Raw genomic sequence first — 72,089 nt, 5'->3', positions numbered from 1 at the left:
AATGCCTTAAAGCTGCTGTGACAAGGTGTACAGCAAACAAGCTAAAAAAAAAAAACAGAAATAAGTTTTTATAAGCTACCGAACCGTAAAAGCCAGCCTTTAAGGAGACAAAAGTGGATACGGGCAATAAGACGTGAAGCATCAGCAGGAAGAATGGGTAAATTTTGGGATCCTGACACTCAGTATGCCTCAGTAGGCCTACGCGTGCAGTAAACATTTTGTCACTGTTAAGTCAAATATCCAAATGTCCGTTTTATATATTATATTTCCTGTCACCGATTACGTTCCCCTCCAGTGGGCGTAGTTCTCATAGTAATATGACATGTCGCGCTCTGTCTCAATCGCCTATATATACTTTTTAGTCCTTAAACACTCGTTTTTTGGGTTGACAGCTTATAAAAACTTCTGGGTTTTTGGTTCTGGGTTTTTTTAGCTTGTTTTCTGTACACCTTGTCAGCTTTTAGACATTGTTCTGTTTTTTTGTTATAAGTCAGAAATGAAAAGGAGGCAGCCTCACGCTATACAGAGTCAATGGAGACGGTTGGATTGTTTCCCCCCCGGTGGGCGTTTTTTTTCCCATTATGACGCGTGCCGCATGTCATACTGTGCTGGTTTAGAAAGGTATAAACAGAAAATCACATGTGTTGGACGTGATCCTTATGTTATGAAGAGGAGCGATTTTTCTACTGAATTAAAAGACTTGACTGCCAACGGGGCGTTAGATAGAGAACGAGAAGCTGCCGTTCAATTCTAGTCTGGTTTGTTTTAGAGATCGACCGATATGGGTTTTTCTATAACCGATGCCGATGTTTAGAGGTCAGGGTCAGCCGGTGGCCGATATGTGCTGCCGATTTTTAGGGCCGATATCTTGAAGTTTTCCCCTTCATTTGCATGCTAAAATGTCACACTAATAATAAGTGGATGCACAACATTTCTAAACATAACATCATTTATTGAACACTGACTTGATTTACATAAAAGTTTTAGAGCATTTATCAAGCTGAATTTTTCAAGTTTGTTGGAACATAAATGTAAACTTAAATATACATTTAAATAAAATAAATACAACTTTATAAATAAAAAATCAATTAAAAACTTTGTCATGTTGCACAGCCTTGTATGCAAGGACAGTGCTAAACTCTTAGTGATTTCTGACATTCTTGACGGTTAACGTTAGACAGGTTTAATGAGGGTAATAACTGTGCGACCGCGGGGGTTCAACCAAGAAGGGGAGCCAATGGATATCACACAAGAAGCAACGTGCAAACTTTGCGGAAAAGTTATGCCGGTAAAAGCTTAACCTCGGTCAGTATTCAAAGTGAAAGTAAAAGTGACGGAGCTGCCTGACGCTGCATTAACGGAGCATTTTCTCTCAGAGACGAATTTCAACATAATATGCTGATAACGGTATATAACTGTCTTAATGTATTCCATTATTTCTCTTGTTGCCCGTACATATAGTGAAACAAATGAGAAGAATAGTATTTTGTGTTAAACAGCTTGTTTTTTGTTTTTTTTTAAGTTGGTGCTTGAAGTAGCCTAAAGCTGCTCTTAATTTTCATTTATGACTGCAGTGTTAGGAAATATTATAGACTGTTAATAATTTTAATTATAGGTCTAATTCATTGTATAATAGACCTAAAAAATGTTTAAAACATTTTCAAAGAGGAGCTGATAGCCTAATCTTTTATTATCCTCACACGTCAGTTATGCGGTGATGCGCTGTGAAATTATTGCGAGGCAAATTTATTATAATATTAATTTAATAATAAAAGTAGCTTACCTAATAGTAATAATAATAGAAGAATGTAACAGGCTTACATTAATTGGAAATGCCAAATCCTCTTAATATTGCCAATATTTGTCGGAGTAACGTAGCCCTCAATCACGCTGCAGTGTTTGTGAGAGCTGCCGCCTTCTCCACCACAAGCACAGAGTGAAATTCTCCGACTCCGATACAGGAAAAATAAAACAGAACTTATAACATTGGGGCTAATATGTTAGCAAGCAAGCTGCTGGTAGTGTTGGACTACAGTCCTTAAAGTTAACTACAAGTAAGCGAACCTTCAACCAGCTGTAGCATTATGCCAGTTCCCCACGGTTCTATGCTATCCGTTGTTTCTTTCACTAAGTGAAGCAACACTTCATAGTTTACTAGTAATATATAGTAAATATATGGCCATAGGACTTTGAAATATCAGAATTTAAGCCTTAGGCTACCTTTATCTCCCAGGACTGTTGTTGAATCTTCCAAAAGTTTCAATTCACATGCGGCAGCAGCACATTCCACCACACCAATAACACAGGGCTGCCCGCGGACGTGCCTGGCTTTAAATCGGCGCTACTAAACACGGATATCGGCCGATGCCGATATATTAAAAAAAGACAAATATCGGCCCGATATATCGGGCCGATATTTATTGGTCGACCTCTAGTTTGTTTATATCGCGCTGCGATATAATATCATTGCGCCTGCTGCAGCCATGGTACGACAGCAAATTTCCTTGATTATTACGCCAGAATGAGAGTATAGTTCCTAGCCATATCGGCCTAGAAAATCACAACTTTTCATTTTCCGTCGGTCTTAGTACATGATGTAACTACAGAAGAGTCAAGTTTTAAATAGGAAAAATATTGAAACTCTTTGGTCATTTTTTAACGAGATGCTAACGGTCTAATCAGAGTGTTCCTTTAAATTTCCTAAAAACAATGATATGATGAAGGGGTGGATTAATTTTGTCTCTGCAGTGATCATTTTACACCTCCCGCCTTGGCCTTCATCCTCCCGTCCCACCGACAACCGATGATATGGGGCCGGACAGAGTCTCTCCCGTCCCAGCCTTCATCCTCCCATCTCGCGGCGCAGACATCTGTTGACAACAGTCGGCAGTACGTGCCCACCAATGAGGGTAAGTTGCCTTGTGTGCTTATGTTATAATTAGTAGGTAGTCCACAGTAACACTACTTAATTTTGCAACCCTCTAACATGATTCTTTTGCTTATATGCATCATTAATTGACTCATTAGTTGAGAGACGGCAGCTCTCACGAGTGGGTGTGTTTTCAGCTCAGACAGCGGACACGCCCCCAGCGTTTGAGAGCAGAGAATACTGCTTATTTTTTCACGATTTTGATAACTTATTTATTTGGCTTTTTTTTTTTTTTTTTTTTTTTTTTTAATAATTCAAATTTGGCTGGGTGGTTAATAACACATTTTTCTGTGGTGTGACAAACTCAGAACACATACTTTAATATGACTTTACAGGGACTTTAATTGAGGTTATTTGAAAACCGTGATCTTTTATGATGATACAAACAAATTCTCTTCACTCACCTTCTTGAAGAAACGTGGAATAAAACAACTTTTGCTTATTACAATTGAATTCATAAAAATATATGAGCGCGGAAACTAAAAAAGAAACACACCTGCTCTTTTTCCTCGTGTATGCAGGAAGTTTTTTAGGCCTTTATTTATTCTTCATGAAGATTTTACTGTGCTAAAAGGTGTTTACATTTGTTAGCTCATTCAGGTGTACATATCTGTCTGCTAAATGAACAAATGCAAAATTAATATATGGAAATATTTTTGACTAATTACTTGTAAGTTGTGATTTAATCTAGTTTAATTCAGATATCTGTAGCTAAGAATAAAATGAAGCATTAATTTGATAAATTTCACTACATGAAAGAACGTGAGCAAACTGGAGTACTGGCATTACTACTTTTTCGCACAGTCTTTTTCTTCTGGAAGACTTTTCCGTTCGGTTGTTTCTTCCATGTCAGTGTGACGTCCTGATCGCCCAGCGTCTGCTGTAACTAAACCACAAAAACAGGCTTTGATTAAACAAGTTTATCCTCAAAATGATCTCTTACACTTTATAAATCTTGTGCAGAAAACTGGTGAATCTCAAAACACAAAGCATAACATTTTGTCATTACGTGAAGAATGACTGACCAACTCATTGAACAAATGCTCTAAAATGATTTTCTTAAATCCTATTTCATTCAAACTGCAAGTTAAACCTGATGTTTTCTGCTGTCACATCCACAATGGTTTTCATTACAAACTCCCGTAGGTTCATCATGCATGAGGATTTAGCGATTGTTTCACCATGGATTGTTTTTCATGAGAGCGGTTTCCAAATCTGAACACATTCATCACTAAAAACAAATGTGGCAAAAGGAATCCAGTGTAATGTTTGAATAAAGTCTTGTTGCACATGCGTGATGATCCTCATGAGACTCTCACTACTGTAATACATTCATGAAAATCATACAGCCAGCACAGAATGATCTTGAGTTGGGTGAGAATTGAATTTTAATACATTTCACAATTAATTTTAGTCAGATGAGTATTATAAAATCCACCTTGCGTAAGACGAGTGCACTCAGTGTAGCGTCGTCTGCATTCTCACTGGCTTTCACCTGCACTCGGATCACCTGCTGCTTCCTCTTGACTGCAGGACAAGCACACGTTATATCTTACTTTGCTTTGTTTTACTATCAGGGGTGGCGAATTCCGGTCCTGGAGAGCCTCAGTCCTGCAGATTTTAGCTGCAACCCTGATAAAAGCTCACCTGCCAATAGCTTTCTAGCAGCCCTTCAGGCCTTGATTAGCTTAATCAGATGTGTTTGATTAGGGTTGCAGCTGAACTGTGGCTCTCCAGGACTGACATTAGCCACCCCTGTACTTTATTTTACTTTATGAATATGTAGATCAGGGATTCCCAAACTTCTTGTCAGCTGAACCCATTTGACCAAAAATATTTAGGCTAATTGAAGAGCCCCTGTGAGATTTTAAGTTGGGTGTGTATTAGGGATATTCATTTCGGTTGATTTTCATGACCCTTAACTGACCATTAACTGTTAACTAATAAGATTTGAATGTTAAATTTGTGTCTGTAGTGTCTATCTACTATGTGTATACTCACAATAACAACAAAACGTTGTGCTTTTGTAAAACAAAAGCAATCAGGATGCGCTGTGAACTTGAGCATGTTGTAGGCCTAAATGAACCGAAACTCGGCTTATATTTCTTATTTTTGTGGGGCAAATATATCTATTGGAAGCTCTAAATGTCTAATCTTAAAGAACCAATTCAAATAAAAAACATATATTATGAAGAGTTCAGTAAAATACAGATTAATGCTTAAAGTTACAAAAGTTATTCAGTCAAGAGCAGAGTGTGATTTTTCTCTTTGTCTTTTGCATTTTGATTAACATGACAGACATCAGCAGGTTTATTAGGCTGCTGTCACTTTAAGAGCTTATTCACAGATCCAATATACTGTTACACAACATGTGTTTTCTTTCTCAACTGTTTCCAAAACTGACTGCATTTACCTGAATACTCGCCAAGATGGGCATTTTTTTTTTTACGTACTTTTATGTGTATTTGACAGTTGAAGTGCAGTAAGCCACTAAAAAGAAGTCAATTTGGTAGCTGTGAGCTGTTTGAGAGGCGGCTTTATGAGTGAGAGGAGGCGGGTGTGTGTCAGTTTACTGTCGGAGAGAAGAGAGAGTGAGAACACACAGCTGGAATCTGTGTATCGATACTGCAGGAAATGAGTATTGGAATCTCAGTTTTTGATGCGTATTGCAATATCGATGTTTCTGACAACACTTGTTTTATTTTAAAATGAATATTTTAATTTTACATTTATGATTTAATGAATTATTAGCTTTTCACAGTTCCCTCATGAACCTCCAGTTTGGGAAACCCTTGATTAAATCAAGTCATATTGTCCTATTCAGGTTTTGTCAACAAACAACAAAAGAACAATTGTACAAAACAGTACAGGTCAGACCTACCTGTGCTACAGTAGAAGTATTGAAGTGCAGTGCAATAGCCATCCTCAATAGTACGATAATAATTTGCAGTAGCACAGTCTTTGTTCATCAAGTTAAGTTTCTGAACGGCGAGTTCAGTTGAGGAAGTGAAGCTGGCCTGATCTGACCACTTCCAACTGTCCCTGTACAGTCCGATCCAGGGTTCGCAAATAAAGTTTGTCATGCGAGCTACCTTATTGTTGTCATCTTGACTCCTAATGGTAACCAGGTCTGTGTAATGCTGTCTGCAGTACTTCTGAGCATCAAGCCATGTCTTTTCTGTTTTGATTAAAACCATTTTCTCTGTTGCATTGGCACTTTCTGTGAAAAACAGAGTCAAAACATCAAAGGCATGACATTGTTTCCAGAAATCAATTTTCAAATTATATTTCCATAGTTTACATGGACCAAGCATGGATAAAATCGGAGTTTAAAGGGATAGTTCAAAGTTGTAAATAAGTGTTTTACAAGATTTCTTTGTAATTATTTGTGAAATTTGCTAGCAATTTCAGAGTGAAAATTGTAAATCTTACACAAAATATTTTTTAGTGTACAAGCCTGTATAATTTTTTTGCTTTGTGTATAGCAAAAGAAGTTAACACAGGTTTGAAATGACCTGATGGCCAGTAATTGACAACAATTCTATTTTTGGGTGAACTATCTCTTTAATTTCCCATTTTAAGTTTTATGTGTCTATTTTGAGAATTTTTAAAATATAATTAAATTATTTTTAATTATGACATGGGCTTATATGGTATGTTGAAGCCACTGGAGTTTCAACTAATGTCAGTGTGATTAACTTACGTAAATTTATTGTAATATAAGTAATAAGAGATTATAATTTATACTAGATAAAACAATAAATCGTACAAATTTGTAAAACGGCGACTCTTAATCTCCAGGGCCATTGCATTAAAAATCATATTTACCCGATTTGTGAATGTAATTGCAGTTTAAATATGATTGCACACATCCTTCTAATTAATTGTTGCATACATTTAAAAACAAACACAACTGACGTGTAGTCCGATTCACAGACGAATGACTCCTCCTTTTAATGATTCATTTTCACTCACTTGAGTGGTTTGAATCAGTCTGACGAATCTTTCATTGAATTGCCTTTTGAATCAACATCTTAACTGCAAGTTACGTTTCCTTTCAAAATATATCAGGGCTGTCGTGATTGTTTATTTGTCTCATCATGGTTATATAACCTAATTGCAATTATTTGAGAAAACCGCAATAATTGTACAGTTTAAATTTCAATAACATTTTGCAAAAACATTTGAAATGGTTGGTTTAATCAGACTGCATTATATTATATATTACATTATATTGAATTGTATTGTATTATAATTAATTTTCACAGCATTAAAGTAAATCATATGGGCCTATTTTCTTATTATATTATATATGCTCCCAAGTAAATAATGTATTGGCTTACAAAACCATAGATCTTTATCTACAGATCAAGTATAATAGGAAAATTGAATCATCTTGGAGAGAGTTTCACCGCGTTGACTGTCATAACCGAACGCGACAGTCAGTTTAAATGCTGACTGGAGAATGACTGATAGCCGCGGCGGAGGGAAGCATTTACATGAACTAAACCTCACATTAAACTATGGAATGGCTTCAGAACACTTAGAATATAGTTCATGAGAACTTTATGGCCCTTTATAATGTTTTTGTGCCTTTTGTGGGGCTTAACAATAACACAGAGTAGTATATGCATAATATCGGATTTGGATCAGAGTGTCGGATCGGCCCATCCCTAATTAAAGCATTCATGCATACTATATCCCTCATTTGAAAGTCACTTTGGATAAAAGCATCTGCGAACTAAATAAATGTAAATGCATACACTGAAATAATGAGCATCAATAAAGAGTGTTTCTCACCATCGCTACACACAAAATATCTTGTGTTATCGCACTTGTAATCTCTCCAGTATCCGTCAGAATATATTGCGACACACTCCTGTCCCGTACCATAGTTATCCGGCTGGCCAGGAAACCAGGACTTAAACTCTAGACTCTCATCCTGATAAGACCATCGCCAGCTGTTGATGTCATCGTAGAGTCCAATCCAGGCATATCCATAAATCCCTTCTTCGACTGCAACTTCTCTCAGATTCGTCCAGTCCTCATCGCTTTGAACTGTGGCCAGGTCAATATGGTTTTTCCTGCAGTAATCTTGTGCGTTTTCCCATGACATTGACTCTTGGATCAGAACATACTCATGTGGTTTACACAGAGTTAGTGACAGGAGTCCTGTCGAGAGAATACAGTAGTTTTTAGCTTTTTAGGGGTTCAAGCAATTAGCACTGAAACCCTATTGCATTGTTAGGATTTTCAAAGATCAGCATTCTCTTCTAAAGGTGACCATGCAGTAGGCCTGGGCGATAAATCGATTTTTAACTGTTTTGCATGTTCTAGTATGTTAACCGTGTTGCATTTTCTTTTGAGCTCTTTTGTGTTGTCACAATACAAAAGAGCTCAAAAGAATATCACTGGAATAAAGGTTTATGACTGGGCAAGTGCTTTAGGACCCACGTTAATATTAGAAAAGCTTTCCAGTGCTGGAGAGAGCTAAGCGGGAAGGCCTGAAAACAGACGCAGAGGCTGCTTTGATCCCGCTTCTCATGTGAGTAACACTGGGTTTGATTGTCTGGAGCTGCTGTGCTGTTTGCGACTAACAACGAACACATTGTATTTACTCTTGTGTAATGTACATTCATTTTTTTGTGCTTCCTTGTTGTTCGTTCATCAACTGCGCTTTATTTTTCGTGAAGCATTTTGTGCGTCAGCTGTGATAAACAGACATCCACTCACATTGCGTGTGTAACAGTGAGTTTTGCAGTGAAACTACTGCACACTGACCACTGCTAGAGAATGAGGTGTTTAGCGTCATTGGTAGTGCATTCGCCTCACCTGCCAGCAGCGATGAGGCCGGGGTTTGAGACTAGGGCTGAAACGATTAGTCGACATTATCGACAACGTCGGCAATAAAGAAAATTGTCGACAAATATTTTTGTTGTCGAATAGTCTTTTGATCTCATATGACCTATTTGAAGGGCCTGCAATAACGCGGTTTGACCAGTGGGGCGCTGTAGCGCAGTACTGTAATGCAGCCCTCCCGGATCGAATCCAATAGAAGAAGACACGGTGCTTCGGAGTGCATAGTGCAAACGAAGTGAACCCATAAAATGTGGGAGTTTAACATAGCATAAAACATAACGTTTAGCGTAACTACAAAAAATGCTGTCATGCAGGGCCACCAACTCTCATTAAACTCCCTGTTCGTCCATTTTCTCACGCAGTGAAAGATACATAGCAGAGCATAGAGGACACAGACAGCGCCGACAGAGAAGACACATCAGGTTCCTTTTGATATAAAACAAAGTCTTAACTTTTAAATTCTGTCAATTTTACTACGGGATTCAAACAATACATGTGGTTTTGGCGCTCTTTAATGTGGCGCGACATATCGCTGTAACACCTCAGGTCAAGCGGCACGTGAACCTATTATCTCTTCCTCTTTTCTGCTATTACAGCATGAAATAAACATGAATGAATATTAAAAAGTATGTTAAAAGATACAGAACAATTTACTGAAATGAATCCAGCTCTAATGTACTCACTTAATCAGAGTTTCAACCGCAGAAAGACTGCAATAAAACAGCTTGCAAACAAATATGTCACAAAATGTTACATTTACCTCAGGAAAGCCATTCACTGACCATAAACTCGATAGTAAAAAGAGAAAAAAAAAAAAAGAAGAAATCTAGAGAGGAGCATTTTTCAGAAATTTTTGCACAATATTACATATTCATATTTTTACTCTTATTAAAAAGTTATTACAATTCCCAGACTTAATAAAAACACAATACGTCATTTTAACAGTATTTTTAACAAATTCATTAAAAATACACTTTCAAAAGCTGAAGTGATTTCCTTGTTTTAATTATTAAAGTATAACTAAGTATTTTAACTAATTGCTAGTGGAATAATCGAACAAAGCATACCGATTAACCAGTATAAAAATCGATGATTAGTCGATTAATTGTTCCAATATTCAGTAGATTAATCGATTATCAAAATAATCATTTGTTGCAGCCCTATTTGAGACCGACTTAGGGTGGTTAGGATTGGAGTGTGAGTTTTGGAGGCGGAGCAATGAAGAGAGGGGTGGGTTTGCTTGGGTTGATTGGGTTGACTGTTGATCAACAGACGTCAATGGCTTGTACTTTTAAATCCATAATATTATACATTTAAATAGTTCATTTGCAAAAACAGACAACTCTTTTTATTTATTCTCACAAACCGTTTTTTTTTTAATTTTTTTTATTTTTTTATTGTGCATTCCAAGTAATATCAATCAAACTGCAGTTGGGTTGTTTTGATTTAAGCAATAATAACTCCAAAAAAATACAGGTAACTTACAAAATTAAAGTTCATTGAAAGTATGTGGTTTTTTTTTTTGTTTTTTTTTTTATATATATATATATATATATATATATATATATATATATATATATATATATATATATATATATATATATATATATATATATATATATAAGTTTGTTTCTTAGCAAAAGCAGGTAACTCCACATTTCATTTATACAAAACCAAGTAATTGCTTTGTAATTGCATTTAAAACACACTCAAACACACGTGTGCACACAAACACACACTCGCACACAGATCGGCACATGCACGCACACACAAACGCAAAAGGACAACCAGTGGTTCAGCATGTAAGACGTGTATGGTGTACAAGGTCTTGTAGGAGTCCAAATTATAAATCCTCAATCACTTAGTCCGCTTTGACGAAACTGCCCTCAGCTAGCGCGTTTTTTTGAAGTGACTAGAAGCCTTGTCACCTGACCTGAATACTGCGCGCTGATTTGCTAAAACGGACTTATCGGTTTCTGTACACAAACAACAAGGGCGCTTGCCAGTTTCTGCTGTAAAACGTGAACTCGCGATGCCTTGACAGTGGACAATACCGGCTTTTCTGACAAAACGGATTTATGGTTCAGAACGTGCTATATGTGGAGAATAACGCACTGCAGTCAGTTCATATTTTTTTGGCGGTTTTTGAACTCTTCATTTACAGTTTAATGATGGTCTGTGGTTTTACAATGCTGCAATTTTTAAAGACTTCATATTATTGTAAGGTGAGCTTAAAGGGTGGACTACTATGAAAATCACACAGCTTCAGTGTGACATCAATAAGAAAAATAGTATAATTTCATAGATATTGTCAACAATAGTTGTTCATATTTTAATATGTATAAACTTAATACATGACCTAGATTATTTATTTTGCAAAATCTTGTCCTTTTAAATTTCATGTAATATTTATTAAATAAAATTTTTTGCTGCTCCCTTTAAGCTCATCCACATTAAACGTCTATGTAAATACTTCATAAACAGACTTTAAGTATTAACTAATGGTTGTCACTTTAAGTCAATCTTTATAAAATGATTTATAACTTATTTTCACATCCTTAAAGGGTTAGTTCACCCAAATGATTTATTCACCCTCAAGCCATCCTAGGTGTATATGACTTTCTTCTTTCAGACGAACACAATCTGAGTTCTAATAAATAATGTCCTGGCTCTTCCAAGCTTTATAATGACAGTAAATAGAGGATGAGATTTTGAAGCCCAAAAAAGTACAACCATCCATAATAAAAGATATCCACACGGCTGCAGGGGTTAATAAAGGCCTTCTGAAGTGAAGCGATGCATTTGTGTAAGAAAAATATCTATATTTAAAACTTTAAAAACTAAAATAACTAGCTTCCGACAGACTGCCATACACATCGATTTATGGCGAAAGAGTGAACTCTGACCTGATGCATGACGTAATGACGAACGCGGAAGCACAGAGGATAGAGCAAAACAAAACACCGGTCATTTAGAAGTCTAAAACAAGAAATTTTAAAGAGAAATGTTGGATGATTATGTAAAACAGCAAAATATGCTAATCATTTGGTGTCATTTCTTTGTTTGCATGTTTTTGTAATGTTTTTTATTTTATTTATTTTTAATGTTTTGCATGTTTTACCTGAAAGAGAAAGAAGATGAAGCCACATTTGGTCCATTTTGCCCATAGTTTTGTAACTGAAAAAAATGTAAAAATACACAAATCCAAATTAGTTCACTATAATACATATTTTGCAAATACATAGTTGACAAATTGACTTGATAGTTTTTTTACTTATAATTTGGCAAATTTTTAATAATAATATATAAAAAATAATGCAGTAAAATGAAATGTCTATGTACAACAAGAACAGGTGATGCTCAAAGAGAAATAGTAACCGTAGATTAATAACATCCATAAAATCTGTTGATGGAATGTCATTACAAAGTACAACATTATTAGCCAGTCGAGAAAGTATAAACTTGCATCTGTAAAAGTACAACGTAATTACTTTTTCTCTTTTGAATTACCATTTAAACAGATAAACCGAAGTCTCAGACGGAGGACTGATGAGGTTTTGGCCTACCTGTAGTGATAGCGAGTTATCAGGATGTTCTCAATCTTGTCCTCTTTAAATGGGTTATGTACGTTAAGAAGGTAATCTCACTGTCAGATATGCAAAGTGTGTATTATATTCCTCCTCCTACAGGTGTCTTTTGGTAGACCATGTTAGGAAGACTAATTATCATATGAGTCATGGTTATACTGAAGCAGATGACGCACATTATATTAGTTTAATATACACATAGATGCAAACTCCTCACCTTTCAGTGACAACTCACCTTTTTGAGATCAAAATAGGCCACCTATGGGATTTGTATAAGTGTTTTTAAGGGGGAGGGGGGTTACTTATAGGGGTATGTCTATAAAGGGTTATATTTTATGTATGTGAGGTCTGAGCTGTGGGAATGGTGAAGAGAGAGGGCAAACTGTTTTCATTTCAGCTCAGTATTGCCATCTAATAAGCCAAATATTGTCCTAAGTAGCCTGCGTAGCACTCTTTTATAACATGAGATTTTGACCAAATGTTTTCAATCTTGATTTTGGTAAAATGTTGCAAATATCTTTTTTTTTTTTTTTTTTTATCCATGTGGAGCATGCCCCCGCCCCACACAATGTTCTCACCTTTTTTTTTTCTTTTTTTTCTCCCCTTACCTGTTTGCATCCCTGTATATAAGAATATCAGTCATCATGCAATTATCTGTATATTTATTAGTTAAATGTTCCTTGATTTGGTACCTGCAAAATAACGATCTCAGATTGATCCCAGAGCTTGAGTGAATATGTGCAGATCAGACATAAATCTGCATCAAATCATTGAACAGGTGATAGTAGTCACGATTCTCAACTAGTATAACACAACCAGAGCATGTCTTTCCTATAATTTTGACATAAAGAAATAATGTAAATAGATAAATAGATTTAATTGTTTTGGGTGGCTTTGTGGTGCGTGTAATCTTAATATATCTTAATATATCTTTTATTTTTCAGTTTAAATGTCCTTGTGGAGCATGTAAATGAAGGACAAAGTGATATGCAAAACATACAGTGTCACAGAAAGATAGTACTTCATGTAGAAACATTTACAGAAGTTTCTATTCATGAAATCCATTCTACTTGTAAATTCTACTTCTAAAATTAACTTCTATTTTAAATGTTTTTGTCAAAGCAATGTTGTTTTTGCATTAGTATGACAATTTGTTTGTATATGCAAAGCATTAAAGATTTGCTGCTTGTTATTTTTCAGGTCACCTATATTTGTGTAAATGCATTATGTGTTTGTGATAAACCGAGTAAATTTTCAGATCATGCAAAATTTAACATCTTTTTTTGACTCTCCTGCAGTTATTTACCTATGCAAATACAAGAAGGTCTCTCCTTGAAATTTGTAATAAAAAAACAAAAAAATATATTGTATTATTTATAAAATCTATATTATCAGTGTTATCAATTATCAACAATACAAACTGCCTCAGCTAAGCTGTAATTTAAAGTGGATTTTAATTAATTAAAGAGAAACAATAGTTAATTTGCTAAATCTTCATTGCGAAATATAAAGGAAAGTCCGCCCATGTTGTTTTTGTTAACTTTCTTGGGTTCTTTCAGCACGAAAAGTTGTGTAAAAGTTCATATAAATTTGAAAAACAAAACAAAGATTATGATATAAAGTTAAACTTCAAGATGTCTGTGACTAATCACTTAGATTTCACTGCTTTGAAAAATCAAACTTGAAATGGCCTGAACACATGATGACTGTGGGGGTTTTATTGAGCAATCAGTTTGGTGAAATTAAAGGCACATCTCGTATCTGTGACCAGTGTTTACTGAGCTTGATGACTGATGAAAATGAGTTGACTATTAAAAAGAACAGCTGAACATCAGTTCACAAATAAAATATATTGTTTAAATTATTATTGCCGGCTCATTTCAGAACATCACTGCACATAACTGATATCAATATGTTAAGCTCTATATCATATAGCTATTGATAAACAAAATTTGTGTTGTATTAAACCAGGCAGACATCATTACTACAGATAATGGATTTGATCAGAAATGTTTATCAGTGTGTTTTGGAATGACTGCTTCAGTTTGCTAGGTAACTCATTTCCCTAACTCTCCCGGCTTGGTGCAATTTAGGGATTATTTGCTTGTCTTTTAAATAAAGCGCCCCAGGAGTGTCCTTGTGAAGGTCGAGTCAATGTGGTCAAGCTGGAAATTTTTTGTCTGTACGAATTCACAGCCAATGGGATTGTGGGTTATTTGCTGACTAATGAATGCTGTACAGTACTGAAACACTGTGCAGGAGTAAATGTTTTTAACTTTGATGTGGAAAAAAAGCAGAAGTCATTAACATGGAATTTACTGTATAACAAATTCTGTATGTTACAGAATTTGGCAAATTTTGGATGTATAAATCAAAAGTAGGGCTGTACACACACACACACACACACACACACAGACACAGACACAGACACAGACACACAGACACAGACACAGCCACAGGTTTTCACCGCAACCCGCCAAAATAAAACTTCAGAAAACTATCATCAGATACACACACAAAGCTCTTCACCACAACCTGGCAAATAAAATGTCTGTATCCCTCCCTTAAATTGGTGTTTTTTGGCCTGTCCAACCTCAACTGCATCTAACAATTAAAATCATTGTGACATAATCTGTTGAACCGATAATTGAAAATGTTTTTAATTATTCAGTTTAATTACAAAAAACATTTGTGTGCAATCCACATTTTTAAACTGTATGTCCTAAATGCAGGTTATGAGGTTGCAAACCCCACACAAAATGAAAACAGAAGAGCTCAAATTATATTAGTTTGACATCCTGAGCTTATGATCTGCACATTCTGAAGGTTCAGCACCTTTCACTGATTATATGTTGAAAAAGAAGCATTTTTGTATCCTGAAAGTGCAATATAATGTGTTAAAGTGGCTAGATGTAAAAAAAAAATTGTGTATTAATCAATTTTTTTTTTTTTTTTTTTTTTTTAAATGAAAGCATGTAGACTGATTTTTATGTGAAGGACTCGGGACGTTTTTGCCGGGAAAATCAAAATGATGTGACATCTGTGACCCGAGAGCCTCTCTTCCGTTCAATGACACATAAAATGAATGCTTAAATAATGTTCAGGATAATGCCGAAAGAGCCATTCTGTATGTCAAATGTGTCATGCAAAGAAATATACTTTATAATTAAACTATAATAAGTGTAATTTTCATTACCTCATCTGTCGACATGATGCCAGTGAATCGCAGAGCTGATGCAAACATCCACATCACTATGATCAGATGCTTTCTTAACTGCCGTTTTCTCATTTTTGTTGTTTATTTATACATTGATTTGTTGTCTTTGAGCCTGTAATCGGATATCATGACAAACCAAACGCCATGAAACCTCTTCTGTGAACACGGAGAGTTGAGGTAATGAAATCAGTTTTGGTTTATTCGAAGATTTCTTGGTGAGTTTTTGTCCTTTTTCTTTTCAAAATATGTGATTTTGTGAAATGTCTGTTTGATTTTTAGTGTCACTTGGGAAGGTTTAACCTTTAAAGTTGAGGTATAGTCAAAGCCATTGATTTATATCAAAAATAGGCCTGTTGAATGAGTGAAGTAAAATGATTTACATTGTCCATACTTTGCTCAGCTCTTTGAATATAAAGCTCATCTGACGACATTCAGAGCTTCACAGAGCTTTCTTCTCAAGATCAAGGACATATCAGGAAATATCCTCAATTATGAGGAGAACGCGTGATAGAAAGTTATTATTGTAATGGAAACTGTATGTCTGTAACTTTGTGAGCCTGAAGTCTGTCTTCTGTTGCTCTATTATGTTATGTGGCTTCATAAATGATCGAGTGCTTCCACTGTTGATGTATGGCCTGTTTTACAAATATTTCTGTTGGTCGATATAATTCACCCCAAAAATGAAAATGCTGTCATCAGCACCCTCATGTCATTCCAAACCCATAAGACTTGTTGATCTTGGCACACAAATAAAGATATTCCTAATGTCCCTCCATTAAAAGTCTATTCACCCAAAATTCTGACGCTTTAAAATGCTCATAATGGTAAAATAAATCCACATGAATGGAGTGGTAACAGATTACATAAGAATTCTGACATATAAACTCGCAATTAGAGTTGTCAAAAGATTCAAAACGCTCACGCTTTCAAAACGCTTTCAAATTCAAACGCTTCCGTGTGCTTTCAAACGCTGCTGTACATTGATCATTGTAGCCAATCACAGACATATCCGATGAGCATGTGAACACAATGGCCAATCACAGGTGTTTACAGATCCGCTCAACAGTGCTCAAAGCGTCAAATTTTAAAATTTCAGTACCGACTTGGTACCAAAGTCTACACTATGGTACCTACACTATGTAATTTTAGCATAAAACTACGAGTCACTTGTGGAGGAATATTGTTTTGATCATTTTACATTCCCACGAGAAACTTTGCATCAGCTCGCAATATTTGAGTTCTTTTGCGAGCGAACGCAAAAGCAATGAAATGTATATTTTCCTCTCATTACATAATTTTTTTTTTTTTTTTTTTTCTCCATCACCATGTCCCTTCAGGGGCCCCGTAGTAAACAGACCAGAATAACTACATTAGAGATAAACAAAAACTTTGCTTTAAAAGAAATATAAAATAAAAGCCTAAATCTGTTCATCATATAAAGCAATTGCGTCTCTGAAGTCTTGGATTAAATGGCAATAAATTGCTGGATTTCTTTTACCAGTAAAAGTACTGTTCACACATGCAGTGGCTTTCCATCTTCTATTGCTACCGTTTATCACCAAAGTGTCATTTAAATTTTGTGATTTAATTCTTTTCTCATCTTAGATGATCAGTAAATGAATGAGTATGGAGTAATTGTGGTAACAGTCATTGTGTCAGCTCTGTCAGAACCATCACACCACTTACATTTGTGATTCAACATTGTGGCGTAATAGTTTCATGTTATTGTAAATGTGCATTCACACGTGTGTCTGAATCAGAGTACAAATGCAAACGACTCTGTTTATTAGCGCATACAGATATGAAGTTGCCTTTGTGTGAAGTTCACCAGTGTTTTTGTTTCATGCTGTTGTGAACCTGCGTTTGTGAGAAGATCTGAGGACGTTTTTTTTTTTTTTTTTAGGCCTTTATTCTTCATGAAGATTTTACTGTGCTAAAACGTGTTTACATTTGTTAGCTCATTCAGGTGTACATATCTGTCTGCTAAATAAATGCAAAATGAATATATGGAAATGTATTTTTGACTAATTACTTGTAAGTTGTGATTTAATCTAGTTTAATTCAGATATCTGTAACTGAGAATGAAATGAAGCATTAATTTGAGATAAATTTCACTACATGAAAGAACGTGAGCAAACTGGAGTACTTAGCAAGTTGTACTGGCATTACTACTTTTTCGCACAGTCTTTTTCTTCTGGAAGACTTTTCCGTTCGGTTGTTTCTTCCATGTCAGTGTGACGTCCTGATCGCCCAGCGTCTGCTGTAACTAAACCACAAAAACAGGCTTTGATTAAACAAGTTTATCCCTAGAAAGATCTCTTAGACTTTATAAATCTTGTGCAGAAAACTGGTGAAGCTCAAAAGACAAAGCACATTTTGTCATTATGTGAAGAATGACTGACCAACTCATTGAACAAATGCTCTAAAATGATTTTCTTAAATCCTATTTCATTCAAACTGCAAGTTAAACCTGCGGTCACATCCACAATGGTTTTCATTACAAACTCCCGTAGGTTCATCATGCATGAGGCTTTAGCGATTGTTTCACCATGGATTGTTTTTCATGAGAGCTGTTTCCAAATCTGAACACATTCATCACTAAAAACAAATGTGGCAAAAGGAATCCAGTGTAATGTTTGAATAAAGTCTTGTTGCACATGCGTGATGATCCTCATGAGACTCACTACTGTAATACATTCATGAAAATCATACAGCCAGCTCAGAATGATCTTGAGTTGGGTGAGAATTGAATTTTAATACATTTCACAATTAATTTTAGTCAGATGAGTGAAATTATAAAATCCACCTTGCGTAAGACGAGTGCACTCAGTGTAGCGTCGTCTGCATTCTCACTGGCTTTCACCTGCACTCGGATCACCTGCTGCTTCTTCTTGACTGCAGGACAAGCACACGTTATATCTTACTTTACTTTTTTACTATATTTTACTTTATAAATATGTAGATCAGGGATTACTAAACTTCTTGTCCGCTGAACCCCTTTGACCATAAATATTAACTTGAAGAACCCCGTAAGGCTTTGTTGGGTGTATGATTGAATCCATAAAAATGTAAAATTTAAAACGAATGATTTTAAAATAAAACGGAAAAGATGAAATATTTTCTTTGTTTATCTGCATGTCATGTGACCATTAACCAACATCAGGGAACTGGGAACTTGTGAATGTGTTTTATTATAAATTATATAATATTTAAAAATGGATGCACCAAAGTTTCATGTCCAGAATCTCGCCTGCACATGAGGAACAACTTTTCACTTGACTCTAAACTTGACTCTAAACTTGCTCCACCCGCACGTACAGCGGAGACAATGTCAGAGACAGAGAGGCTGCTATCTCTAATCTCTATCCCCCCCCCCTCGAAAATAAATAAATGAATGAATGAATGAATGAATGAATTAGTTAAGTATTATGGGAATACTTTGGATATTGAAAAAAAAACAAAAAAAACAAACGCGGAGTTGTCCTTGAGGATAGATATCCAATTTGCAAAAAATGTGGACTCGAAGTAGCTGCAAAAGGAGGAAACGCATACTTATATTTAAGAACACCATCCGTGCAGATATGTTCCGTTTATAACTTAAGGCATATGATTTCTGTTATACAGAGGGAATCCTGAAATCCAGTCATGAAAATGGAATTTACAGTACAACGCGGATGTCACGTCAAACGCGCGATTTGATGGATTGACAAATAAAATGAAAGCAGAGCTGTATAATGGATCAAATCATGACGGTCTAGGGTCTGTAAATATTAAAGTGCAAAAGACTGCTGTATAAATATATCTGTTTGTTCTGCTCGTCTCTGTGTGAATGAGTGGCGCCGTTTCGTCTACTACATACTGAAGTATGTGCGACGCTCATTGTTTTCAGTGTTTACTGTTTCACTATCTGTGAAACTCAAAGCTTTTCACTACAACCCGTCAAAATAAGTCTTGAATTTTATATTGCAATTGTACAAATGAATGTACTTCTCAAAATAATAATTATTTAAGGAATACAATTTTTCTTTTTTTGTCCATGTTTTAATTTAGTAAATCTGTTGTGCAGCACTTTGCCAAAACATAATTTAGCAACTTTTCTAAATCGTTTTTTTTTTCGTTTGATTACATTTTAAAACATTAAATTGTTAAAGTTTTATGCATTAATTTCATTACCACAATTTTTGATAGTATATTTAAATCATAAAATCCAGAAAAATTAAGTCAAATTTCAATAAAATTAAGAAATTCTGGTTTGAATAAACAAAACAAATGCTTTCAAGTTTGTTATAATAAAGCATTTGTTCAACTCCCAAAAAACTGTTTTCATTCATTTATTGGTTATTTTAACTGATGATGATGATGATGATGGTGGTGATAATAATAATAATAATAATAATAATAATAATAATGATAATAATAATAGATTCTTTAATACCATATACCATGATACCGTGATATATTCTGAGATGGTTATTATACCTTGAAAATATTATACCATTACAACCCTAATTAAAAATATATACTTATAGAAATAAGTACATTTATAATTAAATAAATAAATAAATAAATAAAAAACATTTGCATGTTATGTTCACAGTTCTCTGATGTTGGTTAATGGTCACATGACATATAGGTGAACACAGTATTTAAATTAGTATTTTAATTTTGTATTTTTATGATTTAATTATTAGCTTTTCACGATTCCCTCCTGAACCTCCAGTTTGGGAAACCCTTATTAAAATCATAAGTCATATTGTATTATTCAATTTGTCAACAAACAACAAAACGAACGTACAAAACAGTCCAGCTCAGACCTACCTGTGCTACAGTAGAAGTAATGAAGGTCAGTGCAGTATCTATCATCAGTATTACGATAATAATCTGTACCAGCACAGTCTTCTTTGGCCCCGATAAGTTTCTGAACGGCGAGTTCAGTTGAGGAAGTAAAGTTGGCCTGATCTGACCACTTCCAACTGTCCCTGTACAGTCCAATCCAGGCATCATACATAAAACTTAGCAAGTTGGATATCTGGTCGTTGTCATCTTGACTCCTAATGGTAACCAGGTCTGTATGATGCTGTCTGCAGTACTTCTGAGCATCAAGCCATGTCTTTTCCGTTTTGATTAAAACCATTTTCTCTGTTGCATTGGCACTTTCTGTGGAAAACAGAGTCAAAACATCAAAAGCATGACAAGCCAAATTAGCATTCTCCGGTTTAACAGGTGTGAGCCTCTTAAACCTGACAATTTTCAAAATTTTAAATATTTCCATACTTTACATGGACCAAGCATGGATAAAATGTGAGTTTAAAGGGATAGTTCACCCCAAAATTAAAACTATCTCATTGTTTACTTACAAACACTGCAAGACTTTTTTTATTACACAGTGGAAAAAAAAAAAAAAAAAAATACATAAATTCATTTCATGTTTAATGCAATATGTTACTTGGCATTTCTTTTGTAACTATTTGTGGAATTTACTAGCAATTTCTGAGTGGAAATTGTAAATGACTTGATGGTCAGTAATTGACCAAAATTGTATTTTTCGGTGAACTGTCCCTCCAATTTCCCATTTTAAGTTTTATGACTATTTTGAGAATCTTTAAACTATAAAATTAAAATATTTTGAAGTGTGACATGGGCTTAAATGGCATGATGTCACGTTGGGGTTCCAGTTAAGGTCATTGTGTAATGAACTGATTATATATATTTACTGTAATTTAAATATAAGACAATGTCATTTAGGGGTGGGTGATGCTGGATAAAACAATAAACCGTACAAATATGTAAAACTGCGTTTCTAAATCCTCGGCTCAATGGCATTAAAAATCACATTTACCCAATTTGCGAATATAATTGCAGAATAAATATGATTGCGCATATAAACTATATAGTCCGATTCAGAAATGACTCCTTTGAGCCGCTTATTTTAATGATTCACTTTAACTCACGTCAGTGATTTGAATCGGTCTGAAGAATCGTTCACTGAATTGGCTTCTGAATCAACATCTGAACTGCAAGTTACATTTCCTTTCAAAATAAAGCAGTTTTTGTTAAACTTTGTCTTGTATTATTATTTGAACAAAAGCTTACGGATATTGTTATTAGGGCTGTCGTGACTGATTAATCATCTGACCATGATTATTCAATCTAATCGCAATTATTTGCGAAAACCACAATAATTGTGCAGTTTAAATTTCAGTAACATTTTGCCAAAGAATTAAAAAAAAAAAAAAAAAAAAAAAAAAAAAAAAGTTATAAAATACACAAAGGTCTTCCTTCATTTGAATTAAAGGTTTGTTGTTTATTCAGACTGCATTATATTATATATTACATTATATTGCATTGCATTCTATTGTATTGCATTATAATTAACTATAAATTATAAATTATTATAAATTGATACGATTCCAAGTAAATAATGTATCAGCTTACACTGTAAGAGACATGAACAAAACTGAATTAAATATTTAATCTCAATTATTTGTGACAATTAATCGTCGGCACAGAATTCATAACCCCGACAGGCCTAATTGTGATATAACTTGTATCGCCCACCGCTAATATCACTATATAAATGTTTTCATGCATACCATGTATTCCTCGTTTGAAAGTCGCTTTGCATAAAAGCGTCTGATTAATAAATAAATGTAATAAATGCATACACTGAAATAATGAGCATCAATAAACAGTGTTTCTCACCATCGCTACACACAAAATATCTTGTGTTATCGCAACCGTAATCATTCCAGGTTCCGTCAAAATATATCGCAACACACTGTGGTCCTGCGCCGTAGTTATCCGGCTGGCCAAAATACCAGAACTCAAACTCTAGACTCTCATCCTGATAAGACCATCGCCAGCTGTTGATGTCATCGTAGAGTCCAATCCAGGCAAATCCATAAAACCCTTCTTCGACTGCGACTTCTCTCAGATTCGTCCAGTCCTCATCGCTTTGAACTGTGGCCAGGTCAATATGGTTTTTCCTGCAGTAATCTTGTGCGTTTTCCCACGTCACTAACTCTTGGATCAGAAAATACTCATGTGGTTTACACAGAGTTAGTGACAGGAGTCCTGTCGAGAGAATACAGTAGTTTTTAGCTTTTTATTTATTTATTATTTTCCCCAGTCTCCTTCCTAGAGGTGCCACTCAATGAATTTGTTTCTATTTGGATGGATTATTTTTTTTATTCTGACACCATTGATCATCGTATTTAATTTTGATGTTCACAAGTTTGATGTTTAAAAAATTAGTCACTGTAGTATTTCTGTTTTAAAGCAGTGGTAAAATATTAGAGATTGATTATTAGGGCATCTTGATTTTAAAGTGCCCCTATTATGCTTTCTCAGATATTATATTTCATGTAGTGTGTAATAGAGCTGTTTGTGAATGTAAAAGGTCTGTTTCAAAGATCAAAATCAAGTTGTTGGTTTTTTTTTTTTTTTTTTTCCTCCCAAAAGAAAGAAGTGATTCTGAACTGCTGAATCGAGTCGTCAGTAATTCAGTCTCACTGCTGAACCTATGTAGGTTTGTAACTAATTTGCATAATGCCAGTCTATGATCTTCATTGGCTGAACAGCATCTCTTTGCCCCGCCCTCAAACACTGTAGTTGTATCTGAGACTGGAAGAGTTTGGTTCATGTTGTTCATGTCGAGAAGACGCTGTTTTCTGCTGCCAAAGCAAATCCACTTTGAGATTGATACGGTAAAACCGACGCCATCGTTACTGTTCGTATCACTGTGTATCAAGTGCTGAGATTCAGATATGAATGAGTGTTTGGTTTCTGACCAATCACAGCTGACTGGGCCATCTGACCAATCAGAGCAGAGCAGCTCTCAGAAAGGCGGGGTTTAGAGAGTCCGAATCCTTGATCGAACTGTTTCAGACACTGAGAAAAGAGCTGATGCTGCAATATATGAGAAATTTATGAGAAAAATGAAGTGTTTTTTGACCTTGATGTAAACCTGTTGTAGGAGAAAACAAGACAAAACTACGAACCTTTAAAATAGTTTAATAGGACACTTTCAAATGTGGTTCGATCAAGATTAAATAAGGATTTAATTTTAATATTGTTCTTTAAAGTGTAAAACAACAATTGCAGTGTGTTAACGTTAACTCTGGTTAAAAAGTTCATCCACATTACTATTATTATTATTATTATTATTATTATTATTATTATTATTATTATCATAAACTTCATCACAATGATTTAAAATTACATAAACTATGAAACTTGCATTATACACTGTATTTTAAGTTTTGTTCAGTAATGTTTTGTTCCTTTTTTGGATGCAGTCATTATTGCAAAGTTGTTATAGTATTAGACGTGCCGGTATACAATAATACGATATATCACGATAATGAACGTGCACCATATTGTTATCGTGGGCACTTCAAAATACCATCAATAATTATTTATTATGAATTATTCTGAGTTTTAGAATGCATGAGCAGCACATGGAGGAAGGAGTGAAGACGCGCTGAATGAAGATGCATATTCACTTTCTGACAGCAGATGGCGCTGACGGAACAGCAGAGATGCAGCGGTTACCCCGGTAACACCCATAAACAATACCTTTTAGTACTTAAATGTTTCAAACAGCCATTTAGAATTTTGTATTCGCAATGATGCTCATCACGGCACCAAATACTTTGGTTAAGGCTATTTATTTTCAAATTTAAGCAATAAGGTACGAGAGGCTGTGCTGTATTGTGAATAAGTCACGGCTATGACTTATTCACGATACAGTCCTATGTTTTATTATGAACATAGGACTGACCTGAAGGAAAATGCTAAATCTGAATGCAGGTAATAAACTTGCTCACTGGATCTTTCTCACAATACTCTTCAACATAATACAGTAAATTTCAGTGAACAATATCAATTGAGAACATACAGTTTACGTTGCTAAGAGTGGTTGCTAATTGTGTTGTGTAGTGATACACAGAACCGTTGGGTGAAGCGGTCATAGCCGTGTTTTATCATGAACAAAACACAGCTATTGACCAATCAAAATCAAGGACAGGAACTAACCATTTTATAAACATTTTTAAATTTTAATCTGGACTACAACATGTCCTAGGTTTTGTTTGCATATGTTCTGATTGTTCATTCACACTTTACAATAATGCTTCATTAGTTAACATAAACTGACAATGAAAAATAATTTAACACATTATTAATATCGAAAGTTGTAACTTATTTAATGGAGCTGAGCTAACATGAACAAACAGTTATTAAACCTTTTATAGTATGACAACACTTTTTTTGCAAATTATTTCAATGTTGTGATAATACCGTATACCGTGATAAAAGCTTCAACAATTATCGCAACATGAAATTTTGATACAGTCACAAAGGACAAAGCTCACTCTCCTCTACAAAGATTTGTAGAACATTTCATAATACAGTCTCTTGTAACATCACTGTATGTAAAAAAGCAAAAATATTTGGTGTAATTTCTTTTTTTTTTTTTTTTTTTTTTTTTTTTAATGCTATTTTAATGTTTTGCATAATGTTTTACCTGAAAGAGAAAGAAGATGAAGCCAAGTTTGGTCCATCATTTTGCCAGTAGTTTTGTCGCTGGAAAAAACACGTAAAAATACAAAAAATATCCCAAATTAGTTCACTAATATACATATTATGCATTGTTGACAAATTGACAAATTATTTTAGGTTAAATGTATTTGTGTAAGGAAAAAGTGCATCTTTTCATGTTTTATGGACAAATATAAGAATATAATGCAGTAAAATGACATGTCTATCTACAACAACAACAGGTAATGCTCAGAAAAGAGAAATCATAACACTAGATTAATAACAAAACATCCATAAAAGTACAGCATAATTACTTTTTCTTTTCTGAATTACCATTAAACAGATAAACTAAAGTCTCAGATGGTCGACTGATGAAGTTTTGGCCTACCTGTAGTGATAGTGAGTTGCTCAATCTTGGATGTTCTCAATCTTGTTCTCTTTAAATGGGTTATCTACGTTAAGAAGGGAATATCACTGTCAAATATGCAAAGTGCGTATTGTATCATTTCTTTGAGGCTCCTCCTACAGGTGACTTTTGGTAGACCATCTTATCATGAGTCGTGGTTATACTGAAGCAGATGTCACACATTAAAACTAGTCTATTAGTTTAATATACAAGAATATCAGTCATCGTGCAATCATGTGTTTATTAGTTAAATGTTCCTTGATTTAGTACCTGCAAAATAACGATCTCAGATTGATCCCAGAGCTTGAGTGAATATGTGCAGATCAGACATAAATCTGCATCAAATCATTGAACAGGTGATAGTAGTCACGATTCTCAACTAGTATAACACAACCAGAGCATGTCTTTCCTATAATTTTGACACAAAGAAATAATATAAATAGACTTTCATTGTTTTGGGTCGCTTTGTGGTGCGTGTAATCTTAATATATATATTTTTTATTTTTCAGTTTAAATGTCCTTGTGGAGCATGTAAATGAAGGACAAAGTGAAATGCAAAAACAGTGTCACCTCTAAAAGATAATACTTCATGTAGAAACATTTACATATGTTTTTATTCATGAAACCCATTCTCCTTGTAAATTGTACTTGCAAACTTAACTTGTTTTATATTGTGCACAAATGTTTTGTCAAAGTGACGTTGTTGTTGCACTAGTATGACCATGTGTTTCTATATGCAAAGCATTAAAGATTTGCTCCTTACAAACAAAGATTGATATAAAATTGAGAAACATTCAAGATGTCTGTGACTAATCTAATCTAATGTAAGTAAATGATCATGACAATCAGATGTTCCTCCATTTTAAGCTCTTTGGATCATCTCAGATTCATGTTAATTTTGACTCAAATGTAATATGTAATTTATTAAATTAAAGAATGCCGAAATGACTCAGACTTGGGTATTATAAAATAGAAGACAAGAATTAAAAGATCTTTTGTAATGTTGGGCTCTATATCAATCAGGGGCGTTTCCTCCGAGGAGGCAAGTGCCGCCTCAAACTGGATGAGAAAATAATCCATATTACAGAAAAATCACCCACAGGTAAAAGTACAGCGGGATGCTTCCCTCCCCTGAGCCCACTGAGTTTAAAAAGATCCCCTAAACTGTGTGGTGGGTTTGATGGGGGCTAATTGAGAATGAATGGGGGAAAGTCACATGAGAGGAGGCAATACCGCCATTGCGCCATGATTGGATATGATTGGTTGGTGCGATAAATCCCGCCTCTTGTTTTTGTCGCGAATCGGTCTGAATGAACAACATTATGGCGTTAATGTTAAAAAGTAAACCACTCAGCCACTTAGATTTCACCTCTTGTCATGTCAAAATCAAACTTGAAATGGCCTGAACACATGATGACTGTGGGGGTTTTATTGAGCAATCAGTTTGGTGAAATTAAAGGCACATCTCCGTATCTGTGACCAGTGTTTACTGAGCTTGATGACTGATGAAAATGAGTTGACTATTAAAAAGAACAGCTGAACATCAGTTCACAAATTAAATATATTGTTTAAATTATTACGGCCATTAGTTATTTTAGAATAAATGTAAAAATGCTCAAAATACTAACTTGATAAGATTTACACGCCACTGATATCAATATGTTAAGCTCTATATCATATAGCTATTGATAAGCAAAATTTGTGTTGTATTAAACCAGGCAGACATCACTGCATATAATGGATTTTATCAGAAATGTTTATCAGCGTGTTTTGGAATGACTGCTTCAGTTTGCTAGTTAATTCATTTCCCTAACTCTCCCGGCTTGGTGCGATTTAGGGATTATTTGCTCCTTGTCTTTTGAATAAAGCGCCCCAGGAGTGTCCTTGTGAAGGTCGAGTCAATGTGGTCAAGATGGAAATTTTTTTGTCTGTACGAATTCACAGCCAATGGGATTGTGGGTTATTTGATGACTAATTAATGCTGTACAGTACTGAAACACTGTGCAGGAGTAAATGTTTTTAACAGTGGTATGCAACATTAGCTGTGTTTCCATTTCCATCAAATTGTAAATTTAACTTGTGCGCAAAATTGAAATATAAAACATTTGAGAATAAAGCACCATTTTCATGCAGTATAATTTTGTTCAAGATAACAAAATTATACTGCAAAAAAGTAGGACAGTCATTAACATGAAATTTACTGTATAACATGGAATGTTACAGAATTTGGCAGATTTTGGATGGATACTTCAAAAGTAGGGCTGTACACTTATTCATACACACACAAAAGTCACAGCTCTTCACCGCAGCCCGCCAAAAAAGTTCAGAAAACTATCGGCAGAGACACAAACTCACAGCTCTTCACTACAACCCGCCAAAATAAAAGTTTAGAAAACTACTGGTAGACACACACACACACACACACACACACACACGCACACAATCTCAAAGCTTTTTAACATAACCTGCCAAAATAAAAGTTTAGAAAACTATCGGTAGATACACAATCAAAACTCACAGCTCTTCACCATAACCTGCCAAAATATATATATATATAAAATACACACACACACACAGCTCTTAACCACAACCCACCAAAATAATAGTTTTATAGGCCAAGCCCCTTTGGATAAAACCATAGTGAACATTGAAAGGTAAGTAGTATATACATAATTACAATTATACATGAATATATACACAAAGATAAAATATACTTACAGAAACAAATTTCAGTCAAAACAAATACAAATATAGACACAAATAATAATAATAAACACATAATGACGCCACATTTTCTAAATCCCCCATTCTAATACAGACAATGGATAAGCCAGCTTCCGGTTACTTTGCGCCGATGCACAGCAACACTGGCATTATTTATTCAGGCCGCTGGGAGGCGCTCTGGTTTGTCCGGCCAGTGGAGGAAAAGCAACACGAAAAACCGGCAACACAAATGCTGAAAAACATTAAAGACAGGTAAGTGTTAACATAACGAAACAAAACGAAAATCAAAAGAAACAAAAAGAGATTTCAAATATGTGTGTGATGTTTATGCACAGCATGGATTACTGTCGGGGATGGAAATGGAGTGGATATGTTTGTGTGTGTGAAAACCAGCGTGCTAATGGTGTGCGTGTGCACCCACATCGCCTCAGCAGGGAACGGAGGAACGAGGTAATATGGGGTATGTGTGTAAGTTCTGTGCTAACCAACAGGGACAGGTCCCTTTGTCGCATCACCTCCCCCCTCTCCAGGCCCCGAACTGATTGGGAACTGATTACAGGTAGTCGGCTATCATATTCTGGGGTCCAGGTCGATGCCTGACTTTAAACTTGGAAGGGTTGCAGGGAGAGATACATTGGTCACACGAGAGTTGTGATCCTTCATTGTGTGGATCAACCTCAGGGCTCAGTGGCGTGGCTTTGCCTGCTTACATTTAGCCAAGTTTAAGGTCAGGCCAGCCTCTTGGATCTTGCTTAGGGTCTTTTTGAGGTGCAGAAGATGGTCTTCTCAAGTTGTACTGTATATGACGATGTCATCCAGGTAAGCCGCTGACCACTCTTCACAGCCTCGGAGGACTTGGTCCATCAGACGTTGGAACGTCGCGGGTGCCCGATGCAGCCTGAAAGGTAGGACCGTGAATTGAAATAGCCCTAGTGGAGTCCGAAACACAGTGTACAGTCTGGACGCCTCTTCTAGGGGAACTTGCCAATACCCTTTGCATAAGTCCAAGGTTGTGTGATACTTGGCTTGGTCGATCCTCTCCAAAAGATCATCAATGCGGGGTACTGGATATGCATCAAAAAATTGACTGGGCATTCAGCTTCCTATAGTCAATGCAGATGCGCAGGGTGTCATCTTTCTTTGGGACGATAACAATTGGGCTACCCTTGGAGGGTTCAGTAACTCCAGCACTGTCTCGATCTCTGCCTTCAGGGGTGCCACCAGCCTCTCAGGAACATGATATGGTCACTGTCGGGAAGAAGTCTGGTCGAGAATGTGAATCTGATGTTGTACCAGGTATGTCCGCCTAGGCCTCTGACGAAAACAACGAAGGGTAATGATCCAGGAGGAGGTGCAGCCCAGCTTGATTGGACTCTTGCTGGCTGTGCTAGCTCAACCGTCCTCAGCTCTGGCTGTTTATCCTCCTGATCCTCTTCCACTTCACGAATAAGCAGCGACGATTCGGGTTTGTTGGGTGGCTCTTTCCACTCCTTCAGCAGATTGATGTGGCAAGTCTGTGTAGCTTTGCCTTTGTCAGAGTGATGAATCTCATCTGTCACTGGTCCCATCTTGCGAACAACGCTGTAGGGTCCTTGCCACTTCATCATCATTTTGTTCATAGATGTTGGGAGCAGTAACACAACTTTTTGTCTAGGTTGCAGTTCTCAGGTTCTGTTGTGCTGGTCATGTCTTCTGTGTCTTTTATGCCTGTCGGAGGTTCTCTTGGGCTTTCTCCCAGTAGCTCTCTAGGTGGTCTGTCATCTCAAGGACATACTGGGCTATGCCCTTCTCAGACTTCGTCGTCTCTTCAGATGAAGCAGTCTCCCAGCTTTTCCGCAGGAGATCCAGCGGCCCTTGGACCCGCCATCCATACAGGAGCTTGAATGGAGAAAAGCCTGTCGACACTTGTGGTACCTCCCTGTAGGCAAACTGCAAGAATGGTAGCCACTTGTCCCAGTCCCTTTCAGTTTCTGACACAAACTCCACCAGTCCGTCGGTCTGTGGATGGAATAGGCTGGTCTTCATCGCAGTGATGCCTAGCTGTAGGTGCAGTAGCCTCATCTGCAGTGACGTGATATTGGTCCCTTGGTCTGTGAGGATTTCATATGGTATGCCAACTCTGGAGAACAGCTGGATGAGAGCATTGATGATCTTGGGTGTAGTGATGGTATGGAGAGAGAAAGCCTAAGGATACCTCATCGCATAATCACTGACGACCAGGATCAGAATCCTGTTGGCGCACAGCACTTATTTTTTGACGTGGGGCATGTGGTGCATTAAGTTTGTACATCAGTGTACATGGAGGGCCAAATGAATTGTGAGCTTATGCGAGCGTGTTTTCTGGAATGCCATGTGTCCTGCCCACGGAATGCTCTGCGCTAAGTGTAAAACAATGGGGCGACAACCTGCAGGGACAACCAAATGGGTGGAATCTTGCGTTTGCATGTACAAAACATTAATAATAACATACTATTCTCCACACAAGTCAGCTTCTTTCCCCTCAGACACTTTAGCATTCATCAGCTTTTTTGCAGTTCTAAAATGTTTTCTGGGACCTTGCAGCCATGCAATCAAGACCCTCAGTTTGGATCTCAGGGGCTGGGGTACCAAGACCTTTTTCCAGTCGTCGACAACATGTTTTTCTGGGGCAGTTGGTTCCGCCTTGCAAAAGACAGTGGTGTAAGTCTTGCAATGGCAAAAGTTCAGTAAGCACTGGCAAGTCTCTCCCCAAATTCATGTCTGCAGGCAAGTCATCTACAATAGCTACATTCAACAGGTAAGTTTGGTATTGTACACGCATTAACTTCAGTTTGGGGTACTGCTTTACATCCCCATGGACACATTGTATACTGACCAGATTAGCAAATGGAACATTTGACATTACTTCTTTTGAGCAATAACAATGAGCTTCCAGTGTCCAACAGAGCATTCATGCATTGTCCATTCAGTCACTTGAAAATGCTGTGTGTTGCTCACATTGTTTGCTTCACTGTCCTCCCCTCTTGGGACAATGCAAAAACCAGGCAATTTAGATTTACGTACCGGACACACTGTTGCTTTGTGACACGGTTGTTGACAGTAAAAACAAACCAGTCTTTTCTTAGGAGCTACTTTTTGAGCATGAGCAACATCAGAGACAACGTGAGGTTCCCCAGAGCTACTGGAAGAACTTCTAAAGTTGCCTTTCATGGGTTGAGAGCACTGACTCCCACGGTGACCATTGATATACTGCTGAGCCAGTTTAGCAGCATCAAGTCCAGTTGTTGGCTCATATTCCTTAACTCAGACTCAAATCTCTCACAGAAGAAGGTGGAGAAACTTTCAGGATTGTCTCCCAGATCTCCTCCTTTGTGTGCAGCTCAGGTTTCACCCAGCATCGGTACAGGTTTCGCATTCGATGGTAAGTTTCAGTCGGCGACTCTCCAGCTGGTGGTTCTGGAGAGATGTTGAACTTTTCCAAGAGAGCCTCCAGGTCAGCATAGATCTCTGCTCAGTCCTCATCCATAGCCAGGTATGCCTTCAGTTCTTGCCCAGTTAACATTGGAATATGACAATAATTCCACTCGTCTTCGGGCAAGACGCTCAAAGTGAGAAGATGTTATCAATGGCCTCCCTCTGCTGGAAGACTGGCAACTTTGGCTCTGATCATGGCATTGGCTGGCTATTGGACCCCATGTCAGTTGGTGAATCTCGGTCTCTCTGGTAAGCTGTACTTTTGCGCTGAGCTGGCATCGGGAGCTCCATCTGTGGGCTCTCAGCATCACTCAACTGGTCGGAAAGCTTGCAGAATCGATTCTCACAGATTTTGTAGCTCCAGTGGATAGCGTTGCTCTTGTGTGCCCAGGAAGTTATGCATCACAGCAAACATCCCACCTCCAGATTGCAGCAGGAGAGAAGGGTCTGGCTCGAGGTGACGTGGACTTGGGATGAACTGGTGGGAGATCCACCTCTCTCTACTCCTCCGTAGATGTGACAGAGTCCCAGGCCACATCCTCCTAAGCGATAGCTTTGGTCTGGGAATGAAGCCCCACCCTAGGCTTCTTGCCTCGTAGCAGTCTTACGAGTAGCCATCCCACTTCTGACACCAATTGTGAGACAATGGGTCTTTGCAGGCCCATCGTCAGGCGGTTCTCCCAAAAAAAAAAAAAAAAAAAAAAAAAAAAAAAACAAGATTATATATATATATATATATATATATATATATATATATATATATATATATATATATATATATATATTATAAAACGTGTTTGTGTGCATTATTATAAAATGCACACAAACTTTGTCAGTGATAATTGCTCACAGCACCCCACACACACACAGTTACTGTTTTCAGTCACTGGCACTATTTATCCACACAAACTCACAGCGCTTCACCAAGACCTGGCAAAATAAGTTCAGAAAACTATCCATCAGATACACATAAGCTTACAGCTCTTCACCACAATCTTCACTACAACCTGGCAAAATAAAAGTTTAGAAAACTACCATCAGATACACACACAAACTCACAGCTCTTCACCACAACCTGGCAAAATAAGTTCAGAAAACTATCATCAGATACACACACAAACTTACAGCTCTTCATCACAATCTTCGCTACAACCTGGCAAAATAAAAGTTTGGAAAACTATCATCAGATACACACACAAACTCACTCAAAGCTCTTCACCACAGCCTGGCAAAATAAAAGTTTAGAAAACACACAGTTACTGTTTGCAGTTATGCATGAACATATATACACAAATAAAGATAAAGAAATATATTTACAGAAACAAAATTCAGTCACTGGCACTATTTATCCACACAAACTCACAGCGCTTCACCAAGACCTGGCAAAATAAGTTCAGAAAACTATCATCAGATACACACACAAACTCACAGCTCTTCACCACAATCTTCACTACAACCTGGCAAAATAAAAGTTTGGAAAACTATCATCAGATACACACACAAACTTACAGCTCTTTACCACAACCTGGCAAAATAAAAGTTTAGAAAACTATCATCAGATTCACACACAAACTCACAACTCTTCACCACAACCTGGCAAGCTAAAAGTTCAGAAAACTAACATCAGATACACACACAAACTCACTCAAAGCTCTTCACCACAACCTGGCAAAATAAAAGTTACTGTGCTACTGAGCTACTGTGGGAAAGTTACATGATCCAAGTTGTCCAAAACATGAGACAGATGAATCAATTTATCAAAATAATTAGTTGAAGCCCTAGTTGAGTTCAAGAAGCAATAGATCAGACACAGCGCCCTCAAGACTACTCAATCAGGGGACTGGGGGAGACAAACTGTAACATTCATGTTATTCTTCATTGATGCTTCATGGATAAAAGTCCCATATTGTTTTTGTCACTGAATATCTTCTTGTTTCACTCTAGTTTATATGAAGTATGTTTACTTATTGGTTATGGCATCTTGCCGAATACAAGAATCGTGATGTTAGTCATAACTGTGGTTCGTTTGGTTAAACTAGAGGGGTGAAAAAAAGAAGAAAAAAAACATTTGCCTGAGCAACGTTCCACAAATCTTGATATATATATAGTCCAACAGCACTGGGACTTTCACTGTTTGTATCACTCTGCTTGTTGTTGTCTTGTATGGTGGTGTGTGTTTAATCCATACACACATTTACAGCGACACTTTCTGCATGTTACATCTTTACATCAATAGGTGGCGACGAGTGACTGCTTTGAGTGTGTGTGATTGAGCTATTTGAGCTCTGTGACAAATTGCTTTGTGTTCCTCTTTTGTAAGTTGCTATGGATAAAAGCATTTGCTAAATGCACAAATGTAAATAATAGTAGTATATGCCTGTTATCTGGTTAGTTGCATTTTATTATTTGCATTCAGCATTGTTTTTCAACTCTACATCCCATTTAGGATCTGGACACAAGACCATGAAATATTGACAGTTACACCCATACTTTAATACAAAGAATAACCATAACCAGAAATCATAGTGCGACACATTTGTTTTAAATATAGACATACAGGCCTGCATGTGTCATTTCATAATCTAGCCAAGTTATTCTAAATCTACACATAGTAAATAAAAAACAAAACAGAGATGCAGCAATATCATATTTTAAGACTGTTTACAAGTATGGTAAAAGAGGCCTTATAGTTCATCTCTTCATTTGCTCTGCACTTATTTTGCTCTGGTTCTTCTGAAAGACTGTTCCGTCTGCTGCTTCTCTCCATTCCAGTCTGGTGATGTCCGTCACTCCCAGTTTCTGCAGCCTCTGCTGGATCTGAAAATCATGACACACTGTTACAGCTTTATACATTAGCAGATATTTGGGGTCTGTATGATTTTTAAATGTTTTTTTTTTTTTTTTTTTTTTTTAAAGAAGTCTCTTCTGCTCACCAAGGCTACATTCATTTGATCAAAAATACAGTAAAAACAGTGGAATATTACAATGTAAAACTGTTTTCTAGGTGAATATATAGTAAAGTGTAATTTATTCCTGTGATCAAAGCTGAATTTTCAGCATCATTACTCCAGTCTTCAGTGTCACATGATCCTTCAGAAATCATTCTAATATGATGATTTGCTGCTCAAGAAACATTTATGATTATTATCAATGTTGAAAACAGTTCATATTTGTGTGGAAACTGTGATACATTTTATTTTTCAGAATTCTTTGGTGAATAAAAAGTAAAAGTAAAAAAAAAAAAAAAAAAAAAAACAGCATTTATTTGAAATATGTTTTGTAACAATATAAATGTCTTTACTGTCACTTTTGATCAAATTAACGCATCTTTGATGAAAAAGTGTGTGTGTGTATATATATATATATATATATATATATAAATAAATTTTTGTGGGAAAAAAAAAAAAAAAAAATACACATCATAAAACTGTTTAATCAATATTAAAACATTTATCAATTGTCATATGACCCTGATCGCCCTTAAATATGTGACAGAAGTATTGGAAATATAGCTAGTTAGAAATTGTACGCAAATACTAAATTGAAACGTTTTTATTTGTTTTGTTTTTAATGCTGTTTGTTGTGTATAATTACAGTGGGGGTTTAGAAACTACTAAACTTTGTTCTTAAATTGGTTGCTCCATTAGTTTGTAAGGAAAGACTTGTCTTGTAGATTGTAAGCACTCTGTAAAGTAAAGTGTAGTTATGTATTTAAACATGGAATTGCATCTTATGAGGTTGACGATACTGATGGACAGAGGCTTCTGTAAATATTTAATTTAGGCCTGGGTTGTTTCAAATTAGTTTAATGTTGCAGTGGTTAAATATTTAGTAGTGCACAAGTACTTTTTACACACATTTACGCTACCTTTAGGTGAGGTTATAAGAAGTTTGTGTTGTGAGGGATTGTTGTCTGTGCTAAAATGACTCACCTCAGTTAAGATGGCCGTCTTTATATCAGGATCATTCACATTCAGACCAGATTTCACCTCCAGTCTCAGTATTTGCCTCTTCATAACAACTTCGCCTGAACAAAAGCACACAATCTCAAAGTTTTCACCCTGAACAAAACATTACAAAGCAGTATTGACTTAAAAAAAAAATTGGATTATCTGTAGTTGATAATGATCATTCTGTCAGTGTTTACTCGCTCTCATGTCATTCAAATTTGTATGACTTTCATTTTTTTGATATAAATGATGGCAGAATATTTTTGGCTGAATTAAGTTTTGACATGATGCATAACATTCATAAATGACAAAACACTCACTGCGATAGCAGAAGAATGGTTTCAGTTTACTGCAGAGCTCAGTCTTCCAAAATCCGTCCTCCAGTAACGCAGCACAATCTCCGAGCAAATCTGGCTGAAACAAATCCCAGTTTCTGAAGGAAGACCTGCTCTTGTCGGACCAGATGTAAGGGTCTTTGAAGAGGCCGATGTATGCGAATCCTAGTGTGGGAATGAGCTGCTGGATCTCTTGGTTCTCTCCCTGGTTCCTCACGCTGACCAGATCTGTGTGATACCGTCTGCAGTATCTCTGAGCTTCTCTCCATGTGTACAGAAAGCTGATGTAGAAGTATTGCTGCTCAATACTGCTCGCTATAGGAGCAGAAGATGCAGGTTAGCAGCATATAGCAGTTAAACTAAAACTAAAAACATAAAAAAAAAACCTTTGTTACTTGAACTGGAATAAATACTTTGACTGTTGCGATCCCAATCGGACTTATGATAGCTATTTCAGGTAATGTTTATTTTATGGTTTTGGTTTTAGTTATAGTTAAAAATAATAAGTGTATTGAACAAACACTTTCAACACGTCATGCTCTACTCCAAAATATTAAATGGGATTGTTTCTCAAATGTTTTGTTTTGAGGGCTGTCATTTTTCATCAGGGAAATTATTTTGGCTATACTGCTGAGCAAAATTGTCTTAACCAACATAAAACACAATCGTGATCCTGTGTGGGAACAATCCTGATATAATATTTTTGCCATAAGGCCCACCTTTACTCACCATCATAACAGATGAAGTTGAAGGTATTGAGGCAGTTGGTGTTTTCAAACTGCCCTTTGTAAGTCATGATGACACAGTCTTGATAAAATACATTGTCGGGCTTTAAAGGTGCCCAGTTTCTGTATTCTCTCTCTCCTTCTCTATAAAAGCGTCTGTCTGCCAGAGCCCAGTGCCAGAGGAGAGTGCTGCTTTCCTTCAGCCCGATCCACGCGCCGCTGTAAGGGACCTGTTCGGTCGGAAGTGTACTCAGATCATCCATGCTTTCAAAAGCTGCCAGGTCTGTGTAAGTCTCTCTGCAGTACTGCTGCGCTTCAAGGAACGTTTTTAATTCTGACACAAAGTAGTAGACGTTTATAGGCCACTGATAGACTGGTAAGGTGGAAAAACCTAGAACAAAAGGCCAATAATAATCGATAAAGGATAAAAAATAAAATTAACTTTGAGGGAACGTTCTGGCAAGGTTCTCTTAAAGTTATGAACAAACTTTCTTCCAGTAATGTTAATAGAACATTTGTTCAAAGTTATGTTCTTTAATAATGTTCTCAAAACTTTAGCACAAAAACATTGTTTTTGGAATGTTGCTACTTGTTTCAGAACGTTAAAGAACATTCAAAAGTAACGTTCCCATAATGTTTGAAAAATGGAATGTTCCCTTAATGTTCACATAACCAAGAAAAAACTTAAAACATTTAAAAACTTTCGAATGTTCTGAGAGCATTTCAGAAATAACATTTATATAGAAATGACATTTCAGAAATAAACGCTCTTAGAAGATATTTTTGTACATACACACACATTGAAGGGAACCTACCAATGAAAACAAGGAGTGTAAATAGTTTGTGCTCCATTATCTGAAACGACAAGATTACTTTTTTTTTTCAATATCAGAATAAATGCATTAACCCCTACTGATTATTGTCCAGTATGTTTTTAAAAACAAACCTGTGATCTTCTCCTCCTCTTTTCTTCTCTCATGGTTTTATGAGTCTTCCTAAGCTTTAATATTCTCTTTAACTGCATGCAAAGCATCAGCTGTCCTCATGTCACCTTTGTCAGTGATTTAAACCAGTTAACTGGACCGTTTCGAAACACCAATTCTGTAGTTCATAAACTGTACATGTGGCTTTTTTCATAGTGTTATTTTTGTTACTCCGTTTTTGTAATTTTAGTATTTTTATGGTATTTTTATGTTTGTCTCCAATGAATGTAAACTTTATGAAAACAGGCTCATGCACAGTCTACACAAGATTTTTATAAATTGATAGATTTTTTTTTTTTATATAAGTTGTATTTGTATTTCTTCATAAACATCAGAAGGCTGTAAATAAGAAGAAAATGCTGAACTAAATAATTTTCAGTCTTCTGAAATGAATAAATTAGTTTTTGGCAGCTCAGAATTGAAAGTGAATGAAAACAATTAGTCTTGAGTGCTGTGCTCACCTCATCTGCCCTCTATGTAAAACGAAAAGCCTCACTTTCATTTGTCAGAACACATTTGTATAATGAGAAGTTGGCACCTGCCTCCCGCCATTATGCAAAATCACAGGTGACTCATTCTGATACCCTGTTAAAAAAAAAATAAATAAATAAAGAAAAAGATTTTTCAAAGATTGAATGCATTTTACAAGGAAATACTATTTCAGTTTTTCAACTTCAAAATTCCACTTTTTAATGTGCTATTTGCTGTTTCTTTGTAATCGTTAAGAATTTACTAGCAAAGTATTTTAAAGTCCTACACCAAATCATCTCCAGTGTATGACGGCAATGATGGAGGATGGTGAAACGCTGTGTTAGGAAATGTTACTTTGTGTTGTTCATTCTAAAAAAAAAAAAAAAAAAGAAGTAACAAATGGTGTTGACATTGTTACTTTTAACGGAATGTTACTTCCTGCATCTGAGACTCTTCTCCAGACAATTATTTGACTCTGCAAAATCCCTTATTGATTGACCTCTAGTGTTAAAACCTGTGGATACAGTGGGGAAGGAACAAATCCCCCACTAGCTGGGAGAAAAGTGACACCCGCTGACTGTTTTTGCTGAAATCTCACCTTCTTCTGTTGAACCAGAATTATGTTGTATGAAAAGTGATAAAACCAAATTCAAGATACACCGATGAGGCATAACATTGAGCACTGACAGGTGAAGTGAATAACACTGATCATCTCTTCATCACGGCACCTGTTAGTGGGTGGATATATTAGGCAGCAAGTGAACATTTTGTCCTCAAAGTTGATGTGTTAGAAGCAGGAAAAATGGGCAAGCGTAAGGATTTGAGCGAGTTTGACAAGGACCAAATTGTGATGGCTAGATGACTGGGTCAGAGCGTCTCCAAAACTGCAGCTCTTGTGGGGTGTTCCCGGTCTGCAGTGGTCAGTAGCTATCAAAAGTGCTCCAAGGAAGGAACAGTGGTGAACTGGCGACAGGGTCATGGGCGGCCAAGGCTCTTTGATTCACGTGGGGAGCGAAGGCTGGCCCGTGTGGTCCGATCCAACAGACGAGCTACTGTAGCTCAAATTGCTCAAGAAGTTAATGCTGGTTCTGATAGAAAGGTGTCAGAATACACAGTGCATCACAGTTTGTTGCGTATGGAGCTGCATAGACGCAGACCAGTCAGGGTGCCCATGCTGACCCCTGTCCACCGCCGAAAGAGCCAACAGTGGACACGTGAGCATCAGAACTGGACCACGGAGCAATGGAAGAAGGTGGCCTGGTCTGATGAATCACGTTTTCTTTTACATCACGTGGATGGCCGGGTGCGTGTGCGTCGCTTACCTGGGGAACACATGGCACCAGGATGCACTATGGGAAGAAGGCAAGCCGGCGGAGGCAGTGTGATGCTTTGGGCAATGTTCTGCTGGGAAACCTTGGGTCCTGAAATCCATGTGGATGTTACTTTGACACCTGTACCACCTACCTAAGCGTTGTTGCAGACCATGTACAGCCTTTCATGGAAACGGTATTCCCTGGTGGCTGTGGCCTCTTTCAGCAGGATAATGCTCCTGCCACAAAGCAGAAATGGTTCAGGAATGGTTTGAGGAGCACAACAACGAGTTTGAGGTGTTGACTTGACCTCCAAATTCCCCAGATCTCAGTCCAATCGAGCATCTGTGGGATGTGCTGAACAAACAAGTCCGATCCATGGAGGCTCCACCTCGCAACTTACAGGACTTAAAGGATCTGCTGCTAACATCTTGGGTCAGATACCACAGCACACCTTCAGGGGTCTAGAGGAGTCCATGCCTCGACGGGTCAGGGCTGTTCTGGCAGCAAAAGGGGGACCAACACAATATTAGGAATGTGGTCACAATGTTATGCCTGATTGGTGTCTATTTATACGTCGTTCATGGAACATTTTTTTATTTTATTTTTTTTCTGAAATGTTTGTCTAACATTTTTAAATGTTACTATTTGTTTCAGAATGTTCATAATGTTTGAATAATGGAATGTTTACTTAATGTTCGCATTACCAAGTAAAAACGTTAAAAAATTAATGTTGAACCTTTAGAGAACATTTAAGAGATAACGTTTCCATTACTTAATAAGAACGTTAGCAAAACGGTCTTAGAACATGTTTTTGTTAGCTGGGCCTGGTAAACAATTCTGAAATGTAATGTATCTATATAGTCTTATTCATCAGTTGCCTAAATTCTTTTATTATTATTATTATTATTATATATCATTATATAAGTAAAGCTGTTGTGAAATTACACATTTCTCCTTTATGGTGAGTTAATTCATTTATGCCACGTTTATGCTTGTTCGACTTCTACACCCAGTGATTTAATAACTTTGTGGTGACTTTTTTTTTTTTTTTTGAAAATTTTATTTTGCTTTTTTCAAATATAACAATAACAACGAACAACTTTGTGGTGACTTTTACTTTTGATTATTTAAATTCATTTAAAAATAAATACTTATTTCACTCAGGTAAAATTTCAAAGAAGTATTTTTATTTTTATTAGAATAATATTTCATTAGAGGATCTGTACTTAAGTTCAAATACATAATGTGTACTTTGTCTGACTAGTTCATAAGCTCTTTTAAAGTATTGTTTTGATCCTGTAAAAGCCTTCAAACATATAAAGAGAAATAGTGTTGCAATGCCATTCGTTTCAGTACAGCTTATTGAAATGTCTTTTTTTTTTTTTTTTGCCTGAAGTAACAGACAGTGGTAATTTGTTCTTGAGTTTATACCATATAAGGCATTCTGTAATAATCTAGCCCTCATGCAAAGCGTTTCATTACCCGATGACAGTGATAGATCTCCTCTTTTCTCCAATCTAAAGGCCATTAGGCAAAAGCAAACACATGGAAATGATCTCTGATCAGATGCACATGACCAGTCAAGTGAACTCATTTGGTTGTTCTCAACCAGGGGTTTATAATGAGACCTATTAATAAAATGAGTTTATTTTGTTTACTATAGTGTGTTTTGATTTAGTCAGCAACTGTATGGAGGCCAAATGAACTGGACAACCCACTGGACAAGTAGCATGTTGTGCAGCTTAACTAGTGGCTGGTAAATTGTGTCTCTAGCAGGGTTGTGGTTTGCTTTCAGAATAACACTTGATATGAATGAGAAGTTGTTTCTGTGAGAGATGTTTGAGATGATAAGGATCTCAGGTGCTGATTTGCTTAGGGCCCCCAAAGTGGTAAACCCAACCCCGTCACATGTTCAGTTCAGAAGCCACAAAAACATTGTCTGAATGAATTCCAGTGTCTGACCAGACGATGGCGCTCACGGATGATTCATCTATCCATCATCCATTTTCCAAACGACTGGTCCAGTGTGGCCACAGCACAATATCATACAGGTATAAATTCTGTTTTAATTGATTATTAAATTGCTTAATGTTTTAAGGTTTTTACATGCTAGTTTCCATGATAAAATCTTCCAGTTTGCTAAGTTTCTAATGATTATTAAACAGCAAACACAAACTATGAAAAAGCAGCAGACCTTCCGGCGCACTCTGTGTCTGTTTTCATTCACTCCCTGAAGTGAACTATATTAGTGGACTAATGTAGGGAATAGTGAATGAGGGTATAGGGGTGATTTTGCTATTGGCCACTAGAGAAAATGTTTCTGTTCTACTTTTTTACAAATGAATACAAAATTGTCAAGTCAAATGCATTAGCACTTTTCAAAAACATTGTTTCAAAGCAGCTTTACAGAACATCATGATGTTAATGTTTATATTATCTTAATATCTTCATGCCTTATAGTCACATTTATCAGATTAGAGCTGGAGGATAATATAGTTAAATTTTGCGATGAAATAAACAATCAAGCTTTTGAGATTTGCTTTATAGTATATATGGCTTTACATGAGTTTACTCTATGTATGCACATAAATGTGGATATATATCCAGCTTTATATATAGAGTTGTTTGATGATATACAGTAGTTTACATATTGCTACAAAAAAAAATTCCATAATTAATCCGTCATTTTCTAAAAGACCTTAATGTGTATCGTTCCTTAAATATGATACACATTTTAAAGAATACACCTTTTGTTGAATGCATTGATAAAAACAGAAACTAGAAAATAATCACTTATTGTCTAAATCATTACTTATTTTCAAATCTTATCCACTTAGAGGAGCCTAAGACTAGATGTAATTTTTCTAAACAAATGATACATTATAGCAATATATTGAAACCAATGCATGTATAAGCACTAAATATATTTAAGTTTTCAATTAAATAATGAGAAAGAAAAAAGTTAATCAGTAACTTGAATGCATTTGATCTTATTTGTAAGTTTTTATTCATAAGTATTTGTGCAGTATGTAAAGCATCAAAGCATTAACATTAAACGTGATGTAGTTAAACATTAATCTCATTTATTACATGTACCTCTAAAGTTCCATAAGTGTTTATGGAAGTCATTGTACGTTTCAGAGTGTCTAACATTGCATCGGCTCTTTCTCTTCAAGTGCTGTTGTCGTTTGTGTCTCACTCTCTTGCAGATGGAAGATCTTCCCATCAGGATGGACTCGCCATGTTACGTTGGATCCAGTGTCCATCATTTGTTCTGAGAGCATCTGATTCACCTGTGACGAGAGTTCAGGAGTGATTAGTGAATATACATTTATGTGTGTGTTTGTATATTTATAGATTTATTTATTTATTAGGGCTCTCTATTTAATGTGTTAATTTAAATAATTTGCTATAAAAAAATATAATGCACCAGACCTACGTAGATCATCTTACATTTTATACAGTTGATGGTGACAAACATGATGCAGGGTAACAACTCGCAGAGTGATGAAGCCTATAGAATGCAGTTATAATGATCCTAAAAATCAAGATATCAGGGCAAAAATGCCCCTGTATGAGTTTTTGTTGCATATTTATATCATATGATATAGTTAAGCAGTATCACACGAGTGCTGTTTTTGTCCTGAATAGCTGAATAAGTGCAAATGTGATATTGATTTTATACAACAGTTCAATAAATAAAGTTTAATATTCTTATTTTAGACACAGTATTGTCTGCTTTTGCTCAATTTTGTCAATGAAAATATTACCTGTAAAGCCAGAGCAGTACACAACGGTGTTTTGTTTCTGAATGAATCCGCTTTGAGCGAATCAATCGGGTTGAACCAGTGATTCAATGGCCCATTCATAAAGAGAGCCATTTACTTCATTCCTGAATGAATCAGCTGTTTGAACGAACGAAATGAATGAATGAATGACTCAATGGGCATTTCTCAATACCAAGTACACAAAGTTCAGACTTGTGCCCTTGGTAGTTCGGACTTGGCAAGTTCGATTCAGGAAAATGGACTCCCGAGGACGTGAGGACGCAAGTCCGGTAATTCTGCAAATGGTACAACAACGTTCTTGATTGCGTCACTCAGCACACTCTGGCTTCTCAGGTTATCTCTGTATATTTTTGGCAACAATAAAACATCACTCTGCCTCTTCGTTTTCATTTTAAAAAATCTTAAACATATTAATAGCCTCACAAATGTGGTTAAGGCAACGCGTTCATGATTATCTTCACTGCATGTTTAGTATTTCGAACAAAACGAAATGTAAAACACTGCAACCCTGCCTGTTTACATTTTAAAAAATATTAAACATATTAATATGTGGTTCAGGCAATATGTGCATGCTCTGATTATCTTCTCTGTAATAAAATGAAATGTAACAAAACACAACCCTGTCTCTTTTTGTTAAATATCAGTTTTAATGATAATAGCCATTATAAAAGTATAGGTAAAAGGTATAAGTATCAAATAAAGCAAAAAATTCAGTCAAACGTACATCAGCACTGTAAGTAGGTTACAACTGTAAATTTAAATAGCCTAAATATATAAAGTTATGAAACGTCACTTTGCCCTCAGCCAAAACGGTTTGCCAGGGAACAAATGATAGATTAATGAGACCAAAGATCGCCCGTTAGACATACACAAGACTAATTATCTCATGTATAACCACTACAGAGACATCAGAGCCAGCGGCAAACATCAGAAGAATTAGCCTAGGTAAGGCTGTTCTCGGCAGGGTACATGAGCGCTGAGCGCCTGGTGATCGCCTGGATCTCACAACTCCGAAAACGTCAGATCAAAATTTCAAATAAGCGCTATATTTATCAATAAACCACAGATTTGAGCTTTAAACCAGTACATTCTCACCTGAAAAACTACATATCATGACATAAAAAAACAGTAATATGTTTAAATTACATGGGTTTTCTCCTTTACTATTGATGCTTGCTGGTTAGTGCGAGATGCATTCTGGGATACCTGGCTGTCTCAAGTCTGCAAAAGTCACCTCTCGATGCGTCCTCGATAAAAGGGGCAGATCAAAAACACATCCGGGGATTTTTACTGTACTTGGCTAGATGCGAACTTTGAATTGGAACAGTGGGCAGTGACTGATGACTTTTCACAAGTCCACAAGAACAAGTACGGACAAGAATGCATATTGAAAAACGACTAATGACTCACTCGTTTAGATGTTTACCACTACTGCCAGTTTTAGCTTCTTATTAGGAGTACCACTTAAAAAAAAAAAAAAAAAAATGTGTTGGGGATAGTTTGCCCCAAAAATGGAAATTCTGTTTATTTATATTTACTCACCCTCATGTCGTTTCAAACCTGTATGACTTTTTTTTTTTTTTTTTGAAGAATGTTGGTAACCAAATTGTTTTGGTCTGTAAATATATCTAAATACCAACTCAGTGTAGATTCTGAAAAAAAAAACAATTTTATAGCCTAAAAGTTTGTGTAATAAATTCTCTGTTGAATCTCATAAAATATTTCTTTCTAAAGCTACTTTTTATGATGTCTATTAGATGCTTTTCTCAAAAACACAATAATGACTTTAAATGATCTTTTGGGTGTAATTTCTCAGCCAAATATGATGTGCGGTTAATTATTAGGCATATCATGTAATTAATTAGATTATACATTTTAATCACCGTTTAGTTTAAGGTCGAGTACTAAAATGACTAAAATTGAATTGTGTGTGTGTGTGTGTGTGTGTGTGTGTGTGTGTGTGTGCAAAAAAAAAAAAAGAAAATCAAATTACAATGGAAAATATATAAAAATAAAAACCCATTCAAAATGCTCATAAAAGCTATTACAGTATATTAATGATCATACATCTCACCTTCTTTTCAATGGCCGCCATCACTGCATATTCGTTCAGATATCCAGCTGATTTCACTGCAACTCTGACAAGATTTATTTTCTTAACTGGTGGATCATCAGCTGAGAGAAACAACATGAATTATTGTAATTAATAATTCATATCGCAAGCAGATCGCTTACTGTGCCAACACACTGCAGAATGCAGTTGATCTGCAGATAAGAGAAATACAGGAGCTCACAGGCTTTGCAGTAGAAGAGCTGTAGTTCTGAGCATGAGACGTCAGCCATCTGTCCTTCAGTACCGGCAGTCGCACACTCTTCATGACCGCCTATGTTGTCCGGCTGTCCTTCTTGCCATTTGACCAAAGACCATGACACGTTGGTCTGGTCTGACCAAAGCCACAAGTTCTTGGACAAGCCGATCCAGGCGTCCCAACCGTTATTGTCAGAAATAATGCCTGCGAGGCCCTTGTTCTCCGTGTCGTCTGTAATCGTGGCCAGGTCTATGTAGTTCGTTCTGCAGTAAAGTTGAGCGTCACGCCACTTCATGTTTATTTGGATGTACTTAAACTTGTCTTCGATTTTGTTCTGGTCTGTAAAGGATTGAGATATGTGGGCAGAACATTGAAACATATCCAACAATCTGAAGTGCTAAAGAAAGTGTGATTAAAATATGACCTAAAACTTGTCCTCAAAAGAAAACGCTTGCTTGGAATATCATAGCTTTATTTTTTTGTGCGTGATTAGTGTTGAATGGTCTGTTTTTTTTTTTTATTCACCTCTGAATCCTGATTAATGGCTGAATTAGACCAGAAGCGTCTGATCTTTTATACTATTCAAGCTTGTATTTGCAGCTTGACTTTGTGCAAATATTGTTGGCTCTCATGATAAATTGCTTGCATCAGTTGTAAGTTGCTTTGGATAAAAGTGCATGCTGAATTTTGTGTGAGGATGAATATTATGAGGAACACGACTTTGCACAAGAGACTAAAAAGCCATCCAGATTATAAGTGAATGTGTTGCATTATTTCTTACCAGTTTGACAAAAAAAGTATTTTTCTTCAAGGCAGGTTGTATCAGCCCATTGTTCGTTTTTGTCTATAAATGCACAGGCCTCCTGTGTGCGGTACATGTCTGGCTCCCAGGATTCCCACATTACATAGCTTATCACCTCATTTTGATAAGACCAACGCCAAGTAAGGACGCCGTTATAGAAACCAATCCAGGCAAAAGAGTCGAAGTTCGCAGCGTCTGCTGCCTCCTTTAATTTGGCTCTGTCTTCATCGCTCTGAACCGTAGCCAGGTCCAAGTATTTCTCTCTGCAGTACGACTGCGATTCCAACCAGGTCTTTTGCTCTTCGATCAGTATGAAGCGATATGGGTCGCACAAGGTCTTCGAGAGGATTCCTGTTGATGGGATCAGACATAGCAGGAAAATCAGTTAATGTGACACCAGTTTCGTTCTGTAGTTTCCCACATTAACACTCACCGAGCGCAAAAACAAGCCGAATCATGTCCAGCATCATCTTGTCTTCACAGGTTTATTCCCTGAAAGAAATAAATGACAAGAATACAAAAATGCTGCATAGTTTTCTGCACATGACAGTGCAATCATTGTTTCTAGTCAAGGTTTTTAACACTTTTAGGCTTCAAACATTTCATATGCAAACATCTAAATAAACCAGCTTCATTTAAGTCATTCAAACTATTTTTTAATGGTCCAGTAGAAAAATCACAAAGAGAATCATGATAACGAGGTTTTCTTCATGTCATTGTATACATTTTAATTCAAAGCCTTGTATTGATAATATAGAAACGGTATTAAATTTGACAAATGCAAAGTAGAAATGCAAAAAATCCCAACAGACCCCGATTTACCTGCTATGGACGACTGAAGCTTGATGCTTCCAGCTGCTTCTTACAAGTATATTAAGTTTCTGCTCTCAAAATTCTTTTTACTTGCTCTTTATTCATTATGTTATGCAAAACCTTTTGTCTAATACTGTATATACATCACTGAGACTGCTTACTGATTTACATTCTGATTTTGCTGCAGTATGAGGCTCTTTATTCAAATAGCATCAGAGAGCATGATAGAATATCATGATAGAAAATAGATGGTAAAATCACAGAAATTGTTTTTCACAATTATAAAACGTGTATATAACAAATTAAGTAGTGTTGGGGTAATTTACTTTTAAAAGTAATGCGTTAAAATATTGTTACTCCCTAAAAAAGTGACTAATTGTGTTAGTTAATTTTTCATGAAAAGTAATGTGTAAAGTTACTTTTTCATTACTTTTTATCATCTGGGCTGGGCTTGCTTGCTTGTTTGTTTGACAACAACTACAACAACAATAAAAATATCTTTTTGACCAATTTAAAAGTCCTTTCACACCAAAAGTGAAATGAATAGGACTCAGGCTGAAGTAAATGCAAATTCAAAAGTAATGCCTTACTTTACTTATTTACCTTAAAAAAGTAATCTGATTTATGTAACTTAATGTACTTGTAATGAGTTACCCCCAACATGGATTGTATGAATTTATGTATACATTTATTTACCTTTATTTATTTGCTTAATTACTAACTTTTATTTTACCAGAAAAATAAAAACTCTTACAAGTCAACTCAAAGAGCTGCTGTAACTACCAGTCATAATATTTGCATTCAGATAAACCATATTCCAGATCATTTAAATGAAATTATACTGCATGACCAACACAAGACTTTACCTGGATTATCAATACTAGTGGAAATTGGTTTAGAGGGGTTTTTCAGTCATTTCGTTCCAAGTAAAAGAGTTGAGTTCATACGTTTGCACTATATCGGTGAAGACGTGCCATTTCTCAAAGCTTGTTTTGATGAGACTAATCATGGAAACCCACTAACAGTAACTAAATGCATATTATTGGTCTTATTTTGAACAATTCATTTGTGCATGTTTCTTTATAAAAAAAAATACTCTGATCATTTAGTCTGCTCAAACCCCGCTCACAATTGACTGCAAGTTTGCATTCAAATCCGCCTCTGCTGTTGAGTGCCACGCCCACATCTTAACATCCAATCAAGAAATGACAGATAGAATTATTTTTCGACAATCCGTTGCACAAGCATCTTTTCTCCTGTTTCAATGTTGAAAAGCACAAAATATATGCACACATATTTTGTTTGTTTGTTTTATTTTTGTGGACAGCAGTGATAGCATTTGTTGAGTTCATATCTACCTTGAACCAGCATTTACTTTGCATGAGCACTTGAGGCTCATTTCCCTGCACTTTTGCATAAGAGAAGAGTTTTAGTTGTGTATCATTTATCACCATTATACAAATAAGAACCTAGTGAAGGTGGAGATGACAACATATTTGTTTGATTGTGTGGGCCATTTACATATATCAACTGGCATTGGCAATAAAAACTGTGAATAACTTTTAAGATTTTGACGTTTAACTACACTGATAAAAAAAAATGTTGTTGAAATTTCTAATAAATTTTACAGTTGCAAAGAAACAGCAAGTAACTTTTTGAAATTGAATTTTTTTTTATTGAAAAAAAACCTTTTGTAAAACCTTACATTTATTTGCAGTCTTTATTTGGTGAAATTTGATCAACATCAAATCTCAACAAATAAAATATCGTTAACACTTTACAAGTTAATACATTAACTAGCATGAACTAACAATGAGCAATATATTCTTACAGCATTTATTAACCTTTTGTTAATGTTAGTTAATATAAACATTAACAAAGTTAACAAACATTAATTCACAGTGTATTAATGTTAATATGCAACTTTTGATCTTAATGTATTAGTAAATGCTTAGTGTTATTTAACATTTAACATGAGCCAGCAGGAGGCGCTCATGTTAAAGTCCCTCATATCCTGTGCATGTACACTAATAATCTATGAAAAGTCTCCTGTGAACTGAATGAGTGCAGTGAATTCATAAACTGCTCCAACTGATTCATATGTGCCTCCAATTCACTTAGATAAGACTTAGAAAAGACTTAGAAGATCCAGTTCACAGGAGTCATTTATTCAAAAATGGGGTGATTCTTCCCTTTTTAGGGGGGTTTCAGCCACAAGAAGGCGTGAAAGAGAACTCAATGCAGTACTCACACACTGTGATCGATCGAAAATATTAAACTCCAATGCTTGTCCACAAAAGCACCACGATGTATGCCATGCATGTTGTTGATGCAAGAGCAAACGTTGTGTGAACAGATTAATATTTTGTAAATAAAGTGGCAAAAAAAATGTTTTGCGCAAACAAAGCACTCGTGTCACTTTATAAAATTAAGGTTGAACTACTGTAGTGGTCACTGTAAGGTGAGTAATGACAGAATGTACATTTTTGGCTGAACTAACCCTTTAACTAAATTCTGTAGCTTTAATTTGTTTATTTGTTGTTATTTCATTATTGACTGTTTGTCTTTAATATTTGAAATTTATATTACATAGAAATTTCATTGGTATCTAAAATGTTGTTATTGTTAGGTTACATAAGTAAAAACAATGAAAGCAATATCTTTCATGGCAAGGGAATGTTTAAATTAATATGTGTAGTAAATATGTGATCTACTGGCCTGACCATAAAAAAATCCTTAGTGTTTAGTCCTTAGTCAATAATGTGATGACAATTTACTGTTTGTCAAACAGCAGACTACACGTGTACCAATTTGAACTACATGAATACTGCAGAAAGACTGGTGTCATTATGATTTATAAAATTTTTGTATTGACTCTGAACCAATTTAGTGTTGCTGATTTACAAAGAAGCACCGCTTAGGCAAAGGACGAAATAGAATGAAACCGCCCGTTCAGGAATCAGATCACTGTTAGATCCACTAGCGGAATAGTAGTGAACTGTAAGTACAGCCCTGCTGAAATTCAGTTCAAAATGTCACATGCAAAATGGAAATGTATTTATGCATAATGTATTTCCCTATACACGTGCACATATGTGCCGCATTTATTTACATCTCACTAACAGAAGAAAAACTAACAGAGAAATAAGTTATTAATTTAAAGAATTAATTAAAAAATATATTAAAGTTAGCAATTTAAAGTAGAGTTGATTGATGCATTCCCATCTGGATCGGTTCATGAAATCACAGACATCCATAAAATGAATCATATCTGATTAGTGCTTTTATTCTTGCTTTTACAATGATGTTCTTCTCTGAGTTCAGAAACGTTGCACAGCTTTAATTGGAGCTTTAATCTGTAAAGCCTGACAATAATAGTCAGAAAGGTGCAACAGTTGATTGAACGTTTAGACAAAATACTTACAGAAAATGCATATAAATATCAGTCGTCACTCTATATCTGCCAATAATAAGTCTTAGTAAGATTATTTTTAAGTATTTTTAGTTTTATGATCAAAGCTCTGTAGTTTTAAAACATATAATGCAATGCAATACAATGATGATTGAGAGATGAACAAATAAACCTTCCTCAAAAGCCTGATGATCATATTTGATACTCATGATTTTTCTAAAAAAAAAAAAAAGTATGGATAATCAAGTAGACCAAAGCTGCTTCAGAACAGCAAATGTTAATTTTGAAATATTACACACAATATTAAGAGTGTTCAAATCAAGGTTTTTGGAGCCGATCACAGAGTACAAGTAGAAGTATTGGCTGAGACCAATCACTGATACCGAACACCAAAATAAATAACACTACATGATAAATATTAGGCTTCAAATGGATGCACAGGGGTTATTTAGCTATTCTTAACAACAATGTATTTGAAGTAGTGTTGTAGTCAAGACCACCTAAACTGAGACCATGTCGAGACCAAGACAAGTCCAAGACTTTAGGGGGTTGAGACCAAGATCAAGTCGAGACTGAGTCAAGACCAAGACCAGACTAGCACTCCTCAAACTCATCTGAAAGATCCACATTTACTGCCTGAGAAATTTCTTATTTTTAATCAATAGTTACAATTAGAATAATAAGACACTATATAGAGCTGTTACCAATCAATTGAAAAACTCCAATCAAATTAATGATGTTAACAAAGAAATCCGACAGTGCAACGGCGATTTAGTGATTTAGTTGTGGTCTTGACCGGTCTTGAAATAAAATCCCGAGGCCTTTTGGTCTGAGACCAAGACAAGACCAAGACCTTCAAAAAATGGTCTTAAGACCAGTCTCGAGACCAAGACCGGTCTTGAGTACTACAACACTAATTTGAAGTATAAAAAATTAAGAGATGAGAAAGTATCATGAATTTATTATCAATCAACATGTGCAACACTCAATTCCCTCACTTAAAGGTGATTGGGAAGAAATTTGAGCTTAAGAAATACAGCATTTCTGTTAAATAAATAACAATAAAAACAGATCAGTCTTTATCAACAGAAAGTAAATAGATGTAAAACCATTGCATAGGCCTAGTCTTAACTGGATCACTGATCTAGCTGATTTGGATGTTAAGTTTGGGCTTGTAGGGAGGAATGAAAGCGCACCGCTGTGAAGGAAAGAAATGTGCTAAAATATCACATCCCTAGTTTCTTGCTGTTATTGCAATGTATTGTCCTTTTCAGGCACCTGGTAGAACTGCCAGACCGGTAAAAACATTGTTATTATTATTCAGTGGAAACAGTTTGATTTGTTTATTCAAGGGAGAGGCGTACCTCAGGGCTCAACATTGGGTCCACTTCTTTTTTTCTATTTTCATTAATGATCTTCCCTTAATTCTTTTGCACTCTTCTGTTCATCTTTATGATTTTAAAGATTGGTTCTATTCTAATTAATTACTTAATAAAGTTAAATCTCATACCATTGTCTTTGGTACAAAGCTTATGTTTAAATTAAACTATTAATATAACAATAATGTGTAATGATCGCACATACTTGCATAGAGTAGATCAAATTAAATATTTGGGCTTATGGCTGGATCCCGAATTTACTTTTAAACCTCACGTTTACTATACTTTGTAAGATTAAATTGGTACCCAGTCTATTATATTGATCCAAAAATGGTTTTGCAACATATATTACCATTTTTTGATTATGCAGATGTGCTTTATCAGAATGCATCTAAAGCTAATCTTTTGCCTCTTGTTATTTGATTTTCATTTGATACCCACCATTATATTTTGTGATTTACTCAGATGGTCTCCACTCAATATTAGAAGGCATCTTCACTAGTTGCAAGTAATCTTCACATGTGTACATTTTAACTACCCTATTTATTTGCTAAAGTATTTGATATCATATTCCTCGCCAAATCAATTAAGACATTCTTCACATTATCAGAGCACTATTTTAATTTGAAAAAATATTAAAGTTAGACACTGTTTTCTTCTAGAGCTGCTTTAAAGCCAAAACACACTTTGTTGCATTTTTTTCCTGTTAACACTGTAAAGCTGCTTTGAAACAATCTGTATTGAAAAAGCGCTATATAAATAAAGGTGACTTATAGTGCACTATATGACACTCGCTTCATGGGAATAGTGACGCTGCCAGCGGTGATTCTCATATTGAGATGGGGCCGAAGCTTCTTCTGAACAAGTGCTGATGATTTCCCATGCAAATTACTTCCTTCTTTCTCTGATTTTGTCTGCATTTGTGTAAAAACACATTGATGCGCGTCATTAGCTGAGCAAATTTTTTAATGAATTTCTAATGTTGCTGCCGTTTAAGACTAAAGATGATGCTGATTTAAATATCCAAATAAAAATGAGTGTGTTTTCACCCCTCAGTCATGGCTATATTTCAAAACATCTTCGGAAACTTCAAGTTTTTAGCAGAGGATGAGAGGACCTCGCTAAAATAATCTAACACCAACTATGATGGAACAAAGACTGATTCAGCTCTTTCTGTTTTCAGGTGAGTTTTTATTAATGATTTTTTTTTTATGCACAAGATGCTGCACAGCATAATTTTATTTATTTTCTTATTTGTTTTTTTTTTTTGTTTTTTTTTGTATATTTTAAATGCATTTTTATTAGAATCTTATTTTTACATTTTATTCTTAATTTTTATTTCTTAATCATCTGTTATGGTTACTTTTTTATATATATATATATTTTTTTTTTTTTTTTTTAAATAAGCACTTTGCCATTGTGAATGAAATATGATATAACAGTAAAAACATGTCTTGTATGACTGTGCATGTTTTATATACATTTAAAGAATAAGAAATGTTATAAATGTATTCTTGTGTCTTTTGTCCGTCATATGCATCTGGAGATAGACTCTGAATGAATTTTCTGAGTGCTGAGTAATTGAAACCTTTGAAATCTGTTCTGTTTCTTCAGCAGGGTTTCTCTCTGTAATTCTGTGTGGCTCACATGAGTACATTCTGATCCGAGAGTATAAAACGTGGGACGAGGCTCAAGATTACTGTCGACAGAACCACATTGACTTGGCCACTGTACAGAGTGATGAAGAGTGGAGCCAATTAAACACATTAAGTGCTGAACTACAGTTTTACACTTGGATTGGACTGTATGATGATGTAAACAGCTGGCGTTGGTCTTTTCAAGATGAAAGCATCACATACGCGAAATGGGATAAGCATCAGCCAGATAATTTTGAAGGGAACCAAGATTGTGTAATGCTTCGTTCAAGTGGATATTGGCGTGACAAAGGCTGTGATCTCAGATGTGTTATTATTTGTCAAAGCGGTAAGACGTGTATACTTTTACAAGAAAATACTATTTCAGTCTTTCTACTTCAAAATTTTACTTTTAATTTAATGTGTTACTTGCTTGTTTCTTTGTAATTATGTACTAGAAATTTCTAAATGAGAGTTGTTTCAAAGAAAACCCGTAGGAAAATCTTGAGGGAACCAGTGGCGATTTAATCTTCCTGGTTTTGAAGTCATCCCTGCACCATATGGTTGTTGGAATTAGTAAAAAAAAAAAAAAAAAAGCCTTTGCCAACAAACTTAATCAGTTATTTTAATGTTTTTCAGAAGGACAGCCGGTACTAGTTAATGGTTCACTGATGTCTTGGAACAAAGCTCAGAGTTACTGTAGAGAAAACTACGAAGATCTGTTCACCGTAAAGAATGATGATGACAATCAACAGCTAACCACGATGACCCAAAATTACACTTGTGTATGGATCGGTCTGTTCAGGGACTCATGGAAGTGGTCGGATCAGACCACCACAAGCCCTTATTCCCCTCTGCAATGGGCTGCAGGACAACCAGATAATTTATTTGGCAGTGAAATCTGTGCTGCTATAGACAATGATGGTCAGATTGCTGATGAGCGCTGCTCAAAACAGTTTTTCTTCTTTTGCAATGGTAAGTTTAAGTGTTTCTTATTTTAGAGCATTTTGTGGTTGTTTCCGGGTTCTATTTTTATACTTTTTTTTAGCTGTAAAATTCAAACAATCATGCCTGAAAATGCTTGGACCTGTATATAATTAATCTAGTAGGTCAATTTGTTATTGCTCGTACTAAGAGTTTAGGATTTAAATAACACTAAACACTGAAGTTTAGTGTGTGCATTGTCCAAACATGATGATTCCCTTTGTTAAGGTGGCAGTGAGTTTTGTGCAGACAGAAAGCACTTATATATTCTTCATAAAACATAACTTTTTTTTAGGCAAGACACCACAGGTGAATTAGAGTAAACTTTACCTAATAGATGCACCATATTTTCTCCAGCATATTAAGACAATTGTTTTGCATTACAAGTTGTTGTTTTTATATATATATATATATATATATATATATAATGATTAAATATTCAAGTGAGGCATTATTTAATTAAACATTCTCTCATTTGATTACATTTTCATAACAATAATCTGAACATTGGTTGAAGCCAGGTACAAAATTCACACATAATAGAGTTTTTACAGAGCGTATTTTGGATTTCTCTTTTTAACACTGCATGAATCAGAAGAAACTGTCAACAGACAGAAAAAAAAGAATTTTTTTTTAAAAAAACATTTGATGTTTTTAAAAATAATGTTATATATGATCAGGCGAAAGATTTATGAACAGACCCTTCAGTAAAAACCTTCAGAATATAGATAGGAATAAAACTGTACGTTTTGGTGTATGTAAGTGCTGCTAAAGTGGAGAAAAAAAAAATCACTTTGTGAAAACTGCCTTTAAAAATATGCAAATAGATAATAAACACTTAAATGTGCATTTTGGATATTTTCTTTCCGCTAATCTTTAAATAAAACATGTTATGGAAACAAACTAGACCAAGATTTTAAAATTGACCAGTGCATAAAAAAATTGAAAAAAAAAAAAAAAAAAAAAAATACTGTAATTTTAAAATATTATAATAAATCTATAATATTACAATAGATCAAAATCTTTGCTTCAGGTTCTCCTGAAGATAACTGTCTAATTGTCTGTATTTTCATGTTTCATTGCTTGTCTCAGTACGGCCGAAGCAACAGATATTAAGACTGGAGGTGAAAGCAGCTGATGATGTCAATGGTCAAGCGATTACAGATGCTGTGTTGATGAAGGTGAGCCATGTGCTCCTCACGGACCTATAATCTACAGTAGTGTTTTATGTTATCTCACTAACCCATATGTCCTGTTGAGACTGGCTTCCAGGTTCTTTGTAGTTTCAGAGATTAAAATTAACCTATATTCTAATGTCTTTGCAATGTTTTCCTACCCAGTTAAAACCCAGACGATTAAAGCTTTATAATCTTGTACTTTTACATTGGTTCTGTCTGACATTAGTCTGTTCTCAGGTTCATCAGAAACTGAGAGAGCAGACGATGGCAGCAGATGTTAAGTTGGTGTGGCGGGAGCAGGCGAATGGAATGGTGTTCCAAAAAATTAAGGATCATTATAAATGAGAAAAAAAACAAACTTAAACGGACATGATTAAATTACCAAAAGAACAGAGTAACCTTCTCATTTACATTATATCTGAAAGAACCAATATATTTTAGTCAATTAATTGCATGTTTAGAATTTTAGATTTTATTAGATTTATTCAACCTGATCTTACAAGAAAATGTGACTATTTTATGAGGTGGTGATTTCATATGAATTTATGCAATGGGAATCGAATGAAAATGTACATTGTTTTTTAGAAAAAAAAAAATATAACCATCTAAGCATAACCATTGCTGGAGCAGATCATATAAATTCATAGAAGATTAGTAGGGCTGGGACAATAAATCGTTGAATTGATTCTGGATCGATTCTGAGATTTTCCGAATGCATCACGATTCTCTCTCTTAGCTTAGTTTTTAACAGTAGATGGCACTTCTTGCTTTACAAACACCCGTACTCTTCTTGCTTTCAATTCCTTACACACATCACTTGAACCTTCTATAAAATAACCATTCAAAAAATTTGAAAAGTTTAAAGCGAATTGCAAGGGTGTTTGCAGTGGGCTGTTTAGATTAATCTCGTGTCATAAAAGTATTCTGAGGTGCAAGTTCATAGCCGAACGCACAAGCGCTCTCCTCTTCATGAGCATTTGAACGTGCAGTTAAAAACCAGCCTTGAGCACCATCTGCTGTTAAAAACGAAGCTCAGAATCGATTCAAGAGAGAATCGCGATGCATTCAGAAAATCTCAGAATCCATCCACGAATCGAGATGAATCGATTTATTGTCCCAGCCCTAAAAAATAGACAATGTAGTTACGAAAAAAAAATTGTTATTTGTAAATAAAACATTATTGTGAATGAAGTTGGTGAAAGGCTAAACCAGAGGATAACATCAGCTGATAAGACTTTAGAGGATTAGTTCACTTTAAAATGAAAATTACCTCAAGCTTTACTCCCCCTCAAGCCATATTCAACTTACAAAAGAAAAAAGTAACTGACGTCGTGTCAGTTACGCTTTTTTCGTACGTTGAATACGGAAGGCGGTCTGGTGAAGGTAGATATTTTTCTTACACAAACGCATCGCTTCGCTTCAGAAAGCCTTTATTGACCTCCGGAGTATGTTTATAATGGATGGATGCACTTTCTTGAGCTTCAAACTCTTTGATCCCGTTCACTGCCATTATAAAGCTCGGATGCGTCAAGATATTTATTAATATAACTCCGATTGTGTTCATCAGAAAGAAGAAAGTCATATACACCTAGGATGAGTAAAGCTTGGGCTAATTTCATTTTAAAGTGAACTAATCCTTTAACTACACTTGCAGAGTAAGATTCATGACAGTGGATGTGTATTATAAGTCGGATGCGGTGTATTTGTGAGATTTGCATATGAGATGTTCTCGTCTCTGAGTCTAGAGTGGGCACACTTCGACTAAATGTGTAAACCATCCGCTTGTTAAGTTGTGACACATTGTTTCTGAGTTCGTTTTTAAGATTCTGGGTCAAATTAGCATTTTTATTAATCTATATGCAAATTGTGTTTAATGATTTATCAATTTCATGTAAACAGTGTCAAATATACAGCAGGTTCATTAGCATTATTTAATAAGGTCTACTACATTTAAAAAATAAATGGTAAAATTAATTTATTTAGCTTTGAAAATGTAAAAAATGATGATATTATTAGTTCATCTCACAGATTACCTTTAGAACGTTTTACAAACAAAAACATACATAATAAATTTAATAGTTCATTAGCAGACATTGTGTAATGCTTAACATTTAGTCATGGATATTCAAAAGTAAATCAAAGTGATGTTGAATTTACTGCCGTGTACTTGTGTGTGCGTTCTTTTGGATTTTCTGCTGTTTTGTGATCTTGTGTATCAGCCAGCTCAGTGGTTGGAAGATATACAGGAAGCTTTTTAAAATGCATATCTGAAAAGACCAATTAACTGGTCACCAGCATGTTATTTTGTATAATTGTCTAAGTTGAGTTTCATTATAACTGGCAAGGCTTCCTCGACAGCTTCACTGGTTTGCCAACTTTACCAGGTGAGTTTTGATAGTGAGCAGAATGGTTAGTTCACCGGCTAGATCAATACTTCACAGTACCCGATACATTCAGAGGTTGTACCCTCAAAAGCGTTTCTCAACAAATGCTGATAACAACATGATTTCCCATGCAAATAATTCCCTTCATCCTTGGCAGTGATTATTCTGTATTTGTGTAAATGCATTTGTTGAGCATCATTAGTTGAGGAAATTATGAATACCTACAAAAAAAAAAAAGAATTTCTTCACACCTGGTCTTAACTCACTTTTAAAACAAGGTGGATATCTGTCTACTACAACTTGCATTTTTGGCGTCTGGACAGTGATGGAGCTGAGATTGGTGAGTGTATTGTAATAAAAAGTGTTGTCACTAACTGCTGCTTAGAATAATTTTGCTACTGCAAAGCTACATTACATTGTTAGTTTTGAAGTTGTAAAACTAATAGCTTTGCAATATTCTTTTAGGAGGAGGAGTGTCATTGGAGAAGGCGTAAAGTCAATGGCCCTGACGTAATTGAATCGCTTTCAGTGTTTTACGACTGAAAGCGAAGGTGGAAATGACCTTGGAAATGACTGGTTGGTGCTGTAAAATGAATCCCACCTTCACACAATGCAGTTTATTTAGTGTAGTGAGGCTTCCCTGCCATTGACTTCCATTCAATCAGAATGGCCTTCCTGAATGTCTCGCTGTCGATGATGCTCATCTTGCCGACAGATGCAGGTAAAAACACACTCTTTCTGTCACACATGAACTTGTTACTTCAACGGCCCAAGCCTTTGTTAATAAAACTTTCGAATAGTAACTACTGATTCAGCATTTAACATAGTAGTCCAGAAAGCAAGTATGACTACATTGTGAAAATAGTGATGGGGAAAGGGTCTTATTAGGCATGACACGTATTTGATTGACTATGTTTACAGTACCGTGTGACCTTCCTGCTTTTGTGAAACAGTTACCTCATTACATACACATTTTTGTATTAAAACAATATCTTAATCAAATATAAGATATTAAATTGTGTACTTCATCTTAAAAGATTCATACATATATCAAGCACACGACGTAAAAGCTTTTCATGAACGAAAGCCAATGATATCACGCTTTCCCATGCAAACAACTCCCTTCTGCCTGGATTGATTCTCTCAATATTTGTGTAAACACATTTAATGTGCATCATTAGCTGAGCAAATTTTTACTCCATAAATCCCTAATGCTGCTGTTGTCTTAAAGAATAAAGACAATAGTAATTTCAGTATGCAAATGAAGATGGGTGTGTGTTTACCCCTGGTCAGAACTATATTTTAATACGGGGTTCATTCATTTTTAGCTAGTCTATGGAGAAGAGCTCACTAATCTAATCTCAGCAGCGATGGAGCAAAGATTGATTCATCTCTTTTTGCTGTCAGGTGAGTGTAATTTTGTGTATGAATGTGATCTCCATTAAGTCACTTTTTATTGACCATCTGAAACTTGAAGTACTGGATTTTTGTTCTAACTTTGTAATAACATCTCTACCCACTCAGGGTTTCTCTATTTAATTCTGTGCGGCTCATGTGAGTACATTCTGATCCAAGAGAAAAAAACGTGGAAAGAGGCTCAAGATCACTGTCGACAGAACTACATTGACTTGGCTACTGTTCAGACTGATGAAGAGTGGAGCGAATTGAGCAAGTTAAGAGCTGAACTACAGTTTTACATTTGGATCGGACTGTATGATGATGTGAACAGCTGGCATTGGTCTTTTCAAAATGAAACTTTTAATTTCTTTCTATGGGATACTGACCAGCCAAACAATTTGCATGGAAAACAATATTGTGTAAATCTACGATCAACTGGATACTGGTGGGATGAAGACTGTAATTTGACATATCCTTTTTTTTGTCAAAATGGTGGTAAGACTCTAGACAAAATATTTTCAATATCAGTTCAGCCATCCATCCCAAAGAGCTCATTTCACTGCATGCCATTGTACATTACCTTTTGTTTTTATATATATATATATATATTTGTGTGTGTGTGTGTACAAATATACCTGTGCTACTTATATATATAAAATGTGTGACCAGGTATATTTGTAGCAATAGCCAACAATACATTGTATAGGTCAAAATTATAAATTTTTCTTTTATGCCAAAAATCATTAGGATATTAAGTCATTAGGATAATATATTAGGATATTAAGTAAAGATCATGTTCCATGAAGATATGTTGTAAATTTCCTACCATAAATATATATAAAAATATATATTTTTGTGAGTGAACATGCATTGCTAAGGACTTCATTTGGACAACTTTAAAGGCGATTTTCTCAATAAAATTGTCCTATCATAACAAACCATACATCAATGGAAAGCTTTTTTTAGGTGATCTCAATTTCAAAAATTGACCCTTATGACTGGTATTGTGGACCAGGGTCACACACACACACACATATATAATATTTTATTCTTCAACGGTTATGATATCACCTACATTCCCCATTTGATTAATCACAGTACACTAAGACAATTGTTTTGTATTGCAAGTTTTCTGAAATCTTATAGGTAAATATGCAAATGATGCATTATTATATTAAATATGCACAAATTTGCATACATTTCCAAAACACAAATTTGAATATTGGACAGGTTTCATTTTGTTGACATTTAAAGCTGACATTTTGGATTTCTCTTTTTTTTATCAGTCCATAAATCAGAAAATACTGTCAACAGACAGAAAAAAATACATTTTCACCATGTTTTTAGGAATAAAATGTTATATAAATCAGGTTGAACGTTATATGAACAAACCCCTCAGTAAAAACATTCAGAATATAGATATGAATAGAACTGTAAATTTTGGTGTATGTAAGTGTTACTGAAGTGGAGAAAAAAAAAACTCATTTTGAGAAAAAGGCCTTTAAAAGACATGTATTGTAACTGCAAATAGTGTACAAAATTAACACTACGTTTATTTTTTACTTTCCACTAGTCATAAGAAGATATGTTATGGAAGCAAACTAACACAAAATCTCAAAATTGATCAGCGCATGAATAAACATTTTTTTTTTTTTTTTTCCTGTAGCATCTTGCCTTAAAAACATTCAATTTGATTTTAATAACTATGCAGCCACACGAGTAAACTTTCTTCATGTATAATAATCTATTATGTTAAAATAACCGATATAACTTTTACTATAGATTATATACAAACAAGCAGCTTTGCTTTGACTTTGACAGCTGTGATTTTAACTTTTATGTTATAGACAAATGTAGAGTAGCTCAATCAATTAGATTGGCCTGTTGAGTTAATCATAGTTACTCTGATGTTTTACAGAAGGACAGCCAGTACTAGTTACTGATCCAGCGATGTCCTGGAATGACGCACAGAATTACTGCAGAGAACACTACACAGACCTGTTCACCGTGAGGAACAGGGATGAGAATAAACAGCTAACCACGATGATCAAATATTACACTTGTGGCTGGATAGGTCTGTTCAGGGACTCGTGGAAGTGGTTGAATCAGACCAGCATGAGCCCTTATTTCCCTCTGCGATGGGCTGCAGGACAACCAGATAATTCATTTGCCAATGAGACGTGTGCCGCTTTAGATGATTACGGTCACATTGCTGATGAGACCTGCAAAAGTTTGCATTTCTTCTTGTGCCAGATAGGTATGGTGTTATTTAAATCATGATATTTTTGTTGTTGTTTTAAGATTTTTTTTTTTTTTTTTTTAAACTTTCACACGGAAAATGCTAATACATCAATGGACTTAATTCTTATCGTTTCTAAACGCTAAACTAGTGTAATGAATCAATGTGATATTCACAATGTTAATTTTTTTTTTCACAACACATATAGTAAATATTCGACATATATCACTGAAACAAACCTTTTCTCATCTTGTATTTAAAGTGATTGTAATCTTTTGTATTTGTATTTTTCACTTTCATTTCTTTCCACAGCACGAGTGAAGCAACAGGTATTAAGACTGGAGGTGAAAGCAGGAGATAATGTCAATGATCAAGCGATTACAGCTGCTTTGTTAAATAAGGTGAGCTGCATACTGTACCTACAGTCTTGTGGTAATTGATATCTATAGCCATCTTTCTTACCTTGTTACCCAGTTCTGTTGATTTTTATTTCAGGCTTTTGTTTAAAAAAAAACAAAACAAAACGAAATTAGCTTATTTTCTCTCTCTCTCTCTCTCTCTCTCTCTCTCTCTCTCTTTACCCTTGTACAATAACCCTCTCCAAAAACATATATATATATATATATATATATATATATATATATATATATATATCAGATGTTATCAGTATGGAAGTCCATTTCTGCCACACACACACAAATGCTTTGGTAAATCTAAATTATAACATACAAGTCATAAGTATTACATACTAAGTTATATTTATGAGATGTAAAGTCAAAATTATGACGTACTAAGTCATAATTATGAGAAAAATGTCAACATATGACAATTTTGAATTTTTATATCATAATTTCAACTTTTTGACACATTAAGTCATAATTATGACTAATTCAAAATTGAGATCAAAAGTTGTAATTATGAGATGAAAGGTTGCAATTACGACTGTCATATTTTCACATTTTTATCAATTTCAACTTAGTGTCATATAGTTGACTCATGTCATAATTTAGACTTTGTGATATAAAAATTCAAAATTATTACATACTAAGTCATAATTATAAGATCAAAAGTTGCAGTTATTAGAATTTTTGTCCATTTCTATTTATTGTCATAACTGACTTGTCATAATTTCAAATTAGTTTGTCAATGTTTATTTTTCTTTCATAATTTAGACTGTAATGTCACAATCATGATTTTTTGATTGCATAATTTAGATTTTTTTTTTTGTCATAATTATGACTAAGTCATAAATGTGACTTTTTATCATAATGACTCAGTATGCCAATTTTGAGTTTTTATGTCACAATTACGATTTACAAAAGCATTTTTTTTCTTAAGTGGCAGAAATGAGCTTTCATACATCACAGACAGATTTTATAAATTAATCGAACAGTTCTAATCCTCAGGTCCAGCAGACACTGAGAGAGCAGGGAATGGCAGCAGATGTTAAGTTGGCATGGCGGGAGCAGCCGGATGGAATGGTGTTCCAAAAAATGAAAAATGGATCAACAGGCATGAACGAAGAACTTTAAGGGGAGAAGATGGTTAAATTTTATCTTTGACAAACTTGAATATAGTGCTTCTGATTTGTAGTATAATATGTAGCGTTTAGAATTCAGATTAATAATTTCAGTGAACATTTTTAGTTAGATTTACAGTAGATTTTACACTAAGAAAGAATGGTTCTTTTATGATCTGATCACTGAAAGGTTATTTAGGGAAACAAAAATTGTTCTTCTATGGAATCACTACATTTTAGGCAGCACAAACACTTTGTTAATGTCAATAAAGGGGAGCTGAAAATATGTCAACTGGGTGTGAACTGACCAGAAGTGGAGCTCTGTTAGTATCATGTTGATTTATTTGTCACATCAAACAGGGTTCATCAACACATCCTACTAACATTCAAACCGTGAATAAAGTGGCTGGAGTATTTCAATACTACTTAAATACTTAGATAACATTAAAAAAAGAAGAAGAATGCAAGCAGAAGTGATTAAGGATTAAGGAATGATAGAGCTAGCGTCAATCTCTCATGCAGATCACTTGCGAGAAAGATGTTCCAGTCAGGTTCACCAGATCCTTTAGTCAAATGTACACAAAGTGTCATGAAAATGAGTGGATTAGGCCAGAAACAAAGCTTTGAGTTGAGTGGAAGTTGAAGAATTCATTGAACTCAATGACCTCAGTGTTTCTCTACGACTTTAGATTGGACATCAAGTGGCATCCCAACACAGTAACAAAATGATTTATTATAAATGGAAATATGGTTAAAATACATTAAAAAGTGTTAGTATGTATTACCATGAATGACATCAACGACAACAATGAGAAATTACTTTTTTTTTTTTTGCTCTCTAAATGTCTTTTTTGTTTTGTTTTTTGTTTTTTTAAATTCAGTGGATTATTGTTGTTAGCAGACAATAAAACGGCACAACTGAACATGTTTAATGTCGACTGCATCATATCTTTGACCTGTAGTTTTGTTCATAGTTTTTTAAATACGAGGGCATCGCAAAACCTGTTCAAGTTTCGTCACACATGATTCCATAAAGGTGACCTAAACGTCCAGGATTATCTGTAAATCTGCTTTTGTTCATGCCAGTGTTTGGCATGCTGGTGGTGCTAATGGTTAGAGAGTTGGACTTATAACCTGAAGGTCATGGGTTTGAGCCTCAGTACCAGCAGGAAATGTAGGTGGTGGGGAGTGGGTTTGGAATGACATGAGGGTGAGTAATTAATGACATAATTTTCATGGGTGAACTAACCCTTTAACGCATTATAGTCCTTCACGTCTATTGCGATTTTCAAGATTCTGGCCACTTGATAATACCTACTGTAGTATATCAAAATCAAAAAATGTTGATATACTAGGAAACATTAAAAAGCATCATATGAACCATTTAAACAAACAATAAAAACAAATGAAAAATAACTATGATTGCAGTGTGATTTCCATGTCACTTCATTTAGACGCCGTTACAGTGAATTCAGTAGTGATCCAATGATGAGATGGTATGATACGAATGTTTTGTTTATTCACAAAAAACAATCAATACAATGACAGTTATCCAAAATTATTGTAAACAATTGAAAACCTTACATCTGCTGGTGCCTTCCACTGTTCCACAACTCCAATTATGTCATTTGCTTGGAACACTTACTGTAGTGTCACTTTGACATTAACAAATTAAATTGAATGGCTCATACAATGATTAAATTAACTTGAATATTATCTTCAGATCTACAGAAAGTCCCTTGCATTGATTTCTCATTGTAAGCAGTCGTCTTCATTTTCATGGTTTTATACTGTCTGCATTTGTTCATTGCCCACTAAAGAAAAGATTCAGTTTTGCCAGACCGGCTTTTAGGTAACTCAGAGCATCTTTATTGGCTTCCTCTGCTTCAGCGGTTCTCCTCAATTCCTCCAGCTCTTGGACCCAGTCTTGTTTCCCAGCCTCCCTCAGTTTGGGGATGAAAAAGTCGAGATGCTGAAGAGTGAACGCAGAGTCTGGCTTTAATGAGATCTGAGACAGATGTTTGATGGTCATGTAAGCTTCAGACAGAAGAATTGACTGTTGGTCTTCAATTTCCTGCAGATCTTGATCAAGATAATCCATTACAACTGAAAACCTCTTGGACTGTTCTTGAGCTTTTTCATATTCTTTTTTAACATCGTCAAATTCTATTGTCATGCTTGAGTTTCTGATGACGTATTTCTTGTTTTCTTTGACATGTTTGCTGTGGTGGCACTTCCCTGTACACACGGTGCAGAAGCCATTTTTCATGACTTCACATTGGCTTGGATCAGAAACCCACCAGCAGTCAAACTCATGGCAGTTTTCCTCACAGACGGTGCAAGTCGTCGCCTTCCTGCTCTTCCATGAAGCGCTTTCAATGGGTACTTTTACTTTTACTGCCTCTCTTAATTTTATGGTAAAGTTTTTACACTTCTTAATATTTTCCATGTTTTGTCTCATTGCCTCCTGAATCTGAAGTTTTTCAGACTTTTTCGAGTCCTTCTCTTGAACTCGCAGCTGTAAGTTGCACATGGACGCTTCTAATATAATGCGCTCTATCAGGACGTCTGAAGTCAACTCTAAACTTCGTCTGTTCTTTTCATCCAGAGACTGAAGGAATTTCTTTATCTCTTCCATGCTGTCTTCCCAGGCACATTTTTGAGCACGAACGTAACGTTCTCCGGGGTGACGGGCGTCAGCCTGCCGGTTATTGAATAAGAAATAAACAGGTTGGTTATTGTGGTCTCGTCTGCAGGGAATTCTAGCTTTATCAATGGCGCCGATGACGTTTTTGGGTGGCAGACCATCAGAGTGTGTGATTAAAAACACAATATTGTTCACAACATCTTTTCCAAACAAAGACAGAATTGAACTGATGATGTAATGCTGTCTGTCTGAGAGACGATTCTTAGACGCTTGAGTCACAAAACACACAGCGTCGACTTCACACACTCCATCGCTGCTCTGAAACAGAGTGGATAAATTTTCAGCAACTTTCAGATCTTTTTCCAGACCTCTAGTGTCTCCGTAACCTGGAGTATCAATGATGGTGAGAGATATGGGACTCTTTACAGGACAGACCTCATACATGGTGATTTCAGATGTTTGTGATTCTGATTGGTCTCTGGCTGCTTCTTCTGTGATTTCATACCATAGTTCTTCCTCAAACTTCACTCCCAGTAAGTAGTTGACCATGGTGTTAATGAGAGTAGTCTTGCCAACACCGGTTTCTCCCACCAGCAGTACAATTTTGTTTTGTTTACTGCTGTCTTTTATCCCAAAAGTCCATTTTCGGACATTTCCATATTCATCAAGCACTTTCCTCTCTGTATGTAGACGGTATAGTTTTGGAGGACCTCCATGAATTAGAGTTGATCTGCGTGGTGGAACCAATAGCTGTCTGCACAATACAAATGGAGGCAAATGTGTCTTAGTATATTTGTGTAGCAAGAATTCAAGACTAGAAACACAGATATTTTGTGTTACATACTTTTTCAATGTAAAAATACTGTAATAATGTAATATTATATATATATATATATATTTTTTTTTTTTCCATTACATAAAGCTTTTCAATATGGTGTGTGGTGTGTCATAAAATTAATAGCACCTACCAAACTGCTGTGTTCAAAGTGCTCCAGAGTGTAACCTGGGCAGCGTTCCACTCCAATTTTTTTTGCCCTTCACTCGCTAACTTCCCTCTGTCTCGTGGACTCGGATGTGCGTCATTGCTTACGTTGCATAAGTGCCCTCTACTGGCGGAACTTGTGCATAAGGTTTAAATGAAATGCACTAAGCCCTTGATCACTTGGAATTCACTATGGAGCTGATTTATTATTTAAAACCCTTTTCTACTTATGAATTTGTTTTATGCATCATTCTATATGCTTATAAGTTGAGAAAATATATAAAATCCTATAGGTATATGAGCTGTTGGAGAAAAATAAAATTACACTAATTAAAATATCAATAGTATAACTTTAACATAAGGTAGCTACAAGTATTATGCGATTATGTCCACTTCACGAAGTGGAACGCACTTAGAAATGGCGGCAGGGATTCCCCGAGGGGAAGTGCTTAGGGATGTTCGTGAGTACTTGTCTAAAATTGGAGTGGAACGCAGCCCTGGATGAAGAAGACATGTGTCGCCCCTCGCATTCCCCATTTCATTGTTTTATAAAACAGCAAATCTTATTGTCGTATACGCTTATAGCCTGAGTATGCCCATTCCTCTTTGTATGATTTTGTAAATGATTTTTTGTATTACAGAAACATTAAAGGGCACCTATTATGCAAAATCCACTTTTACATGGTGTTTGGACATAAATGTGTTTTGGCAGTGTGTGAACGCAACCACCCTACAATGATAAAATTCCACCCACTAAAATTCGGCCTTGGGACAAATCCAGCTCATCCGGCCAACAAAGTCATTATAGGGGTTATAGGGCCTTAAATTGGAGTAAATTGTTATTAAAGTATTAAATAGAATAGGTCAGAAACAAAGGTCCTTCCTCAGGCGAGTCTGCCAGGGTGGAGCCGATGCCATCAGAGTGAGCTCTGAGAACCATGTCTGGTTGGGAACCATTAGGACTTGTTCTTTTTCCTCCCTGACTTTGCACAGTGTCTGTGCAATGAGGCTCGCTAGGGGGAAATGGATACTTGTGTAAGCCCTGGGGCAAGCTGTGAGCTATTGTGTCCGTGCCGAGGGGGGCCTCGGTCAGGGAACAGTGGAAGGATCCTGGCAAGCGAACAGGTCTATCTGTACTTCCCCGAATTTACTCCATATCAGCTGGACCACCTGGGGATGGTGTCTCCACTCTCCAAGGAGCATAACCTGTTGCGAGAGCACATCAGCTGCACGATTGAGGTTGCCTGGGATGTGAGTAGCTCGCAGCAACTTCAGGACATCAGGACCGGGAGATGGCAGGCAAGTTGTGACATGCAATGGGAGCAGATGTTGACCTGGCGATTTATATACGCCACAGTTGCTGTGTTTTCCATCCAAACCAACATGTGATTGCCCTGAATCAACGGTTGAAACTCAGTGCAGTTGATGGGCCAGTGCTGTCTAGGCCCTGTCCAGGGTCCAGAGGCTGCGTGCCCATTACATACAGCGCCCAGACTGTCCCTGAGGAATCTGTTGTGACAACATGCCTGGACACTTGTTCTAGGGGAACTCCTGCCCGTAAAAACCCATGGTCTGACCAAGGGCTGAATAAACTGTGACAAATCGACGTGACGGCCACACATTGTGTGCTGCGGTAACCATGCCCATCTCGGGACTCGAGCCTGAAACCATTGCTGAAGCAGTCTCATATTCATCAACCCCAGAGGCGTGCCATATGCCCTATGCCATATAAAATACTTTTGTGCTTGAACAGTCTCAACTGACATGCTGTTATGGTGATCAAGTCTATCTCCACAACAAGAAAAGAGATGCTTTGCACAGGGGACAGCTTGCGTTTTTTTCCAGTTGACCCGAAGACTAGGTGTTCGAGGACCAGGTCCCTGTGTGCACAGCAACTCTCACGAGCTAGGATTAGCTAGTTGTAGAAGTAGTTAAGTATGCGAATGCCCACCTCCCTCAGAGGGGCAAGGGTGGCCTCTGTGACCTTCGTTAAGATGTGAGGAGACAGTGACAACCCAAAAGGGAGGACCATGTACTGATATGCTTATTCTTCGAAGGTGAACCATAGAAATTGTCTGTGCTAAGGAAGGATGGAAACATGAATGTTCGCATCCTTCAGGTCAATCGCTGTGAACCAATCTTTATAAGAGGATGTGTTTCTGCATTTGAATCTTGAACAAAAGCCTTGTAGAGGGCCTGATTCAAAACTCGCAGATCTAAGATTGGTCTTAACCCACCTCCTTTCTTGGGTATGATGAAGTAAGGACTGTAAAAGGCCTTCTTCATCTCGGCCTGAGAGACAGGCTCTATCGCGTCTTTTGCTAGGAGGACAGTGATCTCCACCTGGGGTACAGCGACGTTCTTGCCTCGTACTGAGGTGGAAAGCACTCCACTTTACCTGGGTGTGCGCCTAAAAAACTGAATTGCATAGCCGAACCGGATTGTTCTGATGAGCCAGCGTGACAGGCTGGAAAGCTCTAACTCAGTACTAGAGGCACCAATGGAACAATGTCCGATGTACCCGAGAGTGGTAGTTCAATGTGAGGGGGGGGCAGAGGAAGTCCCGTCAAGAGGCATCGCATCCCTTGTTACTTGTGATGAACAAAGTGTCAAAACACCTACCTTGAATACCGAGGCAAAATGTGCTTTATAATCTCCATCTGCTTCTTCACTGGCAAGAACTGTGGGACAATTCGGGACTGTGGAGGAGTCCACTCAAGCCCGATGTCTGCTGTGGCCCGGGAAAGCACGGCTACCAACTCTGTGCCAGCCTCAAACTGTGCTGTCACACCCGAAGGTGTGTCGGAAGACATAAGCCTGCCCTCCGATGCTGCGATTGACAGTTTGTCTTCCTCATGAGCCCTGAATGAGAAATGAAACTCGCCAGTGGGCAAAGTTTGAAGTGTGTGTCATGCATGCTGGCCACCTTACATACCTGTATGTCCAGGGGTGTGGCCAGACATGCAAATTCCACACTCCAATTCCATAGGACTGTTTTCTGAAAACATCAGAGGTGTTTAGGGCACCCAAGTGCAACACTTAGTGTCTTTCACTTGACACAATGTCGAAGTGAGTGAGAGAATGGGAATTCTGAATTTCATGCTCTCATAAAGTATCATTTCAAGCACCATCATGGATAGATGGATTACTAGTACAGCGAACCAAGTAAAAGTCATAAAACCGATGTTATTTGTGGAGTGAAACATAAACCTAATAAAAACAGCATTCTGATGCTTCTTGTGTTGATTATTCTGTTTCATTGGTTGTGACATTATCACAGTTGTGACCAATAGGCTCAGTACCATATAACTGTCTGATTGACATAAAATCAGTTGACACAGTATCAGATTCAGATGTACACAATTTAAGCAATTACATTCAATTTGATTATTAAAAAGTAAATCATTTAAAGCACATGAATGTCAGCTCACCTGTAACTCATGGTGATACCTGGACTGAATGTGTTCACCTCAAGACCTTCACAGTCACTGCGGTCTGCTTACAGAAAATCAATTCATTAATTTCTTCAGAATGTGACATTTTTAACCGCAAAACACTGTAGCCTATTTTGTATTTTTTTTTTTTATACACTATATTTAATTATGCATTGCATATATTGAGAGACACAATTTTGTATGATACATAAATATAAATGAATTTTCCTACACATTATCAGCTATGATGGAAATACTGGTTTATTTAACAAACATAACTGGCTAAAGTCCCTCCAAATCAAATGTGTCTTCAATGTGTAATTTATTATTTGACTATTTGGTTGTGAATAAAATCCCAGGAACATTTTCATGGTGCAAGCTGTCAGAAATGTGCACTTCGCCCCATCTTTTCATTTATTCATACTGTTTATGGACTAATTAAAAATATTCCAGCTGTCCCCAATATAAATTTAAACACTGACCAATAGCAAATTAACATCCAGTTCCAGGACCAGTATTTTCTCATAGCGTACAATTGAAAATACTCACCTGCTTTTCCAGCACAGCTGAATTAGCACAAAGGAATTAATGTTTAAGCTGAATTGTGAGCTTGTGGTTTTAACCTCATATACAATGTCTTGTTACACCCATGGGACAAGGGTCTCCTATACATACAGTTTCTGATAAGCAGGAATTTATGCAAGTGCTGAATACAGCACATCTTTAACAAATGACTACTCTACTTTAAGATGCAAGCTATAACATGCAAAACAGATAATTAAAATGTTTATACTGTATGTCCTGCTGTAGCTAAAGGTAGAATTCTATACCTACATCTTTTACTCTTAAAATGTATTTATATGCTATAAGGTGTGCCTTTAAATGTACTGCCCCAGTGACAATCTAAAGCTAATTTTTTTTCCACATTTCTTTCTGACAGTGCAAGAATGAGCTAAATCTTACAAAATTCTTCTGTTGTGGATGTAAAAACAATTTTTTTTTGTTAGGGTTTCTGTTTGTTTTGTTTCCTTTCTCACACAAATAAGACCTCATAAGAGTTGGAACATACAGACTACTTTCATGATACTTTCATTATTCTTATGTGATGGATTTTGGAACAACATTAAGGGTAAATAATGATTGAATTTTATTTTGGGGGTTGAATAATTCCTTTAAAAGTTATACTTACAAGTTATACGACCAGAGTTTCTTGGGAACTCAAAACAGCTTTAAAGCGGGAAAATAGAGATATAGAAAAATCAGTTGAATAATAAACATACAGTGGGAAAAAAAATAGAACCGTTTTTATCTAATGTCAGAAACTGGTTCTTGTGCAACTTGTGATTTTTTTTTTTTTTTTTTTTTTTTTCCCTCTCTGTCAAATGGACTGAGTGACTTCAAACTAATCTCTGAGAGAGTTACAGTAAGCACTTTGTGTCATATAAGGAAAAAACTCAACACTGATACTGTACAGTTCACAAGGGCATTGCTAAATTGGGGGAAAGGTGGGACTGATTCCTGCTGCCCAGAGCCACAGGGGCCCCACAAAGATTCTAGATTTCTAGATTTAAATATGTTTACACTTTTAACAATTATGATTATATGCATAGTGTATTTGTTATTTTTTTTACTGACTGTCCTAATAAATAATAATAAATAAAAATAAATAAATAAATGGAAAGCTACAAGTGTACA

At 35.9% G+C, this 72,089-nt stretch overlaps 2 protein-coding genes and 4 long non-coding RNA genes across 7 annotated transcripts; 1 reads left to right on the top strand and 5 right to left on the bottom strand.

Moving 5' to 3' along the window:
• Positions 1-2,753: 2,753 nt before the first annotated feature.
• On the bottom strand, positions 2,754-5,920 carry LOC127516592 (uncharacterized). Its single transcript, XR_007931031.1, has 3 exons — positions 5,811-5,920; positions 4,368-4,456; positions 2,754-3,815 (listed from the first exon to the last, which is right to left on the bottom strand). It is a non-coding gene; the product is annotated as an uncharacterized LOC127516592 (long non-coding RNA).
• An 11,823-nt stretch (positions 5,921-17,743) lies between these two features.
• Positions 17,744-22,656, bottom strand: LOC127516594 (uncharacterized). Its single transcript, XR_007931033.1, has 4 exons — positions 22,295-22,656; positions 20,411-20,749; positions 18,399-18,487; positions 17,744-17,858 (listed from the first exon to the last, which is right to left on the bottom strand). It is a non-coding gene; the product is annotated as an uncharacterized LOC127516594 (long non-coding RNA).
• Positions 22,657-34,166: 11,510 nt separating this feature from the next.
• On the bottom strand, positions 34,167-36,444 carry LOC127516595 (uncharacterized). Its single transcript, XR_007931034.1, has 3 exons — positions 35,986-36,444; positions 35,648-35,742; positions 34,167-34,532 (listed from the first exon to the last, which is right to left on the bottom strand). It is a non-coding gene; the product is annotated as an uncharacterized LOC127516595 (long non-coding RNA).
• Positions 36,445-42,490: 6,046 nt separating this feature from the next.
• Positions 42,491-46,734, bottom strand: LOC127516593 (uncharacterized). The gene is made up of 4 exons (XR_007931032.1): positions 46,371-46,734; positions 45,575-45,928; positions 45,355-45,455; positions 42,491-42,785 (listed from the first exon to the last, which is right to left on the bottom strand). It is a non-coding gene; the product is annotated as an uncharacterized LOC127516593 (long non-coding RNA).
• A 6,350-nt stretch (positions 46,735-53,084) lies between these two features.
• Positions 53,085-64,781, top strand: LOC127516586 (macrophage mannose receptor 1-like). 2 transcript variants are annotated; one of them, XM_051901360.1, is made up of 9 exons: positions 53,085-54,604; positions 55,706-55,794; positions 56,029-58,515; positions 58,641-58,896; positions 59,504-59,582; positions 59,700-60,068; positions 61,492-61,830; positions 62,125-62,213; positions 63,219-64,781. In XM_051901360.1, the coding sequence occupies exons 4-9, from the start codon at positions 58,891-58,893 to the stop codon at positions 63,342-63,344; spliced, it is 1,008 nt and encodes a 335-aa protein (XP_051757320.1). In that variant the 5' UTR covers positions 53,085-54,604; positions 55,706-55,794; positions 56,029-58,515; positions 58,641-58,890; the 3' UTR covers positions 63,345-64,781. The 2 variants fall into 2 exon arrangements, with proteins under 2 accessions (XP_051757320.1, XP_051757319.1); XM_051901359.1 differs by having other exon boundaries at positions 56,029-58,896.
• A 174-nt stretch (positions 64,782-64,955) lies between these two features.
• Positions 64,956-66,878, bottom strand: LOC127516576 (uncharacterized; the record flags this gene model as incomplete). The annotated part of the gene is made up of 1 exon (XM_051901348.1): positions 64,956-66,878. A coding segment is annotated over one exon (1,743 nt), but the record flags the coding sequence as incomplete, so codon positions are not given.
• Between the last annotated feature and the right edge of the window lie 5,211 nt (positions 66,879-72,089).

The sequence above is a fragment of the Ctenopharyngodon idella genome, chromosome 7 (assembly GCF_019924925.1).
Source record: "Ctenopharyngodon idella isolate HZGC_01 chromosome 7, HZGC01, whole genome shotgun sequence".
Lineage (NCBI taxonomy): Eukaryota > Metazoa > Chordata > Actinopteri > Cypriniformes > Xenocyprididae > Ctenopharyngodon > Ctenopharyngodon idella.
This window is presented reverse-complemented; position numbering and strand designations above follow the sequence as displayed.

Excerpts from the sequence above, each read along its gene's own strand:
- LOC127516586 (XM_051901360.1), top strand. Across the intron at positions 59,583-59,699 it reads TCATCTCTTTTTGCTGTCAG|GGTTTCTCTATTTAATTCTG; the intron begins GTGAGTGTAATT and ends CTACCCACTCAG. Across the intron at positions 60,069-61,491 it reads TTTTTTTTGTCAAAATGGTG|AAGGACAGCCAGTACTAGTT; the intron begins GTAAGACTCTAG and ends GATGTTTTACAG.